The sequence below is a fragment of the Amblyomma mixtum genome, chromosome 7 (genome assembly GCF_055824585.1).
Source record: "Amblyomma mixtum isolate Tamu chromosome 7, ASM5582458v1, whole genome shotgun sequence".
NCBI classification, from domain to species: domain Eukaryota; kingdom Metazoa; phylum Arthropoda; class Arachnida; order Ixodida; family Ixodidae; genus Amblyomma; species Amblyomma mixtum.
In genome coordinates, this window is record NC_143018.1 from 92,788,027 (window position 1) to 92,859,665 (window position 71,639).

At 48.3% G+C, this 71,639-nt stretch overlaps 3 protein-coding genes across 3 annotated transcripts in view; 1 reads left to right on the forward strand and 2 right to left on the reverse strand.

The window, feature by feature from the left end:
* Positions 1–17,108: 17,108 nt before the first annotated feature.
* On the reverse strand, positions 17,109–30,832 carry LOC149336854 (astacin-like metalloprotease toxin 1). Its single transcript, XM_089554256.1, has 5 exons — positions 30,809–30,832; positions 29,499–29,571; positions 28,395–28,509; positions 22,507–22,682; positions 17,109–17,335 (listed from the first exon to the last, which is right to left on the reverse strand). Exons 1-5 carry the CDS (start codon positions 30,830–30,832, stop codon positions 17,109–17,111), a joined length of 615 nt encoding a protein of 204 aa, XP_089410382.1.
* A 28,946-nt stretch (positions 30,833–59,778) lies between these two features.
* LOC149336855 (endothelin-converting enzyme 1-like) lies at positions 59,779–61,782 on the forward strand. The gene has a single exon (XM_089554257.1). The coding sequence runs from the start codon at positions 59,779–59,781 to the stop codon at positions 61,780–61,782; it is 2,004 nt and encodes a 667-aa protein (XP_089410383.1).
* A 693-nt stretch (positions 61,783–62,475) lies between these two features.
* The window catches only part of LOC149336856 (astacin-like metalloprotease toxin 5), a 47,698-nt gene continuing 38,534 nt past the window's right edge, over positions 62,476–71,639 (reverse strand). Inside the window, exons 3-6 of the mRNA XM_089554781.1 lie at positions 70,686–70,758; positions 69,564–69,678; positions 67,930–68,105; positions 62,476–62,715 (exon numbers count right to left, since the gene is read on the reverse strand). Coding sequence (XP_089410907.1) covers positions 62,489–62,715; positions 67,930–68,105; positions 69,564–69,678; positions 70,686–70,758 — 591 coding nt within the window. The 3' untranslated portion in view covers positions 62,476–62,488. The remainder of the gene's footprint in view (positions 62,716–67,929; positions 68,106–69,563; positions 69,679–70,685; positions 70,759–71,639) is intronic.

Here is a 71,639-nt window from a genome sequence, read left to right on the forward strand (position 1 = left end):
AGGATAGGAGGCGCGAACAGCGGCAACGATAAGTCAGTACGTTATTTTGTTAAAGCAGTGACAGTAGTCAAGGCAAGAATATATATTTTATTAGGACAACGTCAGTCACTGTAAAAGATCAGAAGTGTTTCTCCGTTCCCGTGTGGGCCAGTCGATTTTTGAAGAAGCGGCGGATGTTAGGGAATCTCGTATGGTAGTAGTTTTCTTCAGTCATCCGCTTAGTCACGCCTTTTAGAAACAGTCTACTGCGACACAGCGAGCCGGCGTCGAGCCGTAAAAAAGCTTGCCGGGCCGTTGGAACAAGACGAGCGCGTTCTTACATGTGCTTTGACATTTTTCAAGCGCTAAGACAACAAGGACGAAGAAGGAACAGACAAGCGCTCGTCCTTGTCTGTTCCTTCTTCGTCCTTGTTGTCTTAGCGCTTGAAAAATGTCAAATCTGCACCAACTAGCCCGATCCGCTACCCTTCTGAACTACATGTGCTTGTGCCAAATGTGTGCTTAAACAATGGTTAAAGGCCCAAAATAGAAGAAATTCGCCGCGGATGCCCACTTTTTGCACATTTGCATTCCAGGGGCTTTTAATATCGTGAAAGAGGAAAAAATATTGAATCCTAGCTTATGGAAACTCTTCGATTTTTAGCACCGTCTTTCAGGTCACAGATTGGGGTCTTCAAAAAACAGCGGCGTTCATACCTCCCGACGCTTAAATGGTAGACACGCATTTTGTAAATAGTGAAGAATTTTTAAGTCCTTTGAATAGGCCGCGTCTAGCTCGCGCAGTGTGAATGGTTTGGTTTATTAGGGTTTAATGTTCCAAAGTGACTCAGGCTATGAGGGACGCCGTAGCGAAGGGCTCCGGATAATTTCGACCCCCTGGGGTTCTTTAACGTGCACTGACATCGCACAGCACACGGGCCCCTAGAATTTCGCCTCCATCGAAATTCAGCCGCCGCGGCCGGGATCGAACTGGCGTCTTTCGGATCAGCAGCCGAGCGCCGTAAGCACTGAGCCACCACGGCGGGGTTTGATGCAATTTATACCATGCTGAAGAGGATGGAAGACCGTAAGGAAGAAGCTAGTCGCACTCTGAGGAGTGCCACAAGGATAGCTGGGCAGCACAGTACAGCCGGGCAAAATAATTTTTCTGGGCTGAGGCGTCAACAAAGTGGTTGGTTCGTTGTGGGTTTCGCTTTGCACGAGCAATTCACGTAGGTTTAGAGTATGGAGAGGACGAAAGTTTTATAGAGCCAATTAGCAACGAAACCTGGCGGCTTCTTAGTCGGCGTCGAGGAAAAGTGGTCCACAAAACCCCCAACCCCGTCATCAGCAACGAAAAAAAATTTTCAAAGATGAGCGGAATTCAACCAAGGACCCTCAGGTTGCTAGGCGAGCACTCAACCCATAAGGAACGAAACCAAGTTGATTTTCGAGGAAGGAAAGTGAATCTGGTATACGGATTGCTTTACGGCTGTATGCTAATGAGTAGGTATGTAAATAGAAAGGAAGAGAAAAAAATTCAAAGCAAATTGAAAATAAAAAAGGAAATAGAAAACAATAGTTTCGCATTCAAAGCGAGTAAGTAGTCTGAAGTGACCTCCGTAATTTTTTCGTAAGTTACGTAATGGGCTGACAGAAGAAAGGTTAGATAGGTTCCATTATTAGCAAACGTTTAGAGTGATTCCTATGTTATGCTCGAACACTCGGAGTGTCCAATGCCACTTAAGGGACACATAGCACCAATCGCAGTTGGCCTGTATCGAGAGCTTACGGAGATTACATTCTAACGCCAAATACGGTGCTTTCTCTTAAAACGGAGCTTCTATCACCAAAAAATAAAATACGGCTATTGCCACCATGTGCTGCTTTCCCAGACAAGCTGCGGCGACTTCAGGCAGTTTTTTTCACCTCCACGCGGCAATGACGAAGTTTCTTTCTTTCTTTGACGTCACGAGTTTGAATCGAGTGTCGCAAAAATATGTTCCATTTTTTTATTCTAATTTTCTCCATAACCAATGAGACCTTTGCCGCCGCTCAAACATCAGCACAGCCAGACATAGCCACGAAATATATTTTTACTTGGAACTAGAATTGAATGTAGTTGTGCTTTGCCTCCCTTCAACTTTCCGGCTTCGGCACTTTTCCCAGTTTTAGCGAAGCAGTGAGTGGGAGTGGTAGAGCTCCTCCCGTATGTATGCCAATGTTATATCACTGTCGTAGTCTGACAGTTCAAAGAATAAACAAAAGTTGGCAGTGGCTTAGCTCGGCTATACCAGGATATGCGTAGCGAAAGCGACCGCAACGACGAGGCAAGCGGTGTGACGACAGTGGCAGCTCCGCGGCGAGGCACGCGGTGTGACGTCGTGCCAGATGGCGCGGCAAGCACGCGGCGTCCGCCAGCTGCAGGGCTTGCTAGGCAACGGCTCAAGGTCGCTCTCCGTGCCTCCTCGGAGCACCGGCACAGCGAAATCGCAAGTTCGCGGCCAATGCATCTTTCGCTACAACAAAATGTGCTGAGATCAGCAAGACCCGCATGAGTCTCTCATCCGTTAACTCTGCGCGGATACCGTTGCAGACATGGTGACTTAATACCTTGGTTTTACCGTCTGTCTCTTCTCGCAGGTATGCGCTGGTAAAAAGAACCTGACCTCCGTGCAGTACGGAATAGCGGTTGGCAACGTCGAGTATGCTGACGTCAGGGGCACCTGCGGTGAAGCGAGTTTCGCTTTGCTCCGGGCGCTGAGGCGGATCATCACGTTCTTCGGGGATCATTACAAGTCCGCTGCAGACTTCGAGAAGTGCCTCGAAGCGGGAGATAAATCAGCGAAATAAATGACGAAACCATTCCACTGTGTGAGGAAAGTCGCATCACTGCCTTCTCAGTAACGGGTTTTTCGAAGGCATTTTATATTGTGCAGTTGCCCGGCAGCTTTTCAAGAGCCAGAAATACTGTGCACAGTGCGTGAGGAAAAACAAATCTGCCGACTCCGCCAGCCTGGAACCACCTCCAAAGGCAGACTGTTTGATCACCTTTTGTACAATGTTAACAATGAAGTGTTTGATGCCTTCATGGCATGCATTTATTAGGCAGTCCTAAAGCGGAACGCAGAATAATAGACATGCTTGACATTGAGGTATAGGCTTCATTATACGCCCCCTCTCCAGCATTCCGCAGTATATAGAAGTACTGTCGAAGGTGCTTGTGGTCACAAAGGGTGTTTTCGAGGTATTTAGTAGGATGCAGCGGTAGTCTGCAGCGAAGCTCCGCCCACATTCAGGACCACCGCACAGAATTCCTCCACTACAAAAAGTAGTCCATTGTTGAAACTTCTCCTGTTACCTAAACACGAAGCTAATCACAAGAAAAAAAGTTTTTCCCGCGTATTGTGAATGAGCAGCGGATTAATGCAGGACTCCGCAGACCGTGGTACATGTTAAAAACTGCTGTTTCTTAAGTTGTATACTACTATAGGAAGCATTAGACACATTTAGCATAGCGTGTAACGTGTTACCTTAACCGTTATTGTAGCACCGTTAATCCGGGATCCCAACGCCGTCATTTCGCATGCGAAGATCGTCTAGAAGGCACCATATGGCGCAAGGTATCCGGCAGCGGCGCGTGACCAACCAACGCGTGCGCACTGGCGGTAGAAGGAAATTTTTTATTTCCAGCGCCCATTCTGCGCAAACAGAGCGTCGTTCATACCCGCATGATGCTCTTTCCACAAAACAAAAATGCAAAGGCTCCAAAACCAACTGCATAGGTCCCTCCTGTGAGCACCTCTAATAACCATGGTGGCGCTTTGGCAGCTTAAAGTGCGCTAGGCGAAAGCCTTTGTCGCGCCACTTCGTTTGCCAGTGACTGCCTATGTTTCATACGGCTGCACCGCTTGGGAGCCATCCTCCTCCACTAGCTGCCGCACACCGACAGACGACGGAGCAGCGCTCGACGTCGCCGCGCCGACAGCTCCACCTATAGACGAAGATGTCATCACCTTTTGTTGTTGTTGTTGTTGCGACTGAGAGAAGGATGAAGAGGAAATTGCACGGGCCTGCCAACTGCCTCCAGCCGAGCCACCACCGCTGCCACGTGCAGATGGAGGAGAGTTAAAAGATCACAGGAAAGAGAAAAAGAAGAGAAAAGACGCGCGTAGCAGCAACTGCGTCCGCCGAAACGGACGCTGGCTGAAAAAACAGGTAAGCGGCTGTAGCCGCGATTCGTCACCACCTCTCACCTTTTGGCAGCTGCGCTCGTCATTGAGTCACCCCAGGCGCTGGATGTAACGCCGGACGGAAGGACGGGAGAATGAGCCAATAAAGGCTTTCGCCTAAATACATACAAGACAGAACAAGTAGAGGTTCATCATTCACTGCAGAACGATAGCTTTCCTAAATAATCGCAGAAACTTCCATCTTCCGAAGTAGATAACTTTTAACGTAATAATAATAATAATAACGGTCAAATAAGACACATGGTCTTCAGGAAGTGAAGTAATTGTACACCCGGAGAGAGAGAGAGAGAGAGAGAGAGAGGGAAAGTCAGGGATGTTAACCAGAAAGGATTCCGGTTGGCTACCCTGCACAGGGGAAGGGAATGAGGGGAATTAAACAGGCAAGAGAGAAGTAAAGGGAAATAATCACAGTCTGTCAATTAAGGCATTCGCTCTCAAAAAGCGAAAGAGTGCCTTGTAAGCCTTGATGGCAGTTGACTGTTGTGGCCACGGACCGAGGATCTTGGCCTCTGTGAAAGGGTGAGGGTCCAGGCGGTCCAGAGCACATCGCAGCTTATGTCTTTCGGCTACAAAGGCAGGGCACTCACACAAGATATGGGTGATTGTCTCATCACAGGCGCAGTTCACACAAGAAGGGCTGTCGACCATCGCGATCCGGAAAGCATACTTATTCGTGAAGGCAACACCGAGCCATAGACGACACAGTAGTGTTGCTTCACGACGCGCTACATTACACGGAAGACGGAGGCGCAGTCCAGGGTCCAAAGTCCTGAGGCGACGGTTGCACAATTCACCGGAAGTTTCGCCAAAACTGAGCAGCCGGTTCAAAAGGTGCCTATCTTCGGTGCCTATCAAAAGGTGCCTATCTTCCCATCTGAGGTCCTCGCTTAATTTTTTTTATGTATTGATTCACTAGAGACGTAAATGAAACTTAGCAATAAGAAGCGATTATATGACCGCGTTTAGTAATTCCCTGCAGGCTCATTGTTGCATCTCCTTACTATTTTAACAGTAAATTCCATAAGAATCGAAACAAATAAATGCGTCAGTTATTTTTGTTCGACCGCAACGGTGGCCTAGTAAATCCGCATTTCCTCGGGATCGGTAGGTATGGGGTTCTAAAACGTGCAGCAGTCCTTGACCCCGTGTGGTGCGAACTAAATCGCGTTACTCAAGGCGCTATATGGCCGAGCTTCGCTTCCATAGTTAACCTGAAAACCATGGTCATAAATCTTTTTTTTCCTTGTTCACGACATGATTTCTAGTACCTGTGTTCGTCGTTCGGGTGACGAAATTGAATATTGTTCCTAAAATAAACGCCTGTCTTTAAACCGTTTTTATCCTTAAAACGAGAAGCAGTTGAATTTTTCATAGTCTGCCCTAAAGGTGCACCCATTTAGTTGCCATTCCAACACCTTTCAGTCCTTATAAATACCGGCTCTCACTTCCATTTAGGCACCTTTGTGTTATGTTATGTTTTTGCATTCAGTGGTGCAACAACCGCATAATTCAGCTTAACACATCCCTTTTGTTATCCTCGACAAGCTGTGCTACTTGTGGAAATCTCGGCCTTTTAAGTATTGCGACGAAGAAGAGGAAGAATCAGTCCGATAGGCGCCCGTTCGCCCGGCGGCTCTTTCCAAGACAAGGAGACGTTTTCACATCATGGATACATTTTCGCAGAATCCCGAGCGCCAAAGGGACGGGGACGAGGAGAAGCACAGGCGGAGGACCTTCCTCGGAAGGTCCGTTCCCAGCACCGTCCCGACCAGGCGGCGCTCTTCGTTGAAGACTGGGATGCCCACGGGTGCCGGCTCGGAGCCGTTGGAACACAGCCGCCAATCCGACCAGGTGCTTATTCCACTCAGCAGCGCTTCGTGCTTCACGAAACAAAGTTTTTTCTCCCATCGAGTATCTCTCGATCTCACGGAGCTCATAGAATTACCAATATTATAAATCAGTCACTCGTGGTTCTCGTTCGCTTAAAAAACGTAGCTTCGAAAGGACCGACAATAACTGAAATCACGACACTCAAAACTTGATCCATCCGTTTTTCATTGCACCAGCTCAACCAGGACTCATGACTCTCATGACTTCCTAATGTTTCTCAATGCCGGCTTTGCAAACATACATTTAATTCTCACCTGACCTGACGACTAGTGATAATGTGGTCCCGGTCAACAGCATGCGGGTCGTACGGGCCAATAGCTGAAGACTTTCAGTAATTTATAACCAGGACTCATGACACTCATGACCTTCTAGTGTTTCCCAATGCCGGCTTTGCCAACGTACCTTTAATGCTCACCTGACGACCAGTGATAATGTTGTTCCGGTCAGAAGCCATAAGGGGCAAAGTGGTCGATAGCTGAAGACTTTCAGTAATTTGCAACCTTTTCTAATGTTCATAATCATCAGCCTGACTACGTCCACTGCAGGGCAAAGCCCTCTCCTATCTCTCAACACTTAACCCTGTGCTTTGACAGCTGCGGCCACCGTATCCCTGCAAACTTCTTAATCTCATCAGCCTAACTAACTTATTGCCACCCCCGCTACACCTGCCTTCTCTTGGAATTCCCTCCGTTACCCCTAAGGGCCAGAAGTTATCTTGCCTCTGTATTACATGCCCTGCCACAGCTCATTTCTTCCTCTTGATTTCGATTAGGATTTCATTAAAACAACTTTGTTCCCTCACCCACTCTGCCCGTTACCGATCTCTTAACGTTACATCTATCAGCTTTCTTTCCATAGCTGGCTGCGTTGTCCTTAACTTAAGCTGAACCCTTTGCAAATTACTGCAACCAATCCATAGATTAAAGCTTCCATCGCAAAAGAACTGGCGCAGTTCAACATAGATTTCATTGCCGCAGCTGTGGTTTAACCAAGTCTACTTTCCCCAGGGAAGTTTTTATACGAGGGCAAGCTTTTCTTCAGGGCCACGCTGCTAGAAGAGCGGCCGACTCGTCATCCCAGAGCTCCGGAAGCCGACACTCTGACGAGAAGCAGGAACGTGCTTCTTCCAGAGGTTCGAGAGGTTCGCACGGAGTCCCCTCGGTTGAGACTAAAGCGGCCTACGCTTCGGGCAGCGCCACGGATGCCCACAGCCAAGGTCAGACACCTGCAGAACGCAGTAGGTGCAACGCTCCATTTTAAACCTCACTGGCATTCCACAATAGTTGTGGTGAGGACTCGATGCTCTGCCATGTCGAAAGGTGTAATCAATATTTATTTATTTATTTATTTATTTATTTATTTATTTATTTATTTATTTATTTATTTATTTATTTATTTATTTATTTATTTATTTATTTATTTATTTATTTATTTATTTATTTATTTATTTATTTATTTATTTTGAGATGCGGCAATCCAATTAGGGTTTTTTACAGGAATGGGTTATGAGGGCGCGTATACATTTGCTCATAGAGGCATTCACACATATGTACACAAAGGTAACCGAATTCTATTACACCAAAAAGGAGGTGAGCACATGAGATAAAACAAAAGATTCCGTCATTCACAGGTTGACACCGTCACATGCTTACATTATACATCGAAAGTAAAAGCAGACAGATTAATGATGACACCACTTCCTCGTTGTTGACAGTACAGATTTGCCAGCAAGTTCAATATATTTGTCGACACTGCACTGCGAGATCACATTCTGGTCTGAAGAGTTCGAGTCGCGCCCAGATCTCGGCAAAAAACGAAAAACCAGTCTGTTTCACTGGACACAGAGTATGTTGCCTCTGATTGCGTAGTGCTTTAGTTTTTAAACAGTTGTTTAAGAAAATGCGGCACATTTCAACCCACGCGTGCCCCAGGTTTTTCTTCATACGACTCGTGAAACTTCCCATGGAGACCATGTGTCTGACGTCCTACGTCCTGACCAGATCATAACTCGAAGGTTGCCCGACTGTTGCAAAACCTGTGGTCAGTAACGTGAACTATGTATAAGCTGCGGACTCCTTGACGGTTTAAAAACGCATTAACGCCTGCCAATGAAATCCCAGAAACAGACGCACTCAAAAAATACATGCATATAACCCTTCAAAAAAAGTGTGAGCTTAATAAAAGAAGACAGTGACATATAAGGAACAGAGAGGAAGGTACATGTTCAACATCCTTGGACAAAAATTTTGAATATTTGAAAACTGTAACTTACTATTGAAATATTGAAGATAATGGTCGATTCTTCCGACTAGCAGCAAAATTTTTGTAGTGTTTTCAGATCGCATCGAACAGTCAAGGCTGCCACAAAAAATTGTTGCGGAACGCTTTTTACGATCGCAAAAACGAAATACAAGCCTGCCGACGGAAGATTTGCGGATATATTGATTGTTATAGTGAAATATCACAATATATGAAAAACATATGGCGTTCATAAACCTTTTCTGGTTCAAAAATGCTTTTGTTCAGTATTTTTCGTATACGAAGGCTCAGCTTCCAACCTTAACAACGGCTCATGACGCCAGGCGTGTGTTCAATCCTGCACGCCTCCATTCTGGTGTCGTTATTAAAGTTAGAAGTTGGGCCCTTCTCCCGTCGTCTTTGTTCCTTTTAAGCCTCTATCTACATCTATTAAGCGACCACTTATTTAAAAAATCAAGAACCTACTAACCACTGAATAAAAGTGTTACTTCATGCATGTAATATTCAGAGAGATAAATTTAGAGTTAAAACAAGCAAAATCTGAGCGGAAGCTTAAGTCCTAGCTCTAAGAGAGCATTATATTTCCCCTTTGTCGCAGCTTCCATTGGAACTTCCGTGCTTGTTCGCATCAGTTTCTTCGCAATTGTCGATGCATCAATCACCATATCCGTACTGTTGGCTGCAGTAGCAGATGCCCTCTATGCTGTGAGAGTGCCGGCATTTGTATATATCACATTTTTTTCTGTTTTTTTATCTCAATTCTCTATCGAGGTTGCTGTCAAGAAACCAGGTTGGTCACAACCAGGTGGGAAGGTTTTTATGATGTCACAAGATCACGTGACCTCTCTTGACCATTCATAATTTTATTTCTACCTGCCGCGGTGGACAGGTTCTCAGACACCAGCGGAGTTTTTGTGTGACAACTACTCTAACACTACCGCATTATAATGACGCAACTGGTGGTTGGCTGTCACTGAAACCAGCCGGACGGCAGTTACCCTGCAAGGATGAGTAGGGTATGGCGAAAGCGTCGGAAGATGTAACCGGAGGGTGGTTTAGAGGGAAAATAGAATGCAGCATGGCTTTTCAAAATAAGAAGGCCTCTCCCAGGGCGCAGTGGCTGAGTCCTAAGGGGGGAGGGGGGGGGGGGCTACTTAATGTTGCCAGACGCATTCCTCGCACGGTATCTCCACCCATCGCGGATCACTGAGGACGCTGCACATGCCCACACATGTTGGCCGTTTAGCAGTGATGTGAAATCCAAAATAATGCCTTCTATTATTCTACAGGAAACTGCGGTAATAATGTTCTGAAGAAGTCAGCGCAAAAAACGGACCAGGGACAGAAGGCAGGACACGTAAGACGTTCACGAGCGCTTATGTCTTAGCCTCTTATGTGTCCTCTCTACGGTCCCTAATCCGATTTTTTTTTTTTTGCGCTGACTTCTTCACAATTAGCCCAACTAGCCCACCAACAAGCCTGGCCGCTTGCTCTCCTGAACTGCGGTGATAAGTAATGAAAAAGCGGAGAGACTTTGCGCATGTCCATTCCTTGCGCATAACTCAACGATGCCTAATTCTACGGTTGCAAGAGCATAATTGCTGTGTTGTCTGCACGGCCGCCTTCCAGCTGAAGCCACTCCAGGCCAAGGCATACCGCGTCCTCCGATCGCCATCGACATCGGAGAGGCAAGTCACCACGCAACACTGGGATACCAGAGCAGCGCAGTACCGGAGCGGTCTCATTCGGGGCACGAGCCAGGGCCGCTTCAGTCGGAGGAACGCAGAAGCACTAAGCCAAGCCTCAAGGCACCCCGCGGTGAACACTTTCAGCAAGCTCGACACGTGAGTGTGCTTGGTGTGTTCCTTGTGTGTTTTACTTTGCACTCGCAATTTCCATAGGATCAGATTACGTAAGAGCGTTTTTTTAAGCTCGAAGCCGATTAGCAACGAAACCCGACTGCTTAGGTGTCTATTAGAAGGGGTCCAGAAAATCCTCAATGATGTCATCAGTAAATAAAATATTTCTTCCTAAGGAGCGAGCAATTGAACAAAGAAGGACCGTCACATTGCGAGCCGAGCACGCAGCCCACATGCCATAAAACCGCGTTGCTTATGTACGAATAAACGTGAATCTGGTGTGTGCGTTCCTTTACGACTGTATGTGAATAAGTAGGTGCGCCATTAGAAAGGAAAGCAAAATATGAATAAAAATTAATGTTTTCCCCTTCATAGCAATAAGTAGTCTTAAGTGCCCTCCATAATTTTATTTTCGGGGGGGGGGGGGGGGGGGGGCGCGAACTGGCTAGAGCCATTATCAAATTATTGAGTACACAAGGGGCGCCAAGAGCATATGTGGTGCTATTTAGAATAAAAATGTCCACAATCCGCGAGCGCCTGCACGATTGTATGGCTTAGTCGTCTGGCGGCTCGGCCTTTGGCTGTGGTACTGTATACATGAAGTGTCCATTTGATATATCAAGGATGGTCGCCCGGGAATGTACACGGAAGGCTGTTCCACTCATTCGGTTTGGTAAGCGCAGCAGCGCTCTGGCAGTTGCTGCAGGGTGCTCTTGTTGTGAAATTCAAAGTGGTTTATTCCCGGCGCCTTATCAGAGTGGCGGCACACGCCGGGACGCACGCTGATTGGCTACTTATCGTGAAGGCTGTTTCTGGCACCGACCTCGATAAGAAGATCAGAGGACTGAAGACGGGAACTTTTTTCACCCTTTCATTTATTCTCTTAGACAATTATTTTTAAAAAATAACAGAAAGACAGAAAGAGCTCGACCAACAAAGCTTAGCCGGTCTTAAAACCAATTCAAGAGAAATGAAACGGAGATAAACGCTCAAAATAAAAAAATACAATTTCCAGAGGAAAAAAAGGAATGTAAAGCAAGAAATGATCCCAAAATTCATGAAGCCATAAAGTGAATGCCGGTGCGAAAAAAAAAGTAAGCAAGAACACGGAACACGCAAAGACGTAGAACTCTAGGCAAGGTGAATAAGATGGAAAAAAGACGTCCAGGAGGTAGCAGCTGAAACCTGAAGGAGCAAAAGAGAACAGCAACACAAGAAGCAGAAAACAGCAGTAATATAACAACGCAGAGCGAGTACGAAAAGAACTGGTAAAGAGCTTTAGTGCGCTGGAACTGTGAGGCATCTAGAAACAGTGCAGGAGAACAATTACGAAGACGACAGAGAGAAAGAGTGATGCAGAGGTGAAAAGTGGAAAAAAAAAATTTGGCGGAGGTGAAGTGGATTGGTGCGGAGGAAATGGAATAGCATTCTTTCACTCGCCAATCTATTCCAGTACTGATTCTATTCAAATTCCCGATATGCAGCTACGCAAAATTAGTCACATTATTATATAACGTTATTAGCTGATTGCTTCTGAGCAGTTTCGCATGGCTCTTCTGATGTGATGGCTCTTGTGTCGGGAATTCTTCTCATCGTCAATTGATGTGGAACACCGCTGATGCGTAAATAGTCCCACTCCATAGCTTTCAAGCAAACCCATTTTTCTTTTCACTTCTGACAAAAGGTTTGCATGCACCAGAACATGCGCATAATAATCCTGTCAGCTCACGTGTTTGAGAGAAGACAAAGAGATATGTTGAACGGCCGAACTTAATACCTCCAACCAACTAAGCAGTGGATTGTTGGTGGTCGGCATTTCAATCCGTTCACTCAGCTCCCGGCTGCAATGCGGCACAGACTCTTTGACATTGAAAGGGGAAACCTGCCAGCATGAGACCGGTATTCTTTCTCCGTAGTACGTACCGTCTTTGCCGAAATAACCAAGTAAATGTGTTTTTTTTTTATCTCTGTGTAGTAGAGTACTATAGCAGCCTCTAAACTGTAAATATAAGTAAGGTGAGGAGAACCTTTGTCCTCACATATCGAGACCTTTTGCTCTTTAGCGCGCCGAAAGGGCCCTACCGTGCGGTTGTGAAGCGAAACCATTCGCCTGGTAAGGTTTCGCTAAGACAGTACGTTCCGCTGACCAACTGTATTTCTCATTTGTATTTAACTAGGTGAAATACACTGTAGATATCACATGTCCCGTCGTATAATTGAAAGAGCGCAAGGTCCAAGGCCCAAGAAGAGAGCAGAGGAAAGGAGGAAACGGACAACACAAGTGCTGAACTAACAACAGTGTTGTCCGTTTCCTCCTTTCCTCTGCTCCCTTCTTTGGCCTTGGGCCTTGGGCTGTTTCAGTTATGCCATGCACAAACAACTCGCCTATCAGTTCGCGTTTGTAATGTCCCGTCGTATCCTTCCTTCCAGTTTTCATACATTTCACATATTTCGCAACTGAACTCTCCCCTTAAAAGGGTCCCTTAAAAGGGTCCCTGAAAAGGGTGTTGGAGGTTGCCTATAAAATGCCCGCTTTATGTAGCGCACAGGCCCACCGAGCGTTCACGCCGCGTACAAGACCTCAAAAGCAATCCGATAATTTACAATACATTTTAAGAACTCCCGCTTCCGCGCCTCGCGGCAACCAGCGGTGCCGAGCTTTCGCCGGAATCCGCGCGCATTGCTTCATTTAGCGCTCTTTGCGTCAGCAGTGCAATGCCATCATTGGTTCGCCGCGCCAGCGCCGTCGACGCCAAACCAGTTTAGAAGTCGTTGGCTCCGCCCACAGGGGAATTCTCTTGTGCGTCGGCGGTCGGCGGAGGGGCCGAGCGCGTGAATCCGGCGGACCGACATTTCAGCGCGCAAAAAGTGACGAGTGGAGAGGGAAATTCGCAAAGACGCGGAAATTCAAATTTTGACTACAAATAACTAAGCTTCCACAAAGCGCATCAAAAAACTTTTGCTGGAAGATATTTGTAACGCTGCGTCCTTTAGCACCCTAGGCATATTACACCATTGTTGAGACCCCCTTTCTCAGCCCTTTTAAAGACGATAACGTTGCTTGCCTGTGTAGATGCACCCACCAGCAACAATGCAGTAATGTAGGCATTCGTAGTACACTCTACAGTCGGATAAAACTCAAGTACGAAGCATCTTTTCCCCGTCAAAGGACCGCCCTACAACCAATGCCGACGGCCGATTCCCGTGGACCTGCTAGCATGGAAGTGCAGGCAGCGCTGTGACAATGCAGGTTGGGGATTATCCCTGACCAAGGCGGGAGGGGACTGTCCCCTTTCATCTGCCCCTACCTGCATTGTCTCGCTAGCAGGCTCATGAGAATCGGCCGACGCCAGTGGTTGGAAGGCGGTCCTTTGACGGGGAAAAGGTGCTTCGTTTTTTAATTGTATCCGACTATTAGTCATGACGGTGGCACTATCCTATTGCCCACCAAGTAAAAAGCTAAACAACATCTCGACCTTTCACCCGCAGGCAGGCCGAAGGAGTCTAGTGAAGCGCGTCGGGATCACCGCCCTCCTAACGTACATCTTCGCTGTCATCGCTGCCGTCGTGCTCGCCATCATCCTCTTCAGCAACAAGGCCCGGCCCACTTCAAATGCGTGTGCGACGGCTTTGTGCCGTGAGTACGCCAGCCTCTTGGCGTCTTCCATCAACGCCTCCGTCAGCCCGTGCCAGAGCTTCACGCGTTTCGTGTGCGGCGGCTGGGAGCACAGGCAAGTGCTCAGTGTTCGCGAGATGCTCTACCAGAGGGCTCAGGACCACATGACACGACGTGTGCGAACTATCAGCGTGCCCTCTTTGGGCCAGAATAGCGTCCAGAGTGCGGCCGCTGCCTACAGCAGCTGCGAGCGAGTGCTGAGCGGCCACTCCGACCACCTGGCGGAGATCAAGCAAGCTCTGGCCTGGGTAGGCATTACGTGGCCGTACGCTCAAGATCACACGAACATTCTGCGCACCTTGATGTTCACTTCACTGAAGCTCGTTTGGGACGTCATAGCGCACGTCGTGCCAAAGCCGTCCGGCAACAGGACTACGCTGATGGTGAACCCCGGCAGACTGTTCTACCGAATCTTAGAACAGCCGACGCACACAGCATCTGGCATGTCCTTCAAGGCCTACTTTACAAACCTGCGAAGAAGCTTCGGACATGGACGTGGTAACGTTAAAGAGGTGAGCCTTGCGGAAACAGTTGACCTGGAGAAAACGATGGTTTCTTCTTTGGTTCCAAACTATTACGCCCGCACGTTGTCTCCTGTGCCATTGATTCCCCCACCAGGAATTAGAATTTCCAATGTGGACTGGCTCAACACATTGCGTCAGCTTGGCTATAATGACACCGCTGCTGTCGAACTTGTAACGACAGGTCCGAACTTCATTGGAGCCTTCTTCGACATCTGGCAAAAGAACGGAGATAAGTATGCGCACCTCCTGGCATCCTGGAGCACGGTCGCGATTGCTCTCGCGGCCTCACATTCCAATTCAAAATACATAATCACCGACTCGCGAGGGGCCTGTCGGAACGTCGAACAAGGCTGCACTCCCTTCCTAGCCTATCAAATATATCAAAATTGCATACGGGATACGGACCCCGCACACCGTTACCTCATATGGGCCCCTGCTCATCAGGGGTTGGCAGGAAACGAGGCAGCAGACGCAGCCGCCCGCGCGCTCTCTCACCGGGCTGTTTTCTCCTCCCCATCCGATCAGGAACCCGATTTTAATCCGGTCTATACATTCAAAGATATTACAACATATTATCAAAATTGTCATCGCCTTTACCCTAGCCCATGTAAAGGCCTGAAGAAGGCGGATGAGCGGCTCCTTCTCCGCCTTCTCACCAATACTTTGCTGTGCCTGGCAGCGCTAAAACATTTTGACCCCTCCTTTAGCGGCCGCTGCCCACACTGTAGTGCAGTGTCTTCTGACACTTATCACATGGTGTGGACCTGCCCCTCCAACCCCGCTATTCCCCCCATCCCCAACCCAACCCGGGAGGACTGGGAGGCGACCCTGCCCGGCTGCCACGACTTACAGGCCCAACAAGCCTTAGTCGGGCGCGCCCGGGCGGCGGCAACCGCCACTGGGGTCCCATACTAGGGACCTCCACCTAGTGTTTGTAAGGATCGGTCCCTTACGGGCTGATCCAAACATACCTCCAGTTCATTCGAAATAAATGTTTTCACCACCACCACCGCTCTTTGCGAACAAAGGCTTAATCATCAACTACTATGGCGGCAATGAGAAGGTGGCGTCTGCCCGCTACGGCGCCTTCTGCCTGAGCATGGCTTACCTCCTCTTGCCCTATGCTCTCTTTGGCCTGCATGAGAGCGGATTCGACAGCAGCAACACGCGCGCAAGCGCCGAGCGTGTGACTCGAGCCATCGCGGACACTTTCCGGCGTCGCTTGTCCCGGTGGTCGCACTTCAAAAAGAACATCACCGTCGTCGGCAACTGGGCTGAGCTATACAGTTCAGTAATTCCGTTTAGTGATAGAAGACTCCCTACAAACAGTTACGAAGCGCTCGATATGACCCAGTCGCTAGTGGCAAACTGGCGCATGTTGTCGCAGGTTGCAGGGAATGCAGTGGACGACGAAGTCGCTCGCTCCATTAGCTCCCTAAGCCTGTCGGTGGCGTTTGCCAACGAAAGAACCTTCCGGATGACTCCGGTGTCTGTGTCGTTCCCCATGTTTGACGTCCGGCTCCCCTCTGCGTTCAACTACGGAGGCCTCGGCGGGCAAGTGGCCTCTGCGCTGGCCTGGCTGCTTACCACGGCATACGCCCTTGACTCGAGGACCACCGGCATCATTGCCAACCTGAGTGCTTGCGTCGAAGAAGACGCCTCACAAGGCTTTTACATCGACCGTCCTCTGAGCCGAGCTGTCGCAGCGGACGCCCTCGTCGAAGCTTACGAGGCCGACGCGTCGCCGAAGCACAGGCCCTTCCCGCCCCTAGGCTCCTACAGCGGAAAGCAGCTGCTCTTCATGGCGCTCTGCTTCGTCAGCTGCGGTGGAAGCGAGTCAGGAAACTCGGGTGGGGTCTGTGATCTGGCGATGAGGCAAGTGAAGGAGTTTGCACGGACATTTAGGTGCGCGCCTGGCCCGCCCCTGAACCCTACTGAACAGTGCGACGTGCTATGATCGCCTTCTAGCTCAGTTCGAAGTGTGGGCACGCATCCAACGATCTAATGCGACGTGCTGTTTTATTTTAGTTATTAAACTGCGCTGTTAGCTTAAATGTAACATCAAGGGCAATTCAGTCCCCTTGCCCGCCACCTCGTGATGCTCAGCGACTTTGTACTGCGTGGTAACTGATTGCTGAAACCTAAATTTCCCCATGCAATGGGAGCGAGTTCAATGAACTACACTGTTAAATGCTTATTCTACACTCCGGGCGGGTTCACGATAAATTCAGAAATCTTCAATTGCTGCGAAAAAATGCAGTTTACCATTTTTGATCTAGTTTTACCATTCTTTATTCTTTTTTACCTCCCTCTAAGCATTTGCTTTAAAATTTTAATGTTTTCTTCGTTAACAATGAGATAAACTCACCATATTTTCATACATGCACGGTCCCAGGCTGTACTGCGATCGCATTTGTGCAGAATTCTATTTCTCTCTGGTTACCTTAACCCCAATGACTGGTGGTTTCTTTCGTACTTAAGCTTATGTTTTAACAAACCCTCATCTTCTTAACCTTGTCGTTTTGTCCAACTTGCTTTGCTTCTATTCTTCGTTCGATATCGTAGTGCCAGCTCAGCACAAGAAATTATTCCCCCGTCTCTGTTGTGGGGCTACAAGTTTGTTTGAAAACAGCAAACATTTGTTATTTTGTCGTGTATGAGTGGTGGTTTATTTTGTGCAGCGGTAGAGTAATTTTATCCTGCGAATATCGCTGCGGCTCATTCCCGGCTTGTCGTAGACCTCTTTCAGTTGCTTGCCGTTCTTGTCAAGCATAGTGTTCAGCTTTGGCTTACGAGCAAAGGTCTTCGAGCCGTAAAGCATGACCCAGTTCTTGTCAAAAGGCACCAGCAGACGATTCTCCCAGGGTTCCAGCTTGTCGAACTGTTCTCTGTTTTCTGGGGGAGGGAAGAAGAGAGAAGTATATGGTTAGCGACGAGCACAAAACCATTCAGACACTGCAGCATGTGGTTTCAGCAGTTCTATCCGCTCTTTAATAGTAATAATCAAGCAATCTCTAAATCTTCTGGACCTCCATATACGACGGAAATTCTTTCGTCTATCGTTGTTCCACTCCCTCTACTACAACCATTCAACTTTCGCACACAGGCACATCAGAGCAGCACATCACATGTCATCGCGTTCCCACCATGCGTATAAAATTCAAACAATTTTCGCCCGCGCAAAGAATATTCAGAATTCTCCATTAGTATTGGCTATAAGGCAGTGGAATGGTTTACCTGGTTGCATTGTGGCTATTAATCATCATATTTCCGTTCGTCGTTACTAACATTTCTTGAATCAGGCGCGCAGCATTGCAGTCTGTTTGAACTTGCCGCCTTGTACATCTGGTTTGCCTTGTGCGTGTACATATTTTTTTTACTGCACACTGCACTATGCCCACGATGTATAACTCCAATCCAGTTTGATAATTCACGCTTTGTTCTTTTATTACTGTCTTTCCTATATTTGTATTAATTATGAAGTGAACCCTTGAGTAACTTTGCTGTCTGCCCTACCTCCCTATGTAATGCCCAGCCGGGCCCTTAGGCTACTTAAATAAACAAACGTTCTGACAGTCACTTGACGAAGAAAAACTGGCGTGGACACTAAATCTCCTCAATGAGGGCATGAGGCGTTATCGTGAATGGATAAAGGCCCATATTTGCGGAATTCTAATTCAGTAACTTTATTCTCTACTTTACATTCATAGATCGCTGGGAGTCATCATGCGACTCCTGGAACATCGGCGCAGCGCTTTTAAGCTATGTGCCACCATCGCGGCAGATGGCTCTTTAAAACACAGCCACTGGCGGGGCTTGTGAAACCTATTTTGCTCTTCCCAAACAACCTCCAGCCACCAGTCATTAATTTAACTTCCACCCGTCACGGTGTGCAGGTTGTGATAACGTCACGAGCTCACGCGGCCTATGTGACACGAGTGCCACCTGCTTCTCTGAGTATGCTTCGTTCACGCTGACGCCTAGTTTCCACCTGTGCGGGAACCTTAATGCATCGCGCTAAAAAATTATGACGTGACTTCCATGCAGTAAGTGCTTCAATCCACCACCGTCAACACTTTATTGAAACTACTCCACGCTTTCTCCTTGTTAATTTGGTCCTCTCACTTACAGCTGTGTATACATCATTAAATTTTGGATTTCACTGTAATTTGTGTTGCGAACTTGAAATCTCTCAGTCATTTTGCACAGCAACCTGCTCTGTCCTATCGTCGACATCCAGCTATGTCCAACATTCATAGAAAAAATTTTGAACATTGGAAAACTGTGAGGCACTGTTGTGGAAATATTGAAGATAATAGTCCATTCTTCCGATGTGTAGCGAAATCCTTTTTAAATTGTTTTTTCATCGCTCGCATCGAACAGTTAAGACTGCCATATAAAACCAATGGGGAACGCTTTTGACGATAACAAAAACGTTAATAACAAAAAAATGGAAGCCTGCCGGCGGGAGATCTGCAGGTATATTGACTGTTATAGTGAAATCTTACAATATATGAAAAAACTGCGTTCATAAACAGGTTTTGTTTAAAAATTCTTTTGTCCAGAATTGTTGGGTATGTTCTAGCCCAGCATGTGAATACTGCCAGGGTACAGCTATTACATTTTTTTATTCTCGACGTGCACCAGTGAGCTGCTCATTTCACGACACCGTCGAATTCCAGGCGGTGAAAAAGAAACATCTATTAAACCAATCGTTCTTTTCGGTACGTTGTGCTCTTTGAGGGACAACATTCACAAAATAAAACGGGGCTACGTACACAACCACTCAGCTGGTGTTTTTAGCGCGTGATCTCTTAAGCAGCTGCGCATATTCCACACAATCTCACAGCCGTGGGCGAATTCATTGACACATTCACTGAAATACTCGCCAGTCATAATTGAGAGGCTAGTCCTGTTCTGCAAGCTTCACATGCACGGAAGCTGCACGTCAGTCACGGCATTTCTTCAACAGCCCACTCCTTGGACATCGCAGCTAGGGACGACTAGAGACCTATTTTATAACGATTAGAGGCACCAAACTTTCTGGTTCTGTTTCTTCTCTTCCCCATAACGGCGCTCATTGCCTTACGAACAATGAAACTGGAGCGATATACAACAGAGCGCTTTGAATAACTTATATACACTCTTTTATTGCGAAAGCAATACTTCGCCAGTTCTAACCGCTCGTCGCGTGGTCCGTGGACAACCCTGCTCCTCGAGGAGCCACCGCCGCGCCTAACAGATGGTGTGACGTCAGCCTCTCAGATGCTATAATGACGCGTGACGTCACCTTACTCTCTCCCCCGCAGCCAGAAGGAGCCGGTCGTGCCGCGCTCGTCGAGGAGTCTCGCCATGGAGGTCACCGACGAAGAGTCTATATCTGAATCTAGTTGCTCTACTGCTTCTGCATTATATTGCTTTCGCAACCAACCCGGTTTAACCAGAGCTAAACCACACCAATCTTTTCCTCACGTATGCTTTCGCTTGCAGTGTGCAGTAACGTCAGTATAGTGGGCACACAGAACAGCGAAAAGTACTGTGCTGTGATGAACAGTGACACAGTCACTTGCTGCATCTCCTGCAATGGATGGATGGAAAACATTATTAAGCAAGCGAGTTTGGACCGTGCAAGGTCTCAGGGCCACCGCACAGCCCTCACATTACGCGCATGTGTCCAGGCCACGTAGGGCCATGGCACTGGCACCCCGGTTCACACAGCGAAGTTGCTTGTCCGGGTCCTGCGACGCAAGGAGGGCTTGCCATTCCTCCGATGTACCGATGGCGGGTGTCCCTGCGGGGGAGGATCGGCAGGGCACCCGAAGAGGATGTGGTCCAGGGTGGCGTGCGATTCTCCGTAGAGAGTGCACTCGGGGGAAACATGGGTCTGGAGTCACCTCCAGAGGATTTGTTGTGAGTGGGATAGGCGGGGGTGGGAGGGGGATAGAGTCGACAGGAGGGCGTGCTTGTTGAGTTTGTTCTGAGAACGTGTGTGCCCGCTCCCTCGAGAAACCCCGGCTGGGGTCGCCATTTGCCCGGCAAATAAGTCCTCGGGCTATGTTATCGGCGGCCTCATTTCCGGGATTGCCAGTGTGAGCCGGCACCCACACGAGCTCAATACGCCTATCTGGATTTAGGGGGCACATTCTCAATATCTGCCACGCTGGGGGATGGACGCATCCGCCGGCGAAGTTAAGAATGGCGGTTTTGGAATCGCTGAGTATATAAGCCGCATTGGTTTGAGCAATGGCTATTGCTATAGATAGCTGCTTCCTCTGCTTCTTCCGGGGTACAAGGGGAGTCTATGAAATGGGCAAATGGGGGGAGGGGGGGGGCTGCTGGATGATAAGCCCCAGCTACTGAACGGTCTGGACCACACGCGGCGTCCACCCAGCGCACATCCTCTGAAGTGCCATATTCTTTATGGAGAGCTTTGGCTCGCGCGACTCGGCGGGATTGGTGGTATTCAGGGTGGACATTCTTAGGAAGGGGTCTCAGGATAAACGCGGCGTGTATGGCGCGGGGGAGAGAGATGAAGTCTGTCGTGTGTGCCAGTATGCGAATTCCCAGAGAATCCAGTATATATCGTCCGGTTTCCGTGACAGCCAGACGAAGGTACTGTGTGTAGCGATGTGCATCTATAAGTTCTTGTATAGTGCTGTGCATTCCTAATTTGAAGAGCCTGTCCGTGCTAGTGCTCTTTGGTAGGTTTAGCGCTGCTTTGGTAGCCATGCGGATTAGAGCATTGATCTTGTCTTTATCCGCACAAGAGAGGTTCAGGTAATGAGTGGCGTAAAGAATGCGGCTGAGCACAAAGGCATGCAGCACCTTGAGATTGTCTGCTTCGTCTAGACCGGCTCGTGAATGTGAAACCCTTCTAAGAAGATGTATGACGGAGTAAGTGGACTGTTTTAGTGTTTTCAGGGTAAGGCTGTTTTTCCCCGTGTCCTGTAAATGCAGGCCAAGAATGCGGATGGTAGGTGTTTGCGGTATGGGAGTGTCATGCAGATAGGTCGTGATGGGGGAGGTAGGGACGCGCCGCGGGCGGATTATGAGAAGTGCTGACTTTGTGGGGGAGCATTCAAGCCCAATGTTTGCCGCGTGGGTAGCTATAGTTGTGGCGGCTTCCTGAAGGGTCGATTCTATGTCGCCATCCGAGCCGTATGTGGTCCAAACCGTTACATCATCCGCGTAAACTGTGTGTCCTAAGTGCGGAATGCGGCTGAGAGCCTTGGCCAGGGGGATGAGGGTGAGGTTGAAGAGGAAGGGAGATAACACCGCCCCTTGCGGGGTACCAACATTACCAAGTGTGAAAGGGGGGGGGGGGGGGGGCTGTATATCATCTATATGCACTGAGGCTGTGCGACCGTTCAAGAAGGCCCGGATATAGTTGTAGGTCTTAGGCCCCAACTGCAGCTCTTGGATGCCCTGCAGGATGGCGCTGTGCGTAACTTTGTCCAATGCTTTGGTGAGGTCGACTGCCAGGATTGCTCTGGTGTGATGTAACATGTCATTGAGGATAGCGTGTGAAATCTGCAGTAGGGCGTCCTGTGCTGAGAGGTGGGCTCGAAATCCTACCATAGTATGGGGATTCCATGTCTTGCGTGAGACGGGTGAGGATGACATGTTCAAACAGTTTGCCCAAGCACGAAGTCAGCGAAATGGGGCGGAGGTTTTGGGCGTTAATGGCTTATTTGGTTTAGGAATGAAAATTATTTTCCCGTGCTTCCATTGAGCAGGTAGCGCCCCCATTTCCCAGCACTCATTGAAGTAGTCGGTGAGAAGGGAAATCGAACGGTCATCTAGATTTCTGAGCATGACATTTCTGATTTGGTCCTCCCCAGGGGCTGAGTTTCGTAGCTACTAACCCCAACACCTCCGGATTCGCGTACGCTCAAAGCCTACCGAAATCAAAACTATGGACGAAGAACAGTGTCGTAAGAAAATACTCTAAACACACTGGAGCATATCCGCTTCAGTTAGGTTGTTTGTGAGGCCCTGCGCACCTGCACGAGCCCAAAGCAGAACCTCGCAGCAAAAGTCCCCAATCCAACTGAGGCTTTCCTCACCTGGTTCGGCGTTCTCCGGGAAGACGTCGATGTACTCATCCCTGTCGGAGCGCGAGTGCTCGTGGTCGAACCCTATAGCGTGCATCAGCTCGTGGAGTATGGTGCCCCGGTAGAGGCAGCCGAAGCCAAGGGATACGTTCTGAGCACCGGCCTGGAGGCCGATGTGGGAGTAACAGCTAAGTCATAATGAAAGCATGATGGAAAGGCAAGGTTCATGTAATGGTCGAATTATGGGGTGTTTTATTATTAAATAAGTCAAACTTTTGCTTTGTAGTCTTTGTTCTTAGCCTTATCTGGCTCCAATTTTCCGCTTTTAGCTCAAGAGGTCTTCGAGACTAATGGCAGAAAATTAAAAAATTACCCAATTCACTTTGGATATTCAAAAGTGCGCTTGGCGAAAGCCTTGTAGTCAACCCACTGCCGCTTCCCCGAACCGCTTGGCGCGTGGCGGGATTCCTGCATGTGCGCTTTTTATTGTATTTGGTCACTGCGGTCTCTATTTTGATTGCAGTGTTTTAGAGCGCAGCTCTTTGGCGCCCGTTTCGCGGCGTCGCCGTCGCCGTTGTCCGTTCGGCGTTCATTGTGTTCTTTGGCGCTAGCGTTCACGTTTTACACTCCGATCATTTTAAGGAAAAGAAGCGCTCATAACTGGCTCCCTGGGTCAGTGGACGCCTAAATCGTGCTTTTCAATCAATCAATCAATCAATTTTATTTCCTTAAAGACCCCTTTTCAGGGGCATTACATAAGGGGTGGGTACAACGTTTGGTGCGACAAAGTAATCATGCGTTATGATGATGACAAAAAGGTGTTAGCTCTGCGTGCGAAGTTCGCGGGACAGGTTATTGTTGCAATGTCAGCGGGAAGGCCATTCCAGTCCGCGGCGGTGCGTGAAAAAAATGAAGCTGCGAAGGTGACTGTGCGTGCACGTGGACGGCTGATCTGGAGTTGATGGAGAGTGCGGTGAGATATGCGTGCCGGAGGGACCATGTAGGGTGCAGTTCGTAGATGGCTGTAAAAAAACTTGTGAAATAATAAAAGACTGGCTGTGCGGCGGCGCAGCTCGAGTGGCTGTATGCCTGAAAGCGATTTCAGATATGTAACACTCGTGCTGTAATGATATGAAGAATGAATAAATCTGACTGCGCGGTTTTGCAAAATTTCTAATGCGTTGGTTAGATAAGCTTGATGTGGATGCCAAATGGGTGATGCGTATTCTAATTTCGATTTCACAAGTGTTTCGTAAGCTAATAACCTAACATGCATGGGCGCATCGTGTAGATGACGTTTTAGAAAACCAAGGGATTTGTTAGCTGAAGAAATGATGTTAGTTATATGCGTTTTCCAGGAGAGGTCAGCGCACAAAGTTACGCCTAAATATTTGTATGATTCTACTGGCAGCACGGGAACGGAGTCTATGTGATAGAAGGGCACGAGCGGGTTACGGCGGCGATGAAAAGAGAGTACGTTGCATTTGTGAGGGTTAAGCTCCATTAGCCAAATTTTACACCAATCCCGAATCTTGTTAAGGTTGTTTTGGAGAGATAATTGATCAGAATTGTTATTAACTGCTTCATAAATAACACAATCGTCAGCAAACATGCGAATTTTACAAGACACATGCGAGGGCAAATCATTTATGTATATTAAAAACAAAAGGGGACCTAGTACGGAACCTTGAGGGACGCCAGATGTTACAGGAAGGAAGCTGGAAGTGTGTTCATTTACAAAGACGGACTGAGTGCGGTTAGTTAGGAATTCTTTAATCCATGCAACAACATTAGGATCGATATTAAGGTTAGATAACTTGTACAACAGGCGTTTGTGGGGAACTTTATCGAAGGCTTTTTTAAAATCAAGAAATATAGCGTCAGTTTGCAGGTTAAGATCTAGGTTGGCATGCAAGTCATGAATAAAAAGAGCTAGTTGAGTGTCGCAAGAAAAGCCTTTCCGGAACCCGTGCTGCGCAGGATGAAAAAAATTGTTCGAATCCAAGAAGGCAATGACATGGGAGAATATGATGTGTTCCATTAGCTTGCAAGGCACGCTTGTTAAAGAAATGGGGCGATAATTTAATGGAGAATTTGTGTTACCGGATTTGAAGACTGGAATGACCTTCCCATTTTTCCAGTCACGAGGAAGTTGGCCAGAAGAGAGTGACTGCTGGAATAGCAAACATAAGTAACTGGCACTGGTGAGTTTCGTATTCTTAAGAAATTTGGCGTTGACATTATCGAAACCGGCCGAAGATGAAAGTTTCATTTTATCGATTAGTGACAGAATTCCCGATGCGTTAAATTCAACAGGTGACATAACATTATCAATAAAAGTGTTTGGCACAGAAAAGGGGGCATCATATTCATTAGTGAACACTGATTGAAATGCAACATTGAACATATGAGCACACTCTGCATGACTAAGCACGTCTCCTGCTTCATTTGTGACACTGATATCGCCTTTGTGTTTTGGGTTGATGGTGTCCCAGAATTTTGTTGTTGTTGCGGCTCTGCAAGAGCCGTTGCGTAGCAACCGTCGCGGTGGACACCCGAACCGCACCGCACAAGAAGGGAGAAAGAAGAAAGTCCAAGAGGGGCCGTAGTGAATAAAATGGAAAGTCTATTTGAGGAAAGGAAATTACGCAGTAACTGTCACGCTTCTCTCGGTGGACACTCGTCATCCGTTTGCAGAGAAAGGGAGGAAGTGGGAGTGAAAGAATTAGGAACTGGAAGAGGCCCCGTAGAGGAGAAAATGAATTTGAGGAAAAGAAATTACGGAGGATGTTGCGCCGCTGCGCGGAGGAGCGGCCACAGTTGGCACGATTCCAGTGCACGGACGGACGCTGCGAGCACGGACGGACACCGCTAGTATGAGCCATTGAAGGCTTTCGCCTTAATAATTTGAGCTGAACTCGGTAAAGACCAGACAGGCTTGCGAGCTGAGTAAGACATCAGAGTTTAGAAAAAATTTTATTTACATATGTACACATGCCAAGGTTACCAGGTACAGTGACATTTTCAAGAACACATGACAATAAGCATGTAAGGCGAGCCAATTAAACAGCTACCATAAACATCTCTAACTAATATGAATTGCTCGTGGGCGATGTAAAACAGAATAGAATACCTATTGACACAAGGGTGGAAAGGCAATAATTTGACATTGAAATATTTAAAAAGACACCTTAGCGCCAGTTTGGCCTAAAAACCAGGACAAGACGACTATTATTCACAGAAATGAATGGGCATGACCATTGCCGGAGGAACTCTTCCTCACCCAAGAAAAAGAGTTCCTCGGACAAAAAACTGATGAGCTCCCGTCGGAGACGGCCGAGAATCGGCCACACAGCGCGGCGTCGAAAGCCACCAGCGACCGCGGCGCATCGACTGCGCCATAAACTAAAAAGACCCGCAACAATTAACAGGCGAGCAAAACGGCCGCTGGGGAATCGGCCGCGGGAGACGAAGTACGAAATGCCCTGCCCACGGAATCCCGCATGAACCGCGCGCCAAAAGACACGCGCTACCACGCAGGTGACTGTAGCGTGGCGATTAGATTCCGGGAGTGGGCAATTCGGACAGATACTGGAGCGTAAAACACCCCATCGCTCTAACCGATCACAAGTAGGGAGCACTGCCCAGCCAAGTTTCCAGACAAAGTCGCGTAGATGGTCTGGGAGAGGTGTCGACGCTAAGCGCGCCCACTGAACGCGGCACATAGGTGAGCGGCGAGCCGCCGGCACAACAGGCAACAATAGCGAGCCCATAATGTCCACCACACGGTCTGCGACGATGTTGACATCAGGTGCTACTGCTGTTACATGCCTGTAAAAGGCCACTGACGAGGCATAGAAAGCGGAAGGTTGCTCTGACTGAGGTCCATGATTAACAGGGGCCGCGGGATCCAAAAAGCGCAAAGAAGGGCCCAAAAAGTACCGAGTCAGGGTTCGCGCCGGAGACGCGTTTCCTAGCAGGATACGCAAAATACCCTTTAAAGCTAACAGCGAGGACGTAACAGACAAATTTGGAAAGGCAAAACCTCCTCTCTCCCGTGGTTGTCCAAGAACGGCACGAGCCACAAGCTCGGTACCGCCTGACCAAAAAAAAGAAAAAACTGTAGTCTGCACCCGCCTTATGACACGGAGGGGTGGTTTAACAGTATAGCAAAGGTACCAGAAGGCACCGAGAATGACTGACTGAACCAGGTAGCGCCTCTCAAGCAGAGGCAGGTCGAATGTCTGCGCCCTTCGCACACGAGCTGTAATGTCGTTGACGACCGAAGACCACACACCATCCCATATGCCAGAACAGTCGTAGGTCACACCTAAAATGCGCATCTGCGCGCACCACTGCAAAGGTATTGCAGATGAAATACGAGTCTGGGTAGACCCCACAAAAAAGTAACAACTCTTCGAGTAATTAAGAGCAGCTCCAGACAAGGAGGCGTACTCACGAAAAACATTTAGAGTTTCAAGCAGGCTGCGTTCATCAGCTAAGTACAGAGTGATGTCATCTGCATAAGCAGTGACGCGTACCGCTTCGCTCCCTGGCAAAGCCAGACCTCTAATAAGGGAGTGGCGATTCACTGCCAAGAGGAAAGGCTCTAATGCTAAGACAAGCAAAAGGGGGGAGAGCGGACAACCTTGACGGACGCCACGGCGAACATCAAACGCGGTACTTTCCCGGCCATCGAGGAACAGAGTGCTTGAAATATCTCTGTACATCTCTTTAATGAGAAGCACGAAAGAAGCTGGGAAACCGAAAGCATCCAGCGTCCCGTAAATATACTCGTGCTCTAAAAAGTCGAACGCCTTCTCTTGATCAAGGGAAACAAGAAGACCCTGTGCGCGCCGCCGTAAAGTATACGTTAGGATGTCTCGCGTTACAGAAGATAAACTATGTATTTCACGGCCTGGGATGGAGCAAACCTGGTGGCAGGAAATAAGCAACGGGAGGAGAGACCGCAGACGACGAACGAGTAATTTTGCTAGTACTTTGTAATCTGAATTTAGTAGGGTGATAGGGCGCCAATCTGCTGGACATGTCGAGAAAGGAGACTTTTTAGGAATTAGGACAATGCGGCCTCTTTTGAATGATTCAGGGAAAACTTGCTGAGTGAAGCATAATTTTAGCACTTCCGAGAAAATGGGGCCTACAATATCCCAGAATTGTAAATAGAACTCCACAGGAAGGCCGTCTGGTCCAGGTGCTGAGCCTCGTTTCATGGAGTCCAACACCTCCTTGATTTCCCTTGTTGTTGGCAGAGCCATAAGGCCGTCATGGAGTTCAGTGGAAACCTGAGGCAAGCCTGCTAAAAATGGGTTTGCGGAAACTACATTGCGATCAAGTAGAAGGAGCGACTGAGCAATACTCCTGAAATGGTTATAAAACGCACTGAAATTCCTGCCACTGGGTTGGGTTGTGTATGGAGTGTCAGGCAACACGCGTAATTTCAGCAACCTGGCGTGATCAGTGTTTCGTTCTGTTTGTTGCTCAGCTGGCATCTTTATTGCGCCGCAAATAAAAGCACATTTCGCGTGGTTTAGACGTTCCATTTGACTCGCTTGAGGCGCATGTTATCGGCTTACTATTTGATTGATATAAAAAGGAGAAGGCTATATTTACTATTAAACGCGAACAAGACAATTGAGCTAGGAAGTAGGGAAGTGAGCCCCTTTTATGATTTTCTACCCCTGGCCACGCGGTAAGCGTGGGTTTGAGAAACGATACCCTGATCGGGACAGTGCTCAGATTCATCATGTTTTGTACATCATGGTGGCTTCTGGACACTACAGAATGGTGAAGTCTAGAAGGTTTTCCTCAACATGGTAATTTACAGCGTACGCTCTTGAATTCTGGAGTGCATGGCACGTAGTCTTCTTCAGAAGACTCACCCGTCTCCACGCATAATGGAAATGTAGTTAGGATGCTTTTTCCGGGGCACAAAGCGAAGGCAAGTGTGGGACTCGATCTCGTTCATGGCCTGCCGAATCTTCTTCGTGGAGCGACCTGGAACAAAAGGGAAAGGAAGCGAGTACGCTTCATCACCACCGTTTAGCAGGCCCAGATGGCATCTGCAGGTGGTCCGACCACCACGCGTCCAATAATGTTCGCACCGCCATATTGGACAGCGGCCACAGAGTCATTCAGTGGAACAGTGACGCGCGGTGGAGGGTGTGGTCTCTGCCGGTCTCTTCTAACCGGTCTTTTAAAGAAAGCACCCAATGACCACCAGAGAGATTCGCGCACGTTCGGAACATAAAGGGCGTTGCAAAAACGAAGAAAATATCGCAAAATGTTGTGCCGCCCACGTATCGAAAAGTACAGCTCCTAGTTTCGTACAGCCTTTTTCAAAGGTGCCCGGCCACTTGGTTACCTGTAGAGCCATGTTGCAAGGCACTTACAGCATCACTGTGGCTGTAGATCCCTAGGGAGTGACAAAACTTCTTGTCCGCACTAATCCAGCCGGGTTCCGTAGATATCCCTGTGCACTCCATGACAGCGAGCACTGTGGTCTGGACACTTTACACAAAGGCTTTACAACTAATATTTAGTGTATATATAATAATACAACGTTATATTGAGGCTTTTTAAGAGACCACTTTAACCATTTTTGTTTTCTCCGTTATCTGTCTGCTCCTTGCAGCCGTGTTTTTTCCCTGCTTCATTACCGAGTGAAATCAGCTACCATCACCATCAGCAGCTGACAGTGATACTTTAGAACAGGCCATTATTGAGTTGTTGGTTTGCTTCATGTCTTGCTTTGTACAGTTTTTGTGTTTATGGTGCCCCTTCTTCCAGGGTCCTTCAATGGGCCTGCAGTATGCTCCAATAAATAAATAAGCGCATGAGTACATTCCAATAAAACATCACGCCCTCAAATAGTGGCACCCGGACTGGGCTCAAAAATCATGTTGACAGGCTAACAAATGAGTTAAGGGAATTTTTGTTGTTTATTGCCTGCTTGACGTCTATCTAAGCGTTTCGCGTGTACTTACGGATGCTATTGGTAATGACGTAAGGAACGATGCCTCCGGGCCACAGTTCGTCCTGCTCGGTCACTGCATTCCGCTGCAAATTCGAAAAAAAATTATGAAGGGCACTTAAGAACACTGACCTGCTGCGAATGCAAAAGCATTTGTGTCACCGTGAGCCACTCGTTAAATATATTTGTTTACTAGTTCATAACTAGTACAAGTATCTCAAAGGCATTTCCGTCGAAGGTCTTTAGGAAAGACCACACGAATACGTGTATATATAAGCGCCGCTCTAAGCAAGCCATCACGTCACTTCCGGCTTTCATCACCTCCACACGCACCACTCTCGCCGTAGAAGTACACGTAATCTCCGATGTCATCAAACACTTTACCACTCTACCTTCCGCCTGAAAGCCTACACAGATTCGCAGGCAGCTCTGCCGGCTTTTAATGAAAAAGCCCTACCCTTCCCTACTTAGTCGGCCTTAGATGCCGCACTGATAGCATTGAGCCTACAACCGGTGACCCTTCGGTGGATCCCTGGTCACATGGGCATTCTAAGCAATGAGCTGGCTCACCAGCTTGCCTGCGGCACTATACACCGGGCGCCGGGGATTCCATGGATGAGCCTGCCGACGGCGCAGGCGTTCAGGGCTTACAAACTCACTGTCGACGAATACTACACACAGCAAAAATTAAAATAGCTTATTCAAGACTGCCACAGCCAACCTTATCGATCCGTGAAGCTGGCATCCTTGGCCGAATACAGTTTAATCTGCTTCATACGCCAGCCAAACTTTATTTGTACCTGTTACGTACCTCAGTGCTTAAACTATTCACACACATACGCATATTTAGAACACTGCCTTACACAGTGCCACACAGCCTTCTAGTCCACCGCCTATCCTTTCGCCCGTTCCATCGTGGCCCATCTGACTACCATCCCGGGACTTCACCTGTAAAGGGGCATACTACGTAGATATAGGAGGACCGTCGCCCCGGGAGTTTTACACGGCTGCTTTAGTTCACAAGAGAACACAGGTTAACAGGCTTTCCTTTGGGCTTTCCATTCCGCACACGCATAGGAGGCAGCCATTGCACTAGCCGCTGCAGATCCTAACTTTAGGGTAATCATTACAGATTCCCGTCACACCTGTCTGAGGTATCTGGAAGTCGAGGTATCAACCCTGCCCTACCACCTTTTAAAGTGAGCAGCCGCTGATGCCGACCACACCCCAAAACGGATCATCTGGGCTCCAGGTCACCAGGGTCTGAGAGATAAAGAAGCCGCTGACGCGACCGCCAGAGCGCTTACCCACCGGGCACCTCACCCCAACTCTTCTGGACCAGAGCATGTTAGGCAACCGCTACTGCGGTCCCGAGAAATTTTTAACCAATACGAGCGTCACCGCTTGCTCCCGGTTCGCGCAAGGCAGCTGAGTAAGGCTAAGGAACGAATATTGAGAAGATTGCAGGCCAATACCCTAATGTGTCCCGCAGTCGCCAAACAGTTTGATCCTCAATTCGACGGGTGGTGTCCACACGATGGGGAAGATTGCGATAACTTCCACATGGCTTGGACACTTCAGAAGCACCTTTCCCTCCCCATTCCCCTTTCCAAAGTAGAGAGGCATCGGTGGCGGCCCTATCCCAATGCTAGGGGCTGGAGTCTCAAAGGGCTCTAGTACAACAGGTGCGGATGACGGCTTCGTCCTGTGACGTTAGGGACTAGAGATGCCTTTCATGTAAACGGCTATTTCGGTGTGATATCTGGTGCGGTACATTATCATACGGTAAGGTATGTGTTGAAAAAATGAGGAAAGGTCACCTTGTCTGCAGCCAGTGCCAACGCGCACGGGCTAGAGCCGGTTGGCTTTCAGGAGTGACGGCATGTCTTTCGGCGCGGAACCCAGCGGAACTCAGCATCTGTCCCCTCCGCCCCCCCCCCCGCCCCCCCCCTTCCGCCCCCCGTCCATACTCATGGAACAACTAAGATTTTGACGAGGATCCTGTGCACCCTCATCCCAAAGGTAGTGGCCTCTCTAGAAGCGGTCCTGGAGTATCCGGCCACACCCACGGCTTCCTATAGACGTACGTGGACCTCGTCAAGAAGACTCACCGCAACCTGACGGAGCTACATGACCACACTTTCAAGAGTGAATACTACGGTGACTTTATCGCTGATACGACCACCGCGTTTGAATACGACCGCAAGGTCAGTTCTGAGACGACCACGACCGGCACTCGCCTAGCCATGCCTCAGCAGCCGTTCTTACAGTCGCAGCCCTGACTACCTGTTCTGCGCTGGCCACACAACTCGGTGTGCAACTAAAGACAGCCTGTGGGCATCCCCGGAGTTGCGCAAAGCCCTCAGTTTGCTGCGCCCAGAGTGCGCCGATACCAGTGTTCTCCGAAAACCTCAGAACTGGGCAAGGAATTGGTCTTGAGAAGCAGCTGAGCACAAACACCAGAGATTTCCTTGCAGGTTTCCAGTCTACCGCCCAGACGGCGGCTGTGTGTGCTAGAGTAGTAACGAGACGAGCACGCGGGCACCACCCTTCGGAAACAGCATCCACGTTGACAGCTCGGCAATGCTCTTGAACTGCAACACAGCCGCAAAGCCAATTTATTCTTTTAATTCCACTAAAACCAGCCCTCAAAAGTTCTTGGATCAGCCTTTCCTGTCCCTTCCAAATAAATGTTACCACCACCCCTATGCAGACAGAGGATAGTTGAAAGAGACCTGAGCGGAAAGATTTAAAGGCGCTCGCCGCAAAACCGCGTCCGCCGAATCGATGGTTACCCGCGGCGGTGGCTCAGGGGTTAGAGCGCTTGACTACTAAGCCGGAGAACCCAGGTTCGAACCCGACCGTGGCGGCAGCGTTTCGATGGAGGCGAAACGCAAAAGGCACCCGTGTGCTGTGCGATGTCAGTGCACGAAAGATCCCCAGGTGGTCGAAATTATTCCGCAGCCCTCCACTACGGCACCTGTTCCGTCCTTTCTTCCCTCAGTCCCTCGGCCGAATTTCGATGGAGGCGAAATTCTAGAGGCGCGTGCATTGTGCGGTGTCAGTGCACGTTAAAGAACCCCCGGTGGTCGAACTTTCAGGAGCCCTATAATACGGCGTCGATCTTAGACTGAGCTGCTTTGGGACGTTAAACCCCAATAAACCAAACCATTTATCCTTTACCTTACGGCGCGGTTCAGGTGTCCACCGAGATATGCGACACAGATACTGCGCCATTTCCTTTTCCCAAGAAACCAAATTGGTTTGGTTTGGTTTCGTTTATTAGGGTTTAACGTAAAAAAGGGACTAAGGCTATGAGGGACGCTGTAGTGATGGGCTCCGAAAATTTCGACCACCTGGGGTTCTTCATCGTGCACTGACATCGCACAGTACGCGGGCCTATAGAATTTCGCCTTCATCGAAATTAAGCCACCGCGACCGGGATCGAAGGTCAGCAGGCGAGCGCCGTAACCACTGAGCCAATTTACCGAATCGATGGCACCGGTTTTAAGGACAGATTCCCCTCTCTCCTGCGCTTCTTACGCGCTTGCCTTTTGTCGTCTCCTCTCTGGAACACTCCTAGGCGCTCTAGTTTGGAGCCAACTCTGTGTATTAGTTTTTAGAGCGAAAGCTTGGTTACCACATGTCTCCCAAAGTCAGTCTTGATGCGCGTTTGACCTTGAGGCCCGGAGCGCAGGAAAACCACGTGACTATTTGCGGTCCAAAGCCTCTCTCGGTTTTGAGAGAAGGAAATCTGCGTAGCTGGTTCACCTTGTCAGTGGACACCTCAAGAGTGCCACGAACGCCAACTACCGTATTGAGTTACCATGCTTTTACCAAGTTACCAAGTACACGTGCGGGGTGTGCTTGAGGGGTCCGTCGACAGAATGACCCTGCTATGTGCATTTCCTTTTCTCAGAAAAAAAATTGCCGACGATTACGTTACTTCCTAATGCGAAATTTGAGCGCAGCTCATCAGCTGTTTCAGCTTTTCGATAGATTGAGGCAAAGAATTCGAGCAAGACATGTATGCACAATTACAGACTTGTTATTTTTCACACATATTTCATCTTCAAGAAACACTCTACTAACAGTCCCTTGAAGAGAAGTTTATTGGACTGATTATTCATACAAAGGGACCATAGTCCCTCACAAAGACAAAACCAACAAGGCAGCGACTAGTGTCGCTCGGTACAAACAAGCTATGAAACAAGAACACGACGGCGACTGCTGTCGCCATTCACACAAAATCATTCACAGCACAGAATGTTCAAAGGGTCCATAATGTCCAGGCATCGCGGGGGGAAGCACGCTCACTAAATACGATGAACGCGCACCGACACCGCGCACCACACACTCAATACGGCAGGAGCCGCACCGTCACGCGGCCCCCGCTGGCGGCGATGAAGCGGGTGCTCCACCGCCGCAGGAACTCGTCTTCTGGGAGGGTCACATGATCTAAACACGCCTTTTGAAACAGGCGCGCCCGAACCCTCTGAAGCATGGGGAACATGGCGCGTTGAGGCCGGCCCTGCAAGGAAGCGACGCCTCTCTGGCGCCACAAAACAAAGGCCCCGACACACAGCAAGAGCCGCACAAATGCGTTGCGCGGCCTGGCGTGCGAGTCGAGGCTAACAAAAAACATGCGCGACATCAGCTTCCAAAAAGTGCGCGCTACGACGCACTCAAAAAGCGCGTGTTCGAGGGTCTCTGTCCCACCGCACTGGGGACAACGAGAAGAAGGAGCGATGCCCCACGCGGCGATGCGGACCCCCGCTGGGAGGACTCTCCAGCCTCGCAGCCCGCCGAAGTCGCGGACGTCTGGTGGTACCCAGTGCGACGTCAAGTCTCGCCACCGTACCCGCCTGCTCCGCTAGCTGTTCAGGTGCAGCCTCCTGGATGGCAAGGAGCTCGCAAACGCGGGAGGCCTGCGTCGGAGAGACGTCGACCTCGGGCAGGGTGGCGGTGAGAGACTCGGCCGTCCGACAGACATACCGGAAGAACGCCGGCTGCCGTTCGGCTGACGGACCTACCAGTTCACCAAAAAAGACGCGCCGCGAAGTCCCGAGAAGGTAGGCGAGGAGCCCTCTTCCCGGGTAGTCGGTGGAGTCGACCAGGTCGCGGACGCCTCGAACAGCAAGCACGCTGCACATTGTGCGCAGGTTGGGCAGGCTGAACCCGCCCATGCGCGTGGGAAGACGGAGGAGCGCGCGAGCGACGGTCTCCGTTTTTCCCGCCCAGAAAAAACTGCCACAGAGAGTGGCCAAGCGGCGCGTAAAGGTGCGCGGCGGACAAGCGACGCGAGCTATATAATAGAACGGCGCGCACACCGATGACCTGATGATAAACGCGCGTTCCGACATCGACAGGCGGAAACGCGCTGCTACTGTCAGGCGTCGCTCAGCGGTCGCTCTCAACTCGGTCCACGAGTCGCGGGCTACCTCCCCCGAGGAGAGGAACACGACTCCTAGCACCTTACAAGCCGGGACCCACTCCACCTCGCCCAGCAGGTCCGATGCGAAGGCCCCGAAACGCAGAGCCTTGCTCTTGCCCCTGTTGAGGAGGGCGCCGGACAGCTCGCTGTAACTGGAAAAAAGCCGTACAAACGCTACGAAGCTGTCCGCGTCCCTCAGAAACAAGGACACGTCGTCAACGTACGCTGACACCTTCACCTGGCCCTGGCCAGGCAAAGGGAAACCGCGAATCGATGGAGACTCTGCTACGCGACGCAAGAGCGGGTCTAAACATAACACGAAGAGCATAGGTGACAGGGGACAACCCTGGCGAATACCGCGCTCTCCCCGAAACGTGCGGTCAACGCCCCGTTGAAGAGCAAGCAAGCTGTAAGATCGTAGTACAACCGCTCCAACCGCTCTACGAACTCCGGCGGAAAGCCGAAAGCCCCGAGAACTCCAAAAAGGTATCGGTGCTCGACCCGATCGAAGGCTTTAGCCTGATCGAGAGAGACAAAACAACCCGGAATTCCTGTTCTCGAGGTGAACGTGAACAAGTCACGCGTTAGTGCGAGAGACGAGAACACCGAGCGTCCAGGCAGGCTGCAAGTCTGCGCAGGGCTTACGAGCACCGATAAAACCTTACTCAACCTTTTAGCCAGCAGTGACGCCACGATCGTGTAGTCTGCGTTTAGCAGAGTGATCGGGCGCCACGCCTTCGGATCAGATCGACACCCGCCGGGCTTCAGGATGAGCACTACGCGGCTCTCTCGAAAAGACTCCGGCCTCTCGCCGTCCCTGACGAAGGCGTTCACCATCCGGTGGAGGTGATCCTGCAGGACGGTGTAAAACCTAGTCCTTGGCTGTCATGAAGGAAGCTTTCTGATAGGAGAAATCGATGGATATATGCTCGGCTTGCTGCACCAATACCTGGTTCCCAAAGACGAGGTCTAGGAAAGTAATTCGCGAGGTTGTCACAGCCGTGACAGGCGTTACGAGCGAGAGGAATCGGATGTTCTCCCGCATAAGTGGTAAGAAATTCCTTTTCGTCTTTATATCTACATTAAAGTTGGCATACACCCTGCCACCCTGGCAGGTGGTAGTTAATGGCTTGCCGCGAGAGTTCGCTCACCGTTGTCAGCGCCAGCACATGCAGCCCACATTCTATCTCATAACCCTCGTATTAGGGCGTCCACTGACCGGGGAAGCCAGTTATGCGCACTTCCTTTTCTTAAAATGGTCGTAGCGTAAAACGTTCTCAACGCCAACGCCAAAGAAGACAACGAACGCCGATGCCTATGGCTTCAGCGCCACGTTTCTGGCACAACGTTGTTAATGCCAACGCATGCAGCGCACATTTCTTACTACCGCCACGTAGCTTAAAGCACGATTGAGGTGTCCACTGCTCCTAGAGGGCAGTTACGCGCCTTCCCGCTGGTTCAGGTGTCCGCCGAGATGTGTGAGAGAGAGATACTGCGCCTTTTCTCAAAAACCAATTTACCAATTTTTACCCTCTGCTTTCCAAGATCCAGCTCCATTGGTTCCGCAGCTTAAAGCGCGACTAAAGTGTCCATTGCTGGTTAAAACGGCGACGGCAATGGCGACGGCGAAGCCGCGAAACTCGGAGAGCGCCGCGGTGGCTCAGTGGTAAGGCGCTCGTCTACCGAGCCGGAGTACCCGGGTTCGAACCCGACCGCGGCGGCCGCGTTTCGATGGAGGCGAAACGCAAGAGGCGCCGGTGTGCTGTGCGATGTCAGTGCACGTTAAAGATTCCCAGGTGGTCGAAATTATTCCGGAGACCTCCACTACGGCACCTCTTTCTCTCTTTCTTCTTTCACTCCTACCTTCCTCCCTTCCCTTACGGCGCGGTTCAGGTGTCCGCCGATATATGTGAGACAGATACTGCGCCATTTCCTTTCCTCAAAAAACCAATTTACAATTTATAAGATCTCGTGTGGTCTGGTGCGCCCCTGAATCGCACCGTGAGGGAAGGTCTCAAGCATAGAGTGAAACAGAAAAAGTTGCCGCAGTGGACGCACCAGTCTTCAAGAAAGCGAGGTTAGAAGGAAAGGCCTGTCCCACTCTGCGTTTCCCTGTCGCTTTGTGTTTGCCTTGATGCGATATGTCCCATTTTGTCTTGCGATCACTCAAAATGTGGAACTGGTATAAAAGCCTTACGTGGTCTATTCAAACGAATGCAACTGAAAAGAAATTACATTGCTGAGAAGCATTGTGCGAAGATTTATGGGCCGAATTTTCTCTAAAATAGGGCAGCTTACTGGCGCTCGGTAGGATTTCATCCACGCAAGAGCGCACAAGGTGACGGCGGTCTGCAACAAGTTTCGTTTCCGCACCACAGACGAAACGAGGCTCAGCGCCTGGTCCAGACGGCCTTCCTGTGGAGTTCTATTTACAATCGGGATATTGTGGGCCCTATTTTCTCGCAAGTATTAAAAATATGCGTTACTCAGCACGTATTTCCTGAATCATTCAAAAGAGGCCCCATTGTCCTTATTCCTAAAAAAATGGCTGAGGCTTAACTTGGTTAAGCCTGGAGAATGCGAAGCATCATCGTGTCGCGTAATTTGGAGGCGCACAACCAAAGCGACGGCGCGAGGTGGGCCCCCGTTACTCCACTGTCGTGACGTCATCGTGTCACGTGGTGTGACGTCATGTATCACGTGATTTGGAGGCGCATAACCACGGTGAAGGGCTGAAGTGGTAGCTAAAGTAGTATGCTTCGCATAAAAGTGTCCTATGTCGACATGTCCGGCAGATTGGCGCCGTATCACCCTGCTAAATTCAGATTACAAAGTATTAGCAAAATTACTCATTCGTCGTATACGAGCTCTCCTCCCGTCACTTATTTCCTGCCACCAGGTTTGCTCCATCCCAGGCCGCGAAATACATAGTTTATCTTCTGTAACGCGAGACATCCTAGCGTATACTTTACGACGGCGCGCAAAGGGTCTTCTTGTTTCCCTTGATCAGGAAAAGGCGTCCGACTTCTTACAGCACGAGTACATTTACGGGATGCTGGATGCTTTCGGCTTCCCACCTTCTTTCGTGCTTCTCATTAAAGAGATGTACAGAGATATTTCAAGCACTCTGTTCCTCGATGGCCGGGAAAGTACCGCATTTGATGTTCGCCGCGGCATCCATCAAGGTAGTCCGCTCTCCCCACTTTTGTTTGTCTTAGCATTAGAGCCTTTCCTCTTGGCAGTCAATCGCCACTCCTTTATTAGAGGTCTGGCTTTGCCAGGCAGCGAAACGGTACGCGTCACTGCTTATGCAGACGACATCACTCTGTACTTAGCTGATGAACACAGCCTGCTTGAAATTTTGAATGTTTTCCGTGAGTACGCCTCCTTGTCTGGGGCTGCTCTTAATTACTCGAAGAGTTGTTACTTTTTTGTGGGGTCTACCCAGACTCGCATTACATCTTCAATACCTTTGCAGTGGTGCGCGCAGATGCGCATTTTAGGTGTGACCTACGACTGTGCTGGACTATAGAATGGTGTGTGGTCTTCGGTCGTCGAAGACATTACAGCTCGTCTGCGAAGGGCGCAGACATTCGACTTTCCTCTGCTTGAGAGGCGCTACCTGGTTCAGTCCGTCATGCTCGGTGCCTTCTGGTACCTCTGCTACACTGTATAACCACCCCTCCGTGTCATAAGGCGAGTGCAGACTACAGTTTCTTTGTTCTTTTGGTCAGGCGGAACCGAGCTTGTGGCCCGTGCTGTTCTTGGACAACCACGGGAGAGAGGAGGGTTTGCCTTTCCAAATTTGTCCGTCACGTCCTCGCTGTTAGCGTTGAAGAGTATTTTGTGTATCCTGCTAGGAAACGCGTCTCCGGCGCGAATCCTGGCTCGGTACTTTTTGGGCCCTTCTTTACGCTTTTTGGATCCGGCGGCCCTTGTTAATCATGGACCCCAGTCAGAGCAACCTACCGCTTTCTACGCTTCATCAGTGGCATTTTACAGGCATGTAAGAGCAGTAGCACCTGCTGTCAACATTGTTGCAGACCGTGTGGTGGACATTATGGGCTCGCTGTTGTTACCTGTTGTGCCGGCTTCTCGCCGCTCACCTATGCGCCGCGTTCAGTGGGCGCGTTTAGTGTCGACACCTCTCCCAGATCATCTACGTGACTTTGTCTGGAAACTTGGCTGGGCAGCGCTCCCTACTTGTGATCGGTTAGAGCGGTGGGGTGTATTACGCTCCAGTACCTGTCCGAATTGCCCGCTCCGGGAATCTAATCGCCACGCTACAGACACCTGTGTTGTAGCGCGTGTCTTTTGGCGCGCGGGATTTCGTGGGCAGGGCATTTCATGCTTCGTCTCCCGCGGCCGCTTCCCCAGCGGCCGTTTTGCTCGCCTGTTAATTGTTGCAGGTCTTTTTATTTTATGGCGCAGTCGATGCGCTGCGGTCGCTAGTGGCTTTCGACGCCACGCTGTGTGGCCAATTCTCAGCCGTCTCCGACGGGAGCCGATCAGTTTTTTGTCCGAGGAACTCTTTTTCTTCGGTGAGGAAGAGTTTCTCCGACAATGGTCATGCCCATTTATTTCTGTAAATAACGGTGGTCTTGTCTTGGTTCTTAGGCCAAACTGGCGCTAAGGTTTCCTTTTCAATGTTTCAATGTCTAATTATTGCCTTTTCGCTCTTCTGTCAATCGGTATACATACATTCCTATTTTACATCGCCCATTCCTGTTAGTTACTTAGAAATGTTTATGGTACCTCTTTAATTGGCTCGCCTTACATGCTTAATGTCATGTGTTCTTGTAAATGTGAATGTATCTGGTAACCTTGGCATGTGTACATATGTAAATAAACTTTTTTCTAAACAACATTGTCGTTTTTATCAGTGCTTTTGTATCAACCCCTTCCAAGTGTGGGGGAGGGGGTGGGGCGCTCTGACGGTACACAATAAACGTCTCTGTGTGTACCATTGTCTGCACAGAGAACCTCCACAGTGTCACGGACATGTTGGTAGGAAAAAGTAGTCTTCTCATCGCCATCACGACTAGTCGGCCCTACAGACACAAACTCTCCCCTCACCCCTTAACCTAGCCCACTATCATCCATCCTTTCCCACTCCCGCATGTGCCCTATGCCCAGAACCCTTCGCTTCTTCCCTCCACATCCTTTCCCTCTGCCAGGCGGACCCTCCCCCGCGGGACCTAGAGAACCTCAAGACCTGGGAGGACTGGGAGACCCTGCTGCGCTCGGAGGACCCGGCCGTGCAGACCATCGCCACCGGCCGAGCTGCCAGTGTTATGGACCTCAGGAACATAAAAACTTGAATGCAGGGGGGTCGTGCGGGGACCCTGGGGCGTGCCCCGAATTCCTTTTGAAATAAAGTTTTCTCTCTCTCAAATAAGCTCCAAAGTGACACGGACATGTTGGCAAGGAAAGTAGTATTCTCATCGCCATCACATGTAGACGCAGAGAACCTCCAGGGTGCACCGACATGCGGCCTCCCTATCCCTAAGTTCCTGGCAGACCAACGCTCAGCGCCCCACCGCCGCACATATACCATCGCTTCCCGCAGTTTTCAGAGCTTTGGCTAAATTAAATCACTCCACCCTGATCAAAATGAATTGTACGGCTTCCGCGGAACTTCTATCTGAGTGACATCGTTAGCTTCGACCCCATGGTGAAATTTGTCACTGACGCTCACGAGGCGGCGCTGTTATTCACTGCAAGCAGCACGGATGAGCTCATCATTGGAGCAAATAGAACGTTTGTGAAATTAGACATAAGAGCTGAACTGAAAAAAAAACAAATTAAACGTTAATAAGAGAGGGCATGGCACCTGGCCAGCCGACAACATGACAAAGCCTCCAATACTGCTATTACAGGTGGATTTTCGCCCAGACCACTTCAACCTGCAGTACCGATGAAACACCGCTTTTCTTCATGGCTTATCGTGACCTCGGTATCGATAGCAGCCTGTCCATGGGGCGTTTTCCGAAACTGACATCGACGTCACCAGTGGCTCGCCTACAAACAGAACTGAACGGCGCACGAAGCTTCAGAAGGACATGGCACCTGGCCAGTCGACAACATGCCTAGGTCGCCAATATTGCTGTTACAGGTTCGTTACTTGACTGATATTGGAGCTTTTCGAAGTGTCAACCGCTTTTTGTTAGCTCTGCCGTGCCCTGGTAGCTGTTTCACTTTTCTGGTTGGCTCTTGGTCCATGTCATTGTCCCTGCTGGTCTCAGGAGATGTTGGGGAAAACCTCGGGCCTAAGACCACTGAAATTCTGCAGTTAATTCCAGAGAACCTAGAATTCTGGAGAGGGTTTCTTGAGGTCAATTATCAATTGAACAAGCGAGAACAAACTCTCGAGTTCCTTGTTCATCATCTGGCGGTTAAGTTGATTGAGTATGAGAACAGAAGCCGGCGTAATAACCTCTTAGTTTTTTGGTGTCGCTGAGGCTGAGGACGAATCAGATTCAGATATAAGAAAAACTGTGATTCAGAATACATTTAAAGGAGCATTAGGCGTACAGGTGAACACTGTGAACAGAATTCATCGTAGGGCCAGGAAAATAACCCGTGTGAGTAGACCTGTAATTAGGCATTTTTATGACTTGCGGGAAAAAGATAATGTGCTTCGGAACTGCGGAAAGCTGAAAGGAGGCTCGATAAGCATAAGCCAAGACTGCACGAAGGAAACAGCAGATGTTAGAAGCTATGGCAATGCAGGGAAACAGACAGAGCAAATTGCTCAAAGGTAAAATTGCTACATGAAAAGGTGAAGGTTAACAATACTATTTACGACTGGGATCATGAAAGGAATGAAAGCTGTCTGTACCCGACGCGCCACGATAAGATAGGTCGACCCAAAGTGGCTGATGAAGCTGCTAGTCGCAAATCGCTACGATCGGTCAGTTCAAGTGACGCTTCTGATACACAGAGCGAATCAGCGCAATCTTATCTCCCTGTTCTTCTGTTGAATGACCGTAGTGTAGGAAACAAAACAACTGCATTGTAGCACTTATTAATTTCTTAGAACCCAGACATATTGTTTACTACTGAGACTTGGTTACATGAAGTAATTAGCGAAAATGGCACTTTCTCCTCAGTCTACAAGGCGTTCAGGTGGTATAGGGATTCTATAGGAGGCAGAGGGGTCGGGTTGTGGTCATGAAAAGCACCTTATCTGCAATTCCTGTTGATTTCAGCCTTCCTGAATTGTTGTAGTTTAAGATTAGCCATGCAAAATAGGTGCACTTAATGGGCGTTGTGTACAGGCCACCTTCCACTTCATTTGAATTTCTGGATCGATTGAATTCGCTCCTGCATTCTCATGTAAATGAAAACACCACACTAATAACGGCTGGCGACTTCGATTTGCCACATATTAATCAGAAAACTTTGTCAAATGGCAATGTAGAAATAAGCAGTGCTAAGATGATGGAGATTATGTTTTCACAGACCCTTAAGCAAATAGTTAACTGCTTCACAAGGGTTACACCAAGGTCGCAGTCACTGTGACTATTTGGCTTGGTTTTCATATCCAGGAAGGTAGCAGACTACACTGTATCTGTCGAGACGGGATTATCCGATTACAATATAGTTTGCTTCAATGTACTGTGCAACACACAAGTCCGTAAAAAACCCTGTTTTAGTACTTGTCAAAGATTAGAGCCGGGCAGGTCACACGGTTAATTTATATTATTTAAAAACAAAATGTTATGACTTTGAAACTTAATCAAAGCATGGAAGTGTCGAGGAATTGAATTGTGGCAACGATTTAAAGGTACATTAAAATATTGTATGGATAAATTTATTTTTGCTCACTCAAAGAAACCAAACCAGCGCAATCCCTGGATTACAAGAGACATCATTCACTTAAAGCGCAAGATAAAGAGATTACGAAAGAAACAAAATAAGGTGGCAGATCTGTCAAATGTCAAGAAGAGGCTCAAAACTGAGTTAGGAGAGTTGAAAAAACTTTCTTCAACAAAACGCTGACCAACTTTCTCAAATGCGCACCCCAAAAGTTCTGGCAGCTTTTTTTTTCAAATAAGAACACAATCAAACAGATCAAGGATCGGGAAGAAGCCGTGGCTAAATAAACTGATATTGCGAACATGTTTAATCATTTTTTCCAATCGGTATTCAGCAGGGATAAGATGGACAATGAGAGTGAATATTTAGTTTCTACCTTGCCGTATCCAATGCAAGAGCTTCGCATAAATAGGGAGGGCGTTTTTCAGCAGCTGCTAAACCTGGACCCGAAGAAACCTTGCGGCCCCGATGAAATACCGACAGAATTCCTTAAGCGGTATGCTGAATGTCATATTATTCGCAAGTTCTATTTGCGAAGTCTCTGCGTGAGTATTCCTTACCTCAAGACTTTTGCAGTGTTATTGTTATTCCGTTTTTTTTTCTTAAGGCGGTAATCGACTACTTGTAAATAACTATAGACCGGTCTCTCTCAGTCCCGTATGTTGCAAGGTCTTTCAACATATAATATCAAAACATATTGCACATTCATTTTTTGGAAGAAAACATTTGCTTGTCTCCATCACAGCATGGTTTCCGATCGGGTCCTTCGACAGTGACAGAGTTGGTCGAACCGTTCATGACTTTCTTAAAGGGCAACTGCAGTACACTTTTGAGAATTTCGCGATATTCAAGGATTCAAATCTATGTAGGCCGTAGGTAAAGCATGCCAAGTGTTTTTGCACTAGCATTTAAAATAGTGACGTAATCGACTGTTGAATTTTACGCTTCTGCTCAGTGCACCGAAGGAGTGCAGGAAAACTCAGCGTGACGTCACGGAAGGTATGATTTCAAATTACCGCTGTTGTCAGCCACACCCTGCCCTGACGCGTTAGACGCTGCCAAACAACTCTCGGCAGGGTTCGCCTTCGGTGGTGTTGCATTGGTTCCTTCAATGTAGGCGTTTGTGCGTTGGAAATGTACCGATACCTTCGATGACGTCATCATGCACCCCCGCCACTTGGCGTTGTGAGCTGCGGAGAAGCTTGAAGGGCGTCCGGTTTTTAATTGGTGATTACTTCGCTATTTCAAGTGCTAGCCCAAAAAGACTTCAGTTTCAGTTTATTTCCCACAACAAGTACACGGCATGTACGAGGTGTGGCGAGGGTGACGGGATAAAAGCTGCGTCATGGGCAAGCTTGACTGGCCCCGTCTCCCCGAACAACATGCTTCCCATGCTTTTTTTTACCTGTAAGTTTCACACATTCGACCCTCTTAAGCTCGTTGATTTCTAAAACCTATGCAGTTTCCCTTTAAGGTCATAGATGAACGTGAGCAGGTACATGTTCTATGTGTAGCCTTAACGAAAGCTTTTGACAAAGTTCCGCATGCTAAACTTCTTCTCAAACTGCGCAGACTAGGTATTCGTGATACTATCGTACTGTGGATTAAGGCATATCTAGAAAATCGTCATCAATTTGTCACAATAAGAAAGAGCATATCATAAAAGCGTGAAGTGCGGCCAGTGGTGCCACAGGGCTCTGTTTTAGGCCTACTTTTGTTTTTCTTGTACATAAATGATATTCCTGCTATTGTTGAACCGCCTATTCAGATCAGACTTTTTGGCGATGTTTGTTTAGTTTATTGCCCCGTAGGTTGCCCGGAAGATCAGGTTAAAATAAATAGGTGTCTTCAGCCAAGAAACTGATGGTGAGTTAAATGGTGCATGGAAATAAACTACAAAAAATCCATGTACGTATGTAACAAGAAAGGGGGGTGCTATGAAGCTTCGCTACAATATAAGTAAGAATTAATTAGATGAGGTTCACAGTTCCAGGTACATGGGAGTAACACTGACTTATTATCTTGACTGGCGCAGCCACATTGAAAATATATTGTGACGAAGACGAAGCTGGCAGTGGCGCGGGACGGAGCGCCCGTGCTAGGCCAGCGGCCATTAAAATCATCTCATAGCCATCGTTCACCACGCCTCATTCTTCGGCTGGCCGCCACGTTACATTTGGTGTGAGGTGCTGGGGTCCCTTCATCGCCATCCTGGTCACGGAGCTTCGGCGTCCTGGGCCTGCCATGGACGTCGGCCGTGAGTACCTAGTCAGCGCCGCACGGCGGTGCCCCAGCCCGCCCGACCTGAACCGACCTCGACGCTCACCCCAGCCCCGTCCCCCGCCCGGACCACACTACACGACGACCCAAGACACGACGGACCCAAGACCCGACGGACCCAAGACCCCACCGACCCAAGACCCCACTGACCCAAACGTGAAGACACCGTCCCCCTGCCTCTGCCGTTCGGTGCGTCCAGAGACCTCGGCCGTCAGCTCCTGGCACCCTACGGCCCGGATGCTTCGTTGACCGGGACTCATTCTGTCATCTTTCTCATCGTGGCGGCCAGCACTGCACCATCTTCTACATATTGTTCGATCCTTCACTCAAGACCATCGCCATTTCGCCGTCTGTTCGTCACCGATCGGGACGATCGCTCGGAGGCCCCGGGTAGTGTGACGAAGACGAAGCTGGCAGTGGCGCGGGACGGAGCGCCCGTGCTAGGCCAGCGGCCATTAAAATCATCTCATAGCCATCGTTCACCACGCCCCATTCTTCGGCTGGCCGCCACGTTACAATATATTCAAAAGCTTACCAGAAGTTTTGCTTTCTCAGGAGAAGGTTTGAAGGTTCATTAACACGAAGTACAAATGAGTTGAAAGTTTGATAATAAAGGTAGTACAGTAGGAGGCGCCAAAGTGAAAACTGTCTGGGGGACCTCCCATCAGGAATACATGAGAAAAGTGCACAAGTTTGGCAGAGGAGCGGGAACAAAATTATACAGTCAAGTTAAAACCTATGAGTGCAATTTGCGGCAATGAATAAGTTATACAGTAGTTAGCGGGCATAATTTAACAAAAAAAGGCATAAAACAGCAAAGCATAAGAGCAAGAGAAAAAGCACAAAAGACATCAGATAACAATCGCATTGAATGAATGCAGAGATTATAAAACAGAAGCGGAGGAAAAAAAGATGTTCCAGGTGAGTAACAATATCACCGTTTGCTGTTAGAGTGGGGAACACAAAATAAGATTAAGGCATCCTTGTATATGACACGAAGCTGAATGGGTTGATAAGAGATGTTTTTTTAGCACAGTGTAGAAAGCGTGCTGCGAACGTGAGGATTTTATTGCTGGTGGTATTGAATTCCAGTTTTTTATGGCGGAGAAAAAAGGTGGAAAAAATGCGGCCACAGAAATTAAGTTGATTGCCTAAAAGACATTTATAAGGCCAATTATAGAATAATCGAATGCTGTGTGGAGCCCACATCAAAAGGGTTTACAACGGAAACTGGAAAAAATACAACGGATTGCAGCGCGTTTTATATGTTCTAAATATCGCCGCACTGACTGAATCACAGAAATGTTAAAAGAATGTGAGAATTATTAGGATTGAGAAGACAAAAGCACAGATTAAACTTTTTTTTTCAGATAGTGCAAGACAAATTAAAAATAAATAGGGAATACTATACGAGATCGCCTCTGAAACGTTGCCCAGGTAAAAACCACAGTAGAGCAATACAACCCATGACTGCACGTACCGATTTGAACCGGTATTCAGTTTTTGCGGTTGTGATTGAAATGTGGAATCAGTTGCCAAATGATGTTTAACAAACTTATGTTGAAAATTTTGTCACGTGTTGAGGCGTTTTTGCGGGAAAGGGGTGGAAATTTGTAATTCTGTTTCTGTGAATGTTGTTTTCCAATTAGAGTTGTATTTCTAACTGTACTTGTATATATATGTTTCCCTCCCTGTAATGACCCCCATCAGAGGGTTACCAGTGCAAATAAATAAATAAGTAAATAATAAAACACAGGCTGTGCTCTTACCGTTCGAAGAACGAAATAATTACCTTTCACAGAGACATTGAGCTGAATAACCTAAAGTATAAATAGTAAACACGTTTAAAATATTTAGAGTCTTCTTTAGCGAAAATATGGCCTGTCAGAGACCCGTGTACTGAGTTATGTCAAATCTGTCTCGCATGGTTGCCTTGACGTACAACCAAGGGTTAAACTTTTATTCTGGAATGCACTGTTTCACTCTTACATAAATAGTATGGCGGAACACAATTCACAGATTCCGGATATCGCAAAAAAAAATTGCCTGGGGTTCAGCCTGGCTGAACCTAGTTTACAGATCTATAAGAATCCAAATAAATAAATGCGTCAGTTATTTTTTGTTCGATCGAAGCGGTGGCCTAGTAAACCCCCATATCTTCGGATGCGGTAGGTGCGCGGTTCGAACTCCAGTGCAGCATTCCTTGACCCGATGAGGTACAAACTAAATCGCGTTAGTCAGGGCACTCTTTGACCGAGCTCCGCTTCCATCGTTAACCTCAAAACCATAGTCATAAATCTTTTTTCCTTGTTCGCAACATGATTTCTATTACCCGTGTTCCTCATTCGTGTGACGAAACTGAATTTGTTCCTAAAATACATCTCTGCCTTTAACTCTTTGTTATTTTCAATACGACAAGCAGTTGAATGTTTTATGGTCCGCCCTAAAGGTGCACTCATTGCAAGTTGCACGCCCACCATCGCACACTACTACTTTTTCTGCTTCGCTGTTTTCTCGAATAGCTTCAGACTGGAACCACTGGAACAGCCGTCCCTATGACATCGTCGCCATAGCTTCGCCATCTGTTTTTCAAGCGCGTGCAACAGATCATGATCAATGTTAATTAATCATTGCTGTTTTTTCACACTTTTAATTGTATTCCCACCCCTTATGTAACACCCCTGAAAGGGGGCATTTAAGGAAAAAAACTCAACTGAACTGAACTTAGTTCCCATTCCAACACCTTTCGGCCCTTATAGATACCTGCTCTCATTTCCATTAACCTCGCCATGGCTTCAAGCATCATTGTGTTATGTTATGTTTTTGCGTTCAATGGCGCAACAACCGCATGATTCAGCTTAACATACTCGTTTTGTTATCCTAAAAAAGCTGTGCTACTTGTGTAAATCTCGGCCTTTCAAGTATAGCGACGAAGAAGAGGAAGAATAAATCTGATAGGCGCCCGTTCGCTCGGCCGGATCCCCCCCTTAAATTTTTATTTGCACATGTCTGGTTTGGCGCTTTCTCCCGTCTGCGCATTCTGTGGTGAACAAGAATCAATAGACCATTTTTTGTTGTTTTGTCGACGCTTCACCATGATGAGACGTCGATATTTAGAGCAACCACTGCAACAGCTTGGCCTTAGTTTGAGCAGCCCGATCATATTGTCATTTGGGGCCACCATTCTCGGTTACAGTCACAGGTCTGTTTTTACCGCCATTCAAAATTGTTTACTGGAATCTAAACGGTTACCTTGCTAATATTTTATTTTTTATTTATTTATTTAATTTTTTACACATCATTACATTTTTTTTTTCTATCCACCGTTACTATTATTATTATTATTTTCATTCATTTATTACTTAATCAACTCCCTCTGCTAGAGATCTTGCTGAGTCCAGCTCCTGCGTGCGTTATGCTTGCCCTGTTTCTTTTTAGTCTTTCTGCTTCCTCATAAAGATTCTTTTCCCCAGCATTCTGCTATTTCTATTTATTACTTAATTTATCTATTTATTTTTCCCCAGAAAACAAAACTAAACAAACAAGCAAAAAATCTCAAAAACTCTCTATGCACCCCTCTTCTTGGCCGATCCCCCTCTGTGGGTATGCGCCATCCCATGAGGTGAACAACAACAACAACAACAACAAGACAACGAGACGCTTTCACATCATGGATTCATTTTCACAGAATCCCGAGCGCCAAAGGGACGGAGAGGAGGAGAGGCACAGGCGGAGGACTTTATCGGGAGGTCCGTTCCCAGCAGCGTCCCGACCAGGCGACGCTCTTCCTTGAAGACTGGGATGCCCACGGGTGCCGGCTCGGAGCCGTTGGAACACAGCCGCCAATTCGACCAGGTGATTATTCCACTTAGCAGCGCTTCGTGCTTCACGAAACAAAGTGCTTTCTCCTATCGAGTATCTCTCGATCTCACAGAGCTCATAGAATTAGCCAGTATTATAAATCAGTCACTCGTGGTTCTCGTTCGCTTAAAAAACGTAGCTTCGAAAGGGCCGACAATAACTGAAATCACGATACTCAAAACTTCATCCATCCGTTTTTCATTGCACCAGCTCTACCAGGACTCATGACTTTCATGACTTCCTAATGTTTCTCAATGCCGGCTTTGCAAACATACATTTTATTCTCACCTGACCTGACGACTAGTGATTATGTGGTCCCGGTCAACAGCATGCGGATCGTAGGGGCCAATAGCTGAAGACTTTCAGTAATTTATAACCAGGACTCATGACACTCATGACCTTCTAGTGTTGCCCAATGCCGGCTTTGCCAATGTACCTTTAATGCTCACCTGACGACTGGTGATAATGTGGCACGGTAAGCGACCATGCGGGTCGTAGGGGCCAATAGCTGAAGACTTTCAGTAATTTATAACCAGGACCCATGACACTCATGACCTTCTAGTGTTGCCCAATGCCGGCTTTGCCGACGTACCTTTAACGTTCACCTGAACACTAGTGATAATGTGGTTCCGGTCAGCAGCCATGAGGGGCAAAGTGGTCGATAGCTGGAGTCTTTAAGTAATTTGACACCTTTACTAATGTTCATAACCATCAGCCTGACGGCTAGTGATACTGTGGTTCCGGTCAGCAGTCATGAGGGGCAAAGTGGTCGATAGCTGAAGTCTTTCAGTAATTTGCCACCTTTACTAATGTTTGTAATCATCAGCCTGACGACTAGTGATAATGTGGTTCCGGTAAGCAGCCATGAGGGGCAAAGTGGTCGATAGCTGAAGTCTTTCAGTAATTTTCCACCTTTACTAATGTTGATAATCATCAGCCTGACGACTGGTGATAATGTGGTTCCGGTCAGCAGCCATGAGGGGCAAAGTGGTCTATAGCTGAAGACTTCCAGTAATTTGCAACCTTTTCTAATGTTCATCATCATCAGCCTGACTACGTCCACTGCAGGGCAAAGCCCTCTCCTATCTCTCAGCACTTAACCCTGTGCTTTGACAGCTGCGGCCACCGTATCCCCGCAAACTTCTTAATCTCATCAGCCTAACTAACTTTTTGCCACCCCCGCTACACCTGCCTTCTCTTGGAATTCCCTCCGTTACCCCTAAGGGCCAGAAGTTATCTTGCCTCTGTACTACATGCCCTGCCACAGTTCATTTCTTCCTCTTGATTTCGATTAGGATTTCATTAAAACAACTTTGTTCCCTCACCCACTCTACCCGCTACCGATCTCTTAACGTTACATCTATCAGCTTTCTATCCATAGCTGGCTGCGTTGTCCTTAACTTAAGCTGAACCCTTTGCAAATTACTGCAACCAATCCATAGATTAAAGCTTCCATCGCAAAAGAACTGGCGCAGTTCAACATAGATTTCATTGCCGCAGCTGTGGTTTAAGCAAGTCTACTTTTCCCAGGGAAGTTTTTATACGAGGGCAAGCTTTTCTTCAGGGCCACGCTGCTTGAAGAGCGGCCGACTCGTCATCCCAGAGCTCCGGAAGCCGACACTCTGACGAGAAGCAGGAACGTGCTTATTCCAGAGGTTCGAGAGGTTCGCACGGAGTCCCCTCGGTTGAGACTAAAGCGGCCTACGCTTCGGGCAGCGCCACGGATGCCCACAGCCAAGGTCAGACACCTGCAGAACGCAGTAGGTGCAACGCTCCATTTTAAACCTCACTGCATTCCACAATAGTTGTGGTGAGGACTCGATGCTCTGCCATGTCGAAAGGTGTAATCAATACTTATTTATTTATTTATTTATTTACTTATTTATTTATTTATTTATTTATTTATTTATTTATTTATTTATTTATTTATTTATTTATTTATTTATTTATTTTGAGATGCTGCAATCCAATTAGGGATTTTTACAGGAATGGGTTATGAGGGCGCATATACATTTGCTCATAGAGGCATTCACACATATGTACACAAAGGTAACCGAATTCTATTACAACAAAAAGGAGGCGAGCACATGAGATAAAACAAAAGATTCCGTCATTCACAGGTTGACACCGTCACATGCTTACATTATACATCGAAAGTAAAAGCAGACAGATTAATGATGACACCACTTCCTCGTTGTTGACAGTACAGATTTGCCAGCAAGTTCAATATATTTGTCGACACTGCACTGCGAGATCACATTCTGGTCTGAAGAGTTCGAGTCGCGCCCAGCTCTCGGGAAAAAACGAAAAACCATATCTATTATTAGCGCAAAAACGTTCTTGAAATGTGAATCGATGCTTCTGCGGGTTTCTCTGGAAATGTAGGTGTCAGAATTTTCTTTAATCTGTTATGCAGCCCCAGGTGGTTTCCGGAGCCCTTCACTACAGCGTCGCTCATAGCCTGAGTTGCTTTGAGATGTTAAACACCAATAAACCAGAAAGCGAATCTGTTGCGCAGTATAAGACAAAAATTTCGGACGCTGTAACATCGCACGACTGGTCAATATATGAAGCCCGATCTCGGTCAGCATCTGGTTTGGTTTGGTTTGGTTTGGTTTGGTTTGGTTTATGGGGTTTAACGTCCCAAAGCGACTAAGGCTATGAGAGACGCCGTAGTGGAGGGCTCCGGAAATTCGACCACCTGGGGTTCTTTAACGTGCACTGGCATCGCACAGTACACGGGCCTCTAGAATCATCATCAGCATCTGCGTCGGCGAGTCGGTGCGCCGATGTCTGTTGCAGATGAAACACGCGGTCCTTGGCTGGACAGCTTCAAGAGTAGATATTTGACTTATATCCTTAAAAACGTTCTCCTTCCGTTCACGTAGCAACTTTTGCGCACGATGCATGTGGATGTCAAAACACCTGCCATTTGGACTGCTGTGAACTGGTGCAAAGAACTTACGCTGCCCATTCCCCCGTGCTTGCGCCAACCAATCACAGTAGTCCAGCGAGCAGTGTTGTGACGCCCTTTCCACCCCTGCTTACTAAAATCAATATACCTGGTGTGCTTTCTTAACGTTTACAGATCTTCGTTTTATAAACTGTGAGAGATACGACAGTGTAGTCTGTTAAGCTGGGTTGGACAGCAAATGGGGCATCATGCACGTGAAAGAGCTCAAATTATCCGATTGTTTGATATCATTAACAAATAAACTTTTTGCTTTTTAGTTTTAGGGGCAATATCATTTCGCTAAATTTAAGGGTGTACATCGTAGGTGCGGCTTCTTTTAACATTCGCCTAATCGTCAGTGTGGTTACAAATATCGCATGTATAAACTACCGATTTGAAAGCTGGTTTAGTTGGCTCCCTCACGCTGTACATTTATAAATTGACATCGGTTGCATTTCAAATGCAGCTGATGCAGGTGCCGTTTGTGTATTTCATCGCGTAGAAGCAGTTAGCATGATTTCGGCGTTGAGTACACGCACAAGTAAACCATTTTATAAATGGGAAAGGCAGAAAAGCCAACTCTACAAGCTTCGAAATGCGTATTTTATTTTAGGTTGGATAGCTCGTAACACACTGCCGATAATAAGGTTTACTAACTGGCATCCCCTTCAATGCTGATGGCCTTAAATTTCGCACTATTACCTTGCCCCCTAAAATCTGAAATAAAAACTTAATTAGATCATTTTAGGCTGCTAATTATCAAGTTACTTATCTCCATCTGGAACAAAATGGCCGCCCTGCTAAAACAAGTGAAAATGTGCAAACATTAAATAAATCACCGTGTGTACTCATCTCACGAAGGCAGCATATTTTAATGCGATATCACTCACACAAATAATTGCTGCGCAACAACTAAGCGTGCCTGCAAAACATGCGGAGCCCATAATTATAGCTTGTCTTTAAAAGCGCTCACCCATTGGCTGGAGATTGCAAAGGGATGTGCCGTTCAGCTGCACCGCAAAGTGTCACTGGGTCAGCCTCGAAAATAGTGAGATGCGGCGCTACCTGAACGCGGCTACATTCGGCAGCTCCATCTTTTGTCCCACAGCCTCCCACACTGCAGGCCGTGCTACCGTCTAGGAGGAGGAACTAGGAGACACGCCAGTACTCGAACAATCATTCATGGCGTCTAAGCAGCATAGATGTCAAAGAAGTTGCATAGCCACTTCAACAATGAGCAACTACGTAGTTTTTTTTTGAACATTTATGGATGTTTCATTGGACACGGAGTATGTTGCCTCTGATTGCGTAGTGTTTTAGTTTTTAAACAGTTGTTTAAGAAAATGCGGCACATTTCAGCCCACGCGTGCCACATCTCTTTCTTGATACGAATCGTGAAACTTCCCATGGAGACCATGTGTCTGACGTCCGACGTCTTTACCAGATCATAACTCAAAGGTTGCCCGACTGTTGCAAAACCTGTGGTCAGTAACGCGAACTATGTACAAGCTGCGGACTCCTTGACGGTTTAAAAACGCATTAACGCCTGCCAATGAAATCCCAGGAACGGACGCACTCAAAAAATGCATGCATATAACCCTTCAACAAAAGTTTGAGATAAATAAAAGAAGACAGTGACATATAAAGAACAGAGAGGAAGGGACATGTTCAACATCCTTGGACAAAAATTGTGAATATTTGAAAACTGTAACTTAATATTGAAATATTGAAGATAATGGTCCATTCTTCCGACATGCAGCAAAATTTTTGTAGTGTTTTCATTGATCGCATCGAACAGTCAAGGCTGCCCCAGAAAATTGTTGCGGAACGCTTTTTACGATCGCAAAAACGAAATACAAGCCTGCCGACGGAAGATTTGCGGATATATTGATTGTTATAGTGAAATATCACAATATATGAAAAAAATACGGCGTTCATAAACCTTTTCTGGTTCAAAATGCTTTTGTTCAGTAGTTTTTTAATATGAAAGCTCAGCTTCCAACTTTAACAACGGCTCATGACGCCAGGCGTGTGTTCAATCCTGCACGCCTCCATTCTGGTGTCGTTATTGAAGTTAGAAGTTGGGCCCTTCTCCCGTCGTCTTTGTTCATTCTAAGCCTCTGTCTACGTCTATTAAGCGCCCACTTATTTATAAAATCAAGAACCTATTAGCCAATGAATAAAAGTGTTACTTCATGCATGTAATATTCAGAGAGAGAAATTTAGAGCTCAAACAAGCAAAATCTGAGCGGAAGCTTAAGTCCTCTAAGCGAGCTCTACATTTCCCGTTTGTCGCGGCTTCTATTGGAACTTCCGTGCTTGTTCGCATCAGTTTCTTCGCAATTGTCGATGCATCAATCGCCATATCCGTACTGTTGGCTGCAGTAGCAGATATCCTCTGTGGTTTGACATTTCCGGCATTTGAATATATCACATTTTTTCCGATTTTTTATTTAGATTCTCTATCTATAGGTTGCTGTTTAGGAACCGGGTTGCTCACAGCTAAGTGGGATGGTTTTGCTGATGTCACAAGGTCACGTGACCTCTCTCGACTATTGATAATTTTATTTCCACCTGCCGCGGTGGCCAAGTTGTGATGACGTCATTAGGTCGTGTTACCTCTATCGGCCAAACGTCTCGGACGTCAGCGGCGTTTTGGTGTGACAACTATTCTAGTGCGTTCGCATTAATAGGAATGCTACCGGTGATTGGCTGTCAGAGAAACCAGCCGTACAGCAGTTTCCCTGCAAGGAGGAGTAGGGTATGGCGAGAGCATCGGAGGATGTAACCGGATTGTGGTTTGAAGAGAAAATACAATGTAACACGGCTTGTCAAACTCCTGAAGGCCTCGCCCACGACGCAGTGGCTGAGCTCGAAGGGCGGGCTGCGGAATGTTGCTGGACGCAGCACTCGCGCAGTGTTTCCATAATCGCGGATCACTGAGGACGCTGCACATGCCCACACATGTTGGCCGCTTAGCAGGGATGTGAAATCTAAAATAATGCCTTCCGTTATTCTACAGGAAACTGCGGTAATAATAGTGTGAAGAAGTCAACGCAAACAACGGGCCAGGAACAGAAGAGAGGACACGTAAGACGTTCACGACCGCTTATGTGTTAGCCTTTTATGTGCCCTCTCTTCTGTCCCTCGTCCGTTTTATTGCGAAAGCCATACTACGCTAGGTTTTGAGCCTTCAGCGTGGCGCGGCGGTAGTTACGGTTGACCTTTCGCGGAGTGAAAAGGGCCCCCAGCTCGATCCCTCCGCGGAGGGCGGCGGTAGTCACGGCGGTGAGCCTCGCGCTCCTCTCACCAGTGGCGCTACAGTCGAGGTGACGTCATAGCAGCTGCGAAAAAAAGGGCCCCCAGCTCGATCCGTCCGCTGAGGGCGCCGGTAGTCACGGCGGTGAGCCTCGCGCTCCTCTCACCAGTGGCGCTACAGTCGAGGTGACGTCATAGCAGCTGCGAAAAAAAGGGCCCCCAGCTCGATCCGTCCGCGGAGGGCGGCGGTAGTCACGGCGGTGAGATTCGCGCTCCTCTCACGAGTGGCGCTACAGTCGAGGTGACGTCATACCAGCTGCATAAAAAAGGGCCTCCAGCTCGATCCTTCGGTGGAGGGCGGCTGGTAGTCACGGTGGATATTTCTCACTGTGTACAAAGATAGTTTGCCATGCCGTCTACTGCCAAACAGAAGAAGACAGCCCGCCAGTGTGAAGCCGGGAAGAAACAACAAGTTTTCGCAACCTACCGGGCTTCACCAAGCTAAGCCTCTGCAAATTTTTTTGCGCTGACTCCTTCACACAATGCCACACGCACGTGCGGTAAAGGAAAAGAGAGGCTTCACAGAGAAATTATAGAGGCCTATCGTATTGTAAAGAAAGCTGAAAATTGTATCAGCACTCCTTCCCTGACCTTATCACGCAAGGAAATTGCTTACCTTGATACCTGTTCACGCTAAACACACTTGTGATAAAGCCGATTCATTGTTTGGTTAATAATTTGTTTCCGCCCTCTATGTATCTGTATATATGTGTTTTTTCCCGAGTAAAGAACTAGTTGATGTCAAGCGTTTGTCCTGCGTGCTTCTTCTTCTTCTTGTCCCTGTCTTTTTATTGCGCTTTTCTAAGTTCAACTTCACAACTAGCCCGGCAGCTTGCTCTCCTGAACTGCGGTAATAAGTAATGAAAAAGCGGAGAGACTTTGCGCATGTCCATTCCTTGTGCATAACTCAACGATGCCTAATTCTATTGTTGCAAGAGCATAATTACTGTTTTGTCTACACGGCCGCCTTCCAGCTGAAGCCACTCCAGGCCAAGGCATACCGCAGCCTCCGATCGCCAGTGACATAATCGGCGAGGCAAGTCACCAGGGCACCCTGGGACACCAGAGCAGCGCAATACCGGAGCGGTCTTATTCGGGGCACGAGCCAGGCCCGCTGCAACTGGAGGGACGTAAAAGCACTAAGCCAAGCCTCAAGGCACCCCCCGGTGAACACTTTCAGCAAGCTCGACACGTGAGTGTGCTTGATGTGTTCCTTGTGTGTCTCGCTTCGCACTCGCAATTCGCATAGGGTCAGGGTAAGAAGCGTTTTTTTAAGCTCGAAGTCTTCTCGAGCCCATTAGCAACGAAGCCGGGCGGCTAAGGCGTCCAGAAAAGGGGTTCCACGAAACCCTCAATGATGTCATCAGTAAACAAAGTTTCTTCCCCTTGTATTCACCAAAGTTTCTTCCTAAGGATCGAGCAATTGAACCAAGAAGCGTCCGATTGCGAGCCGAGCACGCAGCCCACAGACCGTAAAACCGTGTTGCTTATTTTGCGACTAGACGTGTGCATGGTGTGTGTGTTGCGTTACGACTGTATGTGAAAAGTAGGTGCGCCATTAGAAAGGAAAACAAAATATAGATAAAAATTAATGTTTTCACCTTCATAGCAATAAGTAGTCTTAAGTGCACTTCATAATTTTTTTCGGGGCGCAAAATGTTTAGAGCCATTATCAAAATAAATCATATGCCCTTGGCAAGGGGTGCCAAGGGCATATGTGGTACTATTAAGAATGAAAACGTCCGCACTGTGCGAGTGCCTGCGCGATTGTATGGCTTAGTCGTCTGGCGGCTCGGCCCTTGGCTGCGGTACTGTACCTGAAGTGTCTATTTGATATACCAAGGATGGTCATCCGGGAATTTACGCGGAAGGGTGTTCCACTCATTCGGTTTGGTAAGCGCAGCAGCGCTCTGGCGGTTGCTGCAGGGTGCTCTTGTGGTAAAATTCAAAGCTGTTTATTGCCGGCGCCTTATCAGAGTGGCGGCACACGCCGGGACGCACGCTGATTGGCTACTTATCGTGAAGGCTGTTTCTGGCACCGACCTCGATAAGATCAGAGGACTGAAGACGGGAACTTTTTTCACCCTTTCATTTATTCTCTTAGACAATTATTTTTAAAATAAAAGAAAGAGAGAAGGAACTCGACCAGCGAAGATTTTCTGGTCTTAAAACGAATTAAAGGGAAATGAAAAGGAGCCAAACGCTCGAAATAAAAAAACACAATATCAAGAGGGAAAGAAAGGAATGTCGAAAAAAAACGGTAAAAAAAATCAAGACATGATCCCGAAATCCATGAAGCCAAAATGTAGTTCCCTCTGCAAAAAAAAAGCAAGACAAAAAAACAGAACACGAAAAGATTTAGAACTCTAGGCACAGGAGGTAGCAGCTGAAACCTGAAGAAGCAAAAGCGAACAGTAACACAAGAAGCAGAGAACAGCAGTAATATAACAACGCAGAACGACTACGAAAAGAACCGGTAAAGGCCTTTAGTGCGCAGGAACTGTCAGGCAGCTAGAAGCAGTGCAGGCGAACAGTTTAGAAAACAACAGAGTTATAGCGACGCAGAGGTGAAAAGAGGAAAGAAAAAAGTTTGATGAAGTGAAGTGCATTGGTGCAGAGGAAATGGAATAGCATTCTATCACTCGCCAATCTATTCCAGTACTGATTCTATTCAAATTCCCGATATGCAGCTACGCAAAATTAGTCACATTATTATATAACGTTATTAGGTGATTGCTTCTGAGCAGTTTCGCATGGCTCTTCTGATGTGATGGCTCTTGTGTCGGGAATTCTTCTCATCGTCAGTTGATGTGGAACACCGCTGATGCGTAAATAGTCCCACTCCATAGCTTTCAAGCAAACCCATTTTTATTTTCACTTCTGACAAAAGGTTTGCATGAACCAGAACATGCGTATAATAATCCTGTCAGCTAACGTGTTTGAAAGAAGACAGAGATATGTTGAACGGCCGAACTTAATACTTCCAACCAACTACGCAGTGGATTGTTGGTGGTCGGCATTTCAATCCGTTCACTCAGCTCCCGGCTGCAATGCGGCACAGACTCTTTGACACTGAAAGGGGAAACCTGCCAGCATGAGACCGGTATTCTTTCTCCGTAGTACGTACCGTCTTTGCCGAAATAGCCAAGTAAATGTGTTTTTTTTTTCATCTCTGTGTAGTAGAGTACTATAGTAGCCTCTGAACTGTAAATATAAGTAAGGTGAGAAGAACCTTTGTCCTCACATATCGAGACCTTTTGCTCTTTAGCGCGCCGAAAGGGCCCTACCGTGCGGTTGTGAAGCGAAACCATTCGCCTGGTAAGGTTTCGCTAAGACAGTACGTTCCGCTGACCAACTGTATTTCTCATTTGTATTTAACTAGGTGAAATACACTGTAGATATCACATGTCCCGTCGTACAATTGAAACAGCGCAAGGTCCAAGGCCCAAGAAGAGAGCAGAGGAAAGGAGGAAACGGACAACACAAGTGCTGAACTAACAACAGTGTTGTCCGTTTCCTCCTTTCCTCTGCTCCCTTCTTTGGCCTTGGGCCTTGGGCTGTTTCAGTTATGCCATGCACAACCAACTCGCCTATCAGTTCGCGTTTGTAATGTCCCGTCGTATCCTTCCTTCCAGTTTTCATACATTTCACATATTTCGCAACTGAACTCTCCCCTTAAAAGGGTCCCTTAAAAGGGTCCCTGAAAAGGGTGTTGGAGGTTGCCTATAAAATGCTCGCTTTATGTAGCGCACAGGCCCACCGAGCGTTCACGCCGCGTACAAGACCTCAAAAGCAATCCGATAATTTACAATACAATTTTAAGAACTCCCACTTCCGCGCCTCGCGGCAACCAGCGGTGCCGAGCTTTCGCCGGAATCCGCGCGCATTGCTTCATTTAGCTCTCTTTGCGTCAGCAGTGCAATGCCATCATTGGTTCGCCGCGCCAGCGCCGTCGACGCCAAACCAGTTTAGAAGTCGTTGGCTCCGCCCGCAGGGGAATTCTCTTGTGCGTCGGCGGTCGGCGGAGGGGCCGAGCGCGTGAAGCCGGCGGACCGACATTTCAGCGCGCAAAAAGTGACGAGTGGAGAGGGAAATTCGCAAAGACGCGGAAATTCAAATTTTGACTAGCAATAACTCAGCTTCCACAAAGCGCATCAAAAAAACTTTTGCTGGAAGATATTTGTAACGCTGCGTCCTTTAGCACCCTAGGCATATTACATCATTGTTGAGACCACCTTTCACAGCCCTTTTAAAGACGATAACGTTGCTTGCCTGTGTAGATGCACCCACCAGCAACAATGCAGTAATGTAGGCATTCGTAGTACACTCTATAGTTGGATAAAACTCAAGTACGAAGCATCTTTTCCCCGTCAAAGGACCGCCTTCCAACCAATGCCGACGGCCGATTCCCGTGTAGCTGCTAGCATGGAAGTGCAGGCAGCGCTGTGACAATGCAGGTTGGGGATTATCCCTGACCAAGGAGGGAGGGGACTGTCCCCTTTCATCTGCCCCTACCTGCATTGTCTCGCTAGCAGGCTCATGAGAATCGACCGACACCGTGGTTGGAAGGCGGTCCTCTGACGGGGAAAAGGTTCTTCGTTTTTTAATGGTATCCGACTATTAGTCATGACGGTGGCACTATCCTATTGCCCACCAAGTATAAAGCTAAACAACATCTCGACCTTTCACCCGCAGGCAGGCCGAAGGAGTCTAGTGAAGCGCGTCGGGATAATCGCCCTCCTAACGTACATCTTCGCTGTCGTCGCTGGCGTCGTGCTCGCCATCATCCTCTTCAGCAACAAGGCCCGGCCCACTTCAAATGCGTGTGCGACGGCTTTGTGCCGTGAGTACGCCAGCCTCTTGGCGTCTTCCATCAACGCCTCCGTCAGCCCGTCCCAGAGCTTCACGCGCTTCGTGTGCGGCGGCTGGGAGCACAGGCAAGTGCTCAGTGTTCGCGAGATGCTCTACCAGAGGGCTCAGGACCACATGACACGACGTGTGCGAACTATCAGCGTGCCCTCTTTGGGCCAGAATAGCGTCCAGAGTGCGGCCGCTGCGTACAGCAGCTGCGAGCGAGTGCTGAGCGGCCACTCCGACCACCTGGCGGAGATCAAGCAAGCTCTGGCCTGGGTAGGCATTACGTGGCCGTACGCTCAAGATCACACGAACATTCTGCGGACCTTGATGTTCACTTCACTGAAGCTCGCTTGGGACGTCATTGCGCACGTCGTGCCAAAGCCGTCCGGCAACATGACTACGCTGATGGTGAACCCTGGCAGACTGTTCTACCGAATCTTAGAACAGCCGACGCACACAGCATCTGGCATGTCCTTCAAGGCCTACTTTACAAACCTGCGAAGAAGCTTCGGACATGGACGTGATAACGTTAAAGAGGTGAGCCTTGCGGAAACAGTTGACCTGGAGAAAACGATGGTTTCTTCTTTGGTTCCAAACTATTACGCCCGCACGTTGTCTCCTGTGCCATTGATTCCCCCACCAGGAATTAGAATTTCCAATGTGGACTGGCTCAACACTTTGCGGCAGCTTGGCTATAATGACACCGCCACTGTTGAACTCGTAACGACAGGTCCGAACTTCATTGGCGCCTTCTTCGACATCTGGCAAAAGAACGGAGATAAGTATGCGCACCTCCTGGCATCCTGGAGCACGGTGCAAGTGGCCGCGCTCTTTGCGAACAAAGCATTAATCATCAACTACTATGGCGGCAATGAGAAGGTGGCATCTGCCCGCTACGGCGCCTTCTGCCTGAGCATGGCTTACCTCCTCTTGCCCGATGCTCTCTTTGGCCTGCATGAGAGCGGATTCGACGGCAGCAACACGCGCGCCAGCGCCGAGCGTGTGACTCGAGCCATTGCGGACGCTTTCCGGCGTCGCTTGTCCAGGTGGTCCCACTTCAAAAAAGACATCACCGTCGTCGGCAACTGGGCTGAGCTATACAGTTCAGTAATTCCTTTTAGTGATAGAAGACTCCATACCCACAGTTACGTAGCGCTCGATATGACCTACTCTCTGGTGGAAAACTGGCGCATGTTGTCGCAGGTATCAGGGAATGCAGTGGACGACGAAGTCGCTCGCTCCATTAGCTCCCTAAGCCTGTCGGTGGCGTTTGCCAACGAAAGAACCTTCCGACTGACTCCGGTGTCCGTATCGTTCCCCATGTTTGACGTCCGGCTCCCCTCTGCGTTCAACTACGGAGGCCTCGGCGGGCAAGTGGCCTCTGCGCTGGCCTGGCTGCTTACCACGGCATACGCCCTTGACTCGAGGACCACCGGCATCATCGCCAACCTGAGTGCTTGCGTCGAAGAAGACGCCTCACAAGGCTTTTACATCGACCGTCCTCTGAGCCGAGCTGTCGCAGCGGACGCCCTCGTCGAAGCTTACGAGGCTGACGCGTCGCCGAAGCACAGGCCCTTCCCGCCCCTAGGCTCCTACAGCGGAAAGCAGCTGCTCTTCATGGCGCTCTGCTTCGTCAGCTGCGGTGGAAGCGAGTCGGGAAACTCGGGTGGGGTCTGTGATCTGGCGATGAGGCAAGTGAAGGAGTTTGCACGGACATTTAGGTGCGCGCCTGGCACGCCCCTGAACCCTACTGAACAGTGCGACGTGCTATGATCGCCTTCTAGCTCAGTTCGAAGTGTGGGCACGCATCCAACGATCTAATGCGACGTGCTGTTTTATTTTAGTTATTAAACTGCGCTGTTAGCTTAAATGTAACATCAAGGGCAATTCAGTCCCCTTACCCGCCACCTCGTGATGCTCAGCGACTTTGTACTGCGTGGTAACTGATTGCTGAAACCTAAATTTTCCCATGCAATGGGAGCGAGTACAATGAACTACACTGTTAAATGCTTATTCTATACTCCGGGCGGGTTCACGATAAATTCAGAAATCTTCAATTGCTGCGAAAAAATGCAGTTTACCATTTTTGATCTAGTTTTACCATTCTTTATTCTTTTTTACCTCCCTCTAAGCATTTGCTTTAAAATTTTTAATGTTTTCTTCGTTAACAATGAGATAAACTCACCATATTTTCATACATGCACGGTCCCAGGCTGTACTGCGATCGCATTTGTGCAGAATTCTATTTCTCTCTGGTTACCTTAACCCCAATGACTGGTGGCTTCTTTCGTACTTAAGCTTATGTTTTAACAAACCCTCATCTTCTTGTCGTTTTGTCCAACTTGCTTTGCTTCTATTCTTCGGTCGATATCGTAGTTCCAGTTTAGCCCAAGAAACTATGCCGGTGTCTCTGTTGTGGGGCTACAAGTTTGTTTGAAATGAGCAAACATTTGCTATTTTGTCGTGTATGAGTGGTGGTTTATTTTTTGCAGCGGTAGAGTAATTTTATCCTGCGAATATCGCTGCGGCTCATTCCCGGCTTGTCGTAGACCTCTTTCAGTTGCTTGCCGTTCTTGTCAAGCATGGTGTTCAGCTTTGGCTTACGAGCAAAGGTCTTCGAGCCGTAAAGCATGACCGAGTTCTTGTCAAAAGGCACCAGCAGACGATTCTCCCAGGGTTCCAGCTTGTCGAACTGTTCTCTGTTTTCTGGGGGAGGGAAGAAGAGAGAAGTATATGGTTAGCGACGAGCACAAAACCATTCAGACACTCCAGCATGTGGTTTCAGCAGTTCTATCCGCTCTTTAATAGTAATAATCAAGCAATCTCTAAACCTTCTGGACCTCCATATACGACGGAAATTCTTTCGTCTATCGTTGTTCCACTCCCTCTACTACAACCATTCAACTTTCGCACACAGGCACATTAGAGCAGCACATCACATGTCATCGCGTTCCCACCATGCGTATAAAATTCAAACAATTTTCGCCCGCGCAAAGAATATTCAGAATTCTCCATTAGTATTGGCTATAAGGGAGTGGAATGGTTTACCTGGTTGCATTGTGGCTATTAATCATCATATTTCCGTTCGTCGTTACTAACATTTCTTGAATCAGGCGCGCAGCATTGCAGTCTGTTTGAACTTACCGCCTTGTACATCTGGTTTGCCTTGTGCGTGTACATATTTTTTTTTTTACTGCACACTGCACTATGCCCACGATGTATAACTCCAATCCAGTTTGATAATTCACGCTTTGTTCTTTTATTACTGACTTTCCTATATTTGTATTAATTATGAAGTGAACCCTTGAGTAACTTTGCTATCTGCCCTACCTCTCTATGTAATGCCCAGCCGGGCCCTTAGGCTACTTAAATAAGCAAACGTTCTGACAGTCACTTGACGAAGAAAAACTGGCGTGGACACTAAATCTCCTCAATGAGGGCATGAGGCGTTAGCGTCAATGGATAAAGGCCCATATTTGCGGAATTCTAATTCAGTAACTTTATTCTCTACTTTACATTCATAGATCGCTGGGAGTCATCATGCGACTCCTGGAACATCGTTGCAGCGCTTTTAAGCTATGTGCCACCACCGCGGCACATAGCTGAACCCTAACACAGCCACTGGCGGGGCTTGTGAAACCTATTTTGCTCTTCCCAAACAACCTCCAGCCACCAGTCATTAATTTAACTTCCACCCGTCAGGGTGTGCAGGTTGTGATGACGTCACGAGCTCACGCGGCCTATGTGACACGAGTGCCACCTGGTTCTCTGAGTATGCTTCGTTCACGCTGACGCCTAGTTTCCACCTGTGCGGGAACCTTAATGCATCGCGCTAAAAAATTATGACGTGACTTCCATGCAGTAAGTGCTTCAATCCACCACCGTCAACACTTTATTGAAACTACTCCACGCTTTCTCCTTGTTAATTTGGTCCTCTCACTTACAGCTGTGTATACATCATTAAATTTTGGTTTTCACTGTAATTTGTGTTGCGAACTTGAAATCTCTCAGTCATTTTGCACAGCAACCTGCTCTGTCCTATCGTCGACATCCAGCTATGTCCAACATTCATGGAAAAAATTTTGAATATTGGAAAACTGTGAGGCACTGTTGTGGACATATTGAAGATAATAGTCCATTCTTCCGATGTGTAGCGAAATCCTTTTTAAATTGTTTTTTCATCGCTCGCATCGAACAGTTAAGACTGCCATATAAAACCAATGGGGAACGCTTTTGACGATAACAAAAACGTTAATAACAAAAAAATGGAAGCCTGCCGGCGGGAGATCTGCAGGTATATTGACTGTTATAGTGAAATCTTACAATATATGAAAAAACTGCGTTCATAAACAGGTTTCGTTTAAAAATGCTTTTGTCCAGAATTGTTGGGTATGTTCTAGCCCAGCATGTGAATACTGCCAGGGTACAGCTATTGCATTTTTTTATTCTCGACGTGCACCAGTGAGCTGCTCATTTCACGACACCGTCGAATTCCAGGCGGTGAAAAAAAAACTTATCTATCAAACCAATCGTTCTTTTCGGTACGTTGTGCTCTTTGAGGGACAACATTCAATAAATAAAACGGGGCTACGTACACAACCACTCAGCTGGTGTTTTTAGCGCGTGATCTCTTAAGCCGCTGCGCATATTCCACACAATCTCACAGCCGTGGGCGAATTCATTGACACATTCACTGAAATACTCGCCAGTCATAATTGAGAGGCTAGTCCTGTTCTGCAAGCTTCACATACACGGAAGCTGCACGTCAGTCACGGCATTTCTTCAACAGCCCACTCCTTGGACATCGCAGCTAGGGACGACTAGAGACCTATTTTATAACGATTAGAGGCACCAAACTTTCTGGTTCTGTTTCTTCTCTTTCCCATAACGGCGCTCATTGCCTTACGAACAATGAAACTGGAGCGATATACAACAGAGTGCTTTGAATAACTTATATACACTCTTTTATTGCGAAAGCAATACTTCGCCAGGTCTAACCGCTCGTCGCGTGGTCCGTGGACAACCCTGCTCCTCGAGGAGCCACCGCCGCGCCTAACAGATGGTGTGACGTCAGCCTCTCAGATGCTATGGTGACGCGTGACGTCACCTTACTCTCTCCCCCGCAGCCAGAAGGAGCCGATCGTGCCGCGCTCGTCGAGGAGTCTCGCCATGTAGGTCGCCGACGAAGAGTCTATATCTGAATCTAGTTGCTCTACTGCTTCTGCATTATATTGCTTTCGCAACCAACCCGGTTTAACCAGAGCTAAACCACACCAATATTTTCCTCACGTATGCTTTCGCTTGCAGTGTGCAGTAACGTCAGTATAGTGGGCACACAGAACAGCGAAAAGTACTGTGCTGTGATGAACAGTGACTTGCTGCATCTCCTGCAATGGATGGATGGAAAACTTTATTAAAGCAAGCGAGTTTGGACCGTGTAAGGTCTCAGGGCCATCGCAGAGCCCTCACATTACGCGCATGTGTCGAGGCCACGTAGGGCCATGGCACTGGCACCCCGGTTCACACAGCGAAGTTGCGTGTCCGGGTCCTGCGACGCAAGGAGTGCCTGCCATTCCTCCGATGTACCGATGTCGGGCTGTCCCTGCGGGAGAGGATCGGCAGGGCACCCGAGGAGGATGTGGTCCAGGGTGGCGTGCGATTCTCCGCAGAGAGTGCACTCTGGGGAAACATGGCGGAAGTAGGATAGAAGCTGAGGGGTAGGAAGAGTTCGGGTCTGGAGTCACCTCCAGAGGATTTGTTGGGAGTGGGATAGGCGGGGGTGGGGAGGGGGATAGAGTCGACGGGCAAAGCGTGCTTGTTGAGTCAGTTCTGAGAACGTGTGTGCCCGCTCCCTCGAGAAATCCCGGCTGGGGTCGCCATTTGCCCGGCAAATAAGTCCTCGGGCTATGTTATCGGCGGCCTCATTTCCGGGATTGCCAGAGTGAGCCGGCACCCACACGAGCTCAATACGCCTGTCGGGATTTAGGGGGCACATTCTCAATATCTGCCACGCGGGGGGATGGACGCGTCCGCCGGCGAAGTTATGAATGGCGGTTTTGGAATCGCTAAGTATAAAGCCGCATTGGTTTGGGCAATGGCTATTGCTATAGATAGCTGCTTCCTCTGCTTCTTCCGGGGTACAAGGGGAGTCTATGAAATGGGCAAATGGGGGGGCTGCTGGATGGTAATCCCCAGCTACTGAACGGTCTGGACCACACGCGGCGTCCACCCAGCGCACATCCTCTGAAGTGCCATATTCTTTATGGAGAGCTTTGGCTCGCGCGACTCGGCGGATTGATGGTATTCAGGGTGGACATTCTTAGGAAGGGGTCTCAGGATAAACCCGGTGTGTATGGCGCGAGGGAGAGAGATGAAGTCTGTCGTGTGTGCCGGAATGCGAATTCCCAGAGAATCCAGTATATATCGTCCGGTTTCCGTGACAGCCAGACGAAGGTACTGTGTGCATCTATAAGTTCTTGTATAGTGTTGTGCATTCCTAATTTGAAGAGCCTGTCCGTGCTAGTGCTCTTTGGTAGGTTTAGCGCTGCTTTGGTAGCCATGCGGATTAGAGCATTGATCTTGTCTTTATCCGCACAAGAGAGGTTCAGGTAAGGAGTGGCGTAAAGAATGCGGCTGAGCACAAAGGCATGCAGCACCTTGAGATTGTCTGCTTCGTCTAGACCGGCTCGTGAATGTGAAACCCTTCTAAGAAGATGGATGACGGAGTAAGTGGACTGTTTTAGTGCTTTCAGGGTAAGGCTGTTTTTTCCCCGTGTCCTGTAAATGCAGGCCAAGAATGCGGAGGGTAGGTGTTTGCGGTATGGGAGTGTCATGCAGATAGATCGTGATGGGGGAGGTAGGGACGCGCCGCGGGTTGATTATGAGAAGTGCTGACTTTGTGGGGGAGCATTCAAGCCCAATGTTTGCCGCGTGGGTAGCTATAGTTGTGGCGGCTTCCTGAAGGGTCGATTCTATGTCGCCATCCGAGCCGTATGTGGTCCAAACCGTTATATCATCCGCGTAAAGTGTGTGTCCTAAGTGCAGAATGCGGCTGAGAGCCTTGGCCAGGGGGATGAGGGTGAGGTTGAAGAGGAAGGGAGATAACACCGCCCCTTGCGGGGTACCAACATTACCAAGTGTGAAGGGGGGGGGGGGGGGGGGGGGGGGGCTGTATATCATCTATATGCAGTGAGGCTGTGCGACCGTTCAAGAAGGCCCGGATATAATTGTAGGTCTTAGGCCCCAACTGCAGCTCTTGGATGCCCTGCAGGATGGCGCTGTGCGTAACTTTGTCGAATGCTTTGGTGAGGTCGACTGCCAGGATTGCTTTGGTGTGATGTAACATGTCATTGAGGATAGCGTGTGAAATCTGCAGTAGGGCGTCCTGTGCCGAGAGGTGGGCTCGAAATCCTACCATAGTATGGGGATATAGTCCATGGGATCCCATGTGTTGCGTGAGACGGGTGAGGATGACATGCTCAAACAGTTTGCCCAAGCACGAAGTCAGCGAAATGGGACGGAGGTTTTGGGCGTTAATGGGCTTATTTGGTTTAGGAATGAAAATTATTTTCCCGTGCTTCCATTCAGCAGGTAGCGCCCCCATTTCCCAGCACTCATTGAAGTAGTCGGTGAGAAGGGAAATTGAACGGTGATCTAGATTTCTGAGCATGACATTTGTGATTTGGTCCTCTCCAGGGGCTGAGTTTCGAAGCTACTAACCCCAACACCTCCGGATTCGCGTACGCTCAAAGCCTACCGAAATCAAAACTATGGGCGAAGAACAGTGTCGTAAGAAAATACTCTAAACACAATGGAGCATATCCGCTTCAGTTAGGTTGTTTGTGAGGCCCTGCGCACCGGCACGAGCCCAAAACAGAACCTCGCAGCAAAAGTCCCCAATCCAACTGAGGCTTTCCTCACCTGGTTCGGCGTTCTCCGGGAAGACGTCGATGTACTCATCCCTGTCGGAGCGCGAGTGCTCGTGGTCGAACCCTATAGCGTGCATCAGCTCGTGGAGTATGGTGCCCCGGTAGAGGCAGCCGAAGCCAAGGGATACGTTCTGAGCACCGCCCTGGAGGCCGATGTGGGAGTAACACCTAAGTCCCAATGAAAGCAGGATGGAAAGGCAAGGTTCAAGTAATGATCGAATTAGGGGGTGTTTTATTATTAAATAAGTCAAACTTTTGCTTTGTAGTCTTTGTTCTTAGCCTTATCTAGCTCCAATTTTCCGCTTTTAGCTCAAGTCTTCGAGACTAATGGCAGAAAATTAAAAAAATTACCGAATTCACTTTGGAAATTCTAAACTGCGCTTGGCGAAAGCCTTGTGGTCAACCCACTGCCGCTTCCCCGAACCGCTTGGCGCGTGGCGGGATTCCTGCATGTGCGGTTTTTATTGTATTTGGTCACTGCGGTCTCTATTTTGATTGCAGTGTTTTAGAGCGCAGCTCTTTGGCGCCCGTTTCGCGGCGTCGCCGTCGCCGTTGTCCGTTCGGCGTTCAATGTGTTCTTTGCCGCTAGCGTTCACGTTTTACACTCCGATCATTTTAAGGAAAAGAAGCGCTCATAACTGGCTCCCTGGGTCAGTGGATGCCTAAATCGTGCTTTTTTGTTGTTGTTGCGGCTCTGCAAGAGCCTTTGCGTAGCAACCGTCGCGGTGGACACCCGAACCGCACCGTACAAGAAGGGAGAAAGAAGAAAGTCAAAGAGGGGCCGTAGTGAATAAAATGGAAAGTCTATTTGAGGAAAGGAAATTACGCAGTAACTGTCACGCTTCTCTCGGTGGACACCCGTCATCCGTATGCAGAGGAAGGGAGGAAGTGGGAGTGAAAGAATTAGGAACTGAAAGAGGCCCCGTAGTGCAGAAAATGAATTTGAGGAAAAGAAATTACGGAGGAGGTTGCGCCGCTGCGCGGAGGAGCGGCCAGAGTTGGCACGATTCCAGCGCACGGACGGACGCTGCGGGCACGGACGGACACCGCTAGTATGAGCCATTAAAGGCTTTCGCCTTAATAATTTGAGCTGAACTCGGTGAAGACCAGACAGGCTTGCGAGCTGAGTAAGACATCATTCAATGTGTATGGAGTGTCAGGCAAAACGCGTAATTTGAACCTGGCGTGATCAGTGTTTCGTTCTGTTTGTTGCTCAGCTGGCATCTTTATTGCGCCGCAAATAAAAGCACATTTCGCGTGGTTTAGACATTCCATTTGACTCGCTTGAGGCGCATGTTATCGGCTTACTATTTGATTGATATAAAAAGGAGAAGGCTATATTTACTATTAAACGCGAACAAGACAATTGAGCTAGGAAGCAGGGAAGTGAGCCCCATTTATGATTTTCTACCCCTGGCCACGCGGTAAGCGTGGCCAGCGGTAAGCGTTTGAGAAACGATACCCTAATCGGGACAGTGCTCAGATGCATCATGTTTTGTACATCATGGTGACTTCTGGATACTACAGAATGGTGAAGTCTAGAAGGTTTTCCTCAACATGGTAATTTACAGCGTACGCTCTTGAATTCTGGAGTGCATGGCACGTAGTCTTCTTCAGAAGACTCACCCGTCTCCACGCATAATGGAAATGTAGTTAGGATGCTTTTTCCGGGGCACAAAGCGAAGGCAAGTGTGGGACTCGATCTCGTTCATGGCCTGCCGAATCTTCTTCGTGGAGCGACCTGGAACAAAAGGGAAAGGAAGCGGGTACGCTTCATCACTACCGTTTAGCAGGCCCTGATGGCATCTGCAGGTGGTCCGACGACCACGCGTCCAATAATGTTCGCACCGTCATATTGGACAGCGGCCACAGAGTCATTCAGTGGAACACTGACGCGCGGTGGAGGGTGTGGTCTCTGCCGGTCTCTTCTAACCGGTCTTTTAAAGAAAGCACCCAATGACCACCAGAGAGATTCGCGCACGTTCGGAACATAAAGGGCGTTGCAAAAACGAAGAAAATATCGCAAAATGTAGTGCCGCCCAAGTATCGAAAAGTACAGCTCCTAGTTTCGTACAGCCTTTTTCAAAGGTGCCCGGCCACTTGGTTACCTGTAGAGCCATGTTGCAAGGCACTTACAGCATCACTGTGGCTGTAGATCCCTAGGGAGTGACAAAACTTCTTGTCCGCACTAATCCAGCCGGGTTCTGCAACTTCAAGGGTCCCGTAGACATCCCTGTGCACTCCATGACAGCGAGCCCTGTGGTCTGGACACTTTTCACAAAGGCTTTACAAATAATATTTAGTGTATATATAATAATAGAACGTTATATTGAGGCTTTTTTAGAGACCACTTTAACCACTTTTGTTTTCTCCGTTATCTTGTCTGCTCCTTGCAGCCGTGTTTTTTCCCTGCTTCATTACCGAGTGAAATCAGCTACCATCACCATCAGTAGCTGACAGTGATGCCTTAGAACAGGCCATTATTGAGTTGTTGGTTTGCTTCATGTCTTGCTTTGTACAGTTTTTGTGTTTATGGTGCCCCTTCTTCCAGGGTCCTTCAATGGGCCTGCAGTATGCTCCAATAAATAAATAAGCGCATGAGTACATTCCAATAAAACATCACGCCCTCAAATAGTGGCACCCGGACTGGGCTCAAAAATCATGTTGACAGGCTAACAAATGAGTTAAGGGAATTTTTGTTGTTTATTGCTGGCTTTACGTCTAGCTAAGCGTTTCGCGTGTACTTACGGATGCTATTGGTAATGACGTAAGGAACGATGCCTCCGGGCCACAGTTCGTCCTGCTCGGTCACTGCATTCCGCTGCAAATTCGAAAAAAAATTACGAAGGGCACTTAAGAACACTGACCTGCTGCGAATGCAAAAGCATTTGTGTCACCGTGAGCCACTCGTTAAATATATTTGTTTACTAGTTCATAACTAGTGCGAGTATCTCAAAGGCATTTCCGTGGAAGGTCTTTAGGAAAGACCACACGAATACGTGTATATATAAGCGCCGCTCTAAGCAAGCCATCACGTCACTTCCGGCTTTCATCACCTCCACACGCACCACTCTCGCCGTAGAAGTACACGTAATCTCCGATGTCATCAAACACTTTACCACTCTACCTTCCGCCTGAAAGCCTACACAGATTCGCAGGCAGCTCTGCCGGCTTTTAATGAAAAAGCCCTACCCTTCCCTACTTGGTCGGCCTTAGATGCCGCACTGATAGCATTGAGCCTACGACCGGTGACCCTTCGGTGGATCCCTGGTCACATGGGCATTCTAAGCAATGAGCTGGCTCACCAGCTTGCCTGCGGCACTATACACCGGGCGCCGGGGATTCCATGGATGAGCCTGCCGACGGCGCAGGCGTTCAGGGCTTACAAACTCACTGTAGACGAATACTACACACAGCAAAAATTAAAATAGCTTATTCAAGACTGACACAGCCAACCTTATCAATCCGTGAAGCTGGCATCCTTGGCCGAATACAGTTTAATCTGCTTCATACGCCAGCCAAACTTTATTTGTACCTGTTACGTACCTGAGTGCTTAAACTATTCACACACATACGCATATTTAGAACACTGCCTTACACAGTGCCACACAGCCTTCTAGTCCACCGCCTATCCTTTCGCCCGTCCCACCGTGGCCCATCTGACTACTATCCCGGGACTTCACCTGTAAAGGGGCATACTGC

Coding starts and splice junctions, on each gene's coding strand:
- LOC149336855 (XM_089554257.1), top strand. CDS start 59,779: ATGACGGTGGCACTATCCTATTGCCCACCAAGTATAAAGCTAAACAAC.
- LOC149336854 (XM_089554256.1), bottom strand. CDS start 30,832: ATGCTCTGGTCCAGAAGAGTTGGG. Junction 29,572..30,808: donor TCTGGTCCAGAAGAGTTGGG/GTGAGGTGCCCG, acceptor TCGAATTTGCAG/CGGAATGCAGTGACCGAGCA. Junction 17,336..22,506: donor CCCGGAGAACGCCGAACCAG/GTGAGGAAAGCC, acceptor TCCCTCCCCCAG/AAAACAGAGAACAGTTCGAC.